We start from the raw sequence: 59,881 nt of genomic DNA on the forward strand, positions 1-59,881 counted from the left end.
AATATGGAAGGGCTGTTGATGTTTTGAAACTTGACCCCAATGTTCCCGTCCCAGAAGTGAAGGACGACCAAGTGCTGGTCAAGGTTGCTGCTGCATCCCTTAATCCTGTCGATTCTAAGAGGATGCAGGGGTTTTTTAAGGCCACAGACTCACCTTTACCCGTGCGATTTCTTCCCCTCTTTCTGATCTTATGCCGTTATGCAGTTCTTTGTGTTTTCTCTCTCTCTTTTTTTTCCCCCAAGATTTACCTTATGTATTTATGTCATTGAGCTTGATTTGTTCGAGAAGTCGGGGCAAATTTTTTTATTTCAAAGTAGGTAAATTGCACTTTAGCATCCAAAACTAAGGTATTTGCAATCACTTTAACCTTTTTTTTAATTTTATCAATAAATTACTAAATTATATTATATGATTCATGGTAATCTTTTCGAATAGTTCTTTACAAATTCTGTTATATTTAATCTTAATTTATACATGCTTGTTACATGATTTCAGAAAACAAACAAAAAAATAAATATATAGTGGGACTTCGGAGGATAATTTATTCAATTTAAACATAAGAAATATTGTGGTTGACATGATAGAGAAAAATAATATATCATTAAGTGAACAATATTACATCAACCATTCCTTGGTATCACTGCCTTCATATGCTCAGTGGCGAGGATTAATTGTACATCTTCAAAGTATTATTTTTTATTGTTTTCTGTTGTTATTTCGTATAGACTGTTCCGGGATATGACATTGCTGGTGTGGTGGTGAAAGTGGGAAGCCAAGTAAAGAATTTCAAGGAGGGAGATGAAGTATTTGGGGATATCAATGAGGTAGCTTTAGAGCAACCAAAAAGATTTGGCTCTTTGGCCGAATACACTGCCGTGGAGGAGAGAGTATTGTCTCTTAAACCCAATAACCTAAGTTTTGTGGAGGCAGCTAGCCTTCCTCTGGCTATTGAGACTGCCTATGAAGGCCTTGAACGCACAGGATTTTCTGCTGGTAAATCCATCCTTGTTTTGGGAGGTGCTGGTGGAGTTGGGACACAGATTATTCAGGTATACATACACTCTTTCATATTCCATGCTAGAAATCCCTCATGTCAGCCTCCTGCAGCTGCAAAATTCATCTTTTGGTCGTTGTTGCAAGATATGCAATGTGAAGTTTTTTATGGTCATTTTACGTATCTCACAATCCTTTTTTTTTTATAAGTAACATATATCACAATCCTCATTTATCTTTTATTAACCTTTATGGATTTAAAGTTACCCTCTTTCCGATCTTACGATCCTTCGTGTATTTGATCATTTCTGTGTGAGGCAGCTAGCAAAGCATGTTTTTGGTGCATCCAAGGTAGCAGCTACTGCAAGCACTGGGAAACTGGAACTGTTGAAGAGTTTGGGAGCTGATTGGGCGATTGATTATACCAAGGAGAACTTTGAAGACCTTCCCGAGAAATTTGACGTAGTATACGATGCAGTTGGCAAGACTCTGAGTTCCCTTGCTTATAAATAGGCATAACTTAGACAATTCTGAGTGTCATTGACTTGTGACCAAAATCAACCTAAAGCAAATGTTAATGGTTTTCTCATGATATTCTTTCCTGCCAATATAATTTGAGTTTTGTGTTCAAAAGATTACACATGAGATATTGAAGATTGATTCTGGTGTAAACAATAACAGGGCAGGTTGAGAGGGCAGTCAAGGCGGTGAAAGAAGGTGGTCAGGTCGTGACAATAGTAGGTCCAACAGCTCCACCACCAGCATTAATATTTGTACTCACTTCTAAGGGTTCAATCTTGGAGAAGCTGAAACCTTACTTGGAGAGTGGGAAGGTGAAGCCGGTCATAGACCCGAAAAGCCCATTTCCATTTTCCAAGACTGTGGAAGCATTTTCCTATCTGGACACTAACAGAGCTACTGGAAAGGTGGTCGTGTATCCCTTCCCTTGATAGAAAATGTCAGTTTCTGCAATATATGTAAAATTAGCATGTCCACGTCAATGCATTAGGAGTAGTAATAAGGGAGTGTGGCTGTCCAATGCCATACATAGTTTGTGATTCTCTAATGCATATATGTTTATAGCTTGTGATGTTCAGCTTTTGCATCCCTACACTGTTTTTCTAGTTGCTTGTCTTGTGTTGGTTTTTGTTGGTAATGAGTAAGGAGAAGGAAAAGAACAATAAGAGTGTAAATTTGCTGTGAATCGCTCATCTGAAGTTCTCATATGATGTTTGGTAAAGCCTGATCTGTTGGTGCTTCTTCTAGCTTTTGAAGTGGATATGTGCTTGTTTTTCAGCAATATTTGGAGGCTGAGTAAAAAGGGCACCCAGCTCGTGGTTTTGAGTATTATACTTGGAGATTGGAATCTACATTCTACAAGCAAGTTAAATCTTATTCTTGCCAAAGGCCTGTGGCCTGATTGGTATAACCCCCAGCCTCCAAAAGTGAGGTCGAAACTCCCGTACTCTGACCTGTTTCATTCTATTGTTGATGTCGACCAACTAGTCATGTAGTTTCTCACTTCGCAATCTGTAAAAGGAGTAAATGGAGTGGCTACGCTTATTAATTACAGTCCAATATTTATATTCAGCACCCGCCGCTCTTAAGCAACATTAATCATTGAACTCAAGTTTTTATAGTACCCTCATTATTATTATTCTCTTTATGTTGTCGTCCCAAAAGTTCTTTATTTTCTCAACTTGAACACTCTTAAGTTAAAACATGGGTCTATATAAACTCAAGACTCATGGAGAGATGCCTTTTTCCTTTTTTTTTGTCTTAAATTTTGTTATCTCTAGTTACATGACTTGTTGATGTAATAGATTTTAAATGATTTCATATATAATTGCTTAAAATGTTTTGGTCAATAAATATGATTGAAATAATAATCTCGATAATGAAGATCAATAGCATTACTAACTCATAAATCATGAATCTGAAAGAGTGGTGCTACTCTGCCGCTTAGAGTAGCCCGGTCCAAGTGACTGCTAGGCTAAATTAGCATTTTCATTTATTTTCAATTTTTTTATTATTTTAATACATTTTTAAAAAATATAAAAAAAATATCAATACACTAATAGTCACTTTCTTAACTATCAAGTAAAGAAAAAAAATTAAAAAAAATTAAAATACATGAGATGTCAAAATGATGGGGCAAATTGAGTAGACAAAATAACATTTTTCATCTAGAAAATAATGATTAACAAGTTCATGTCAACCTTCAATTAAGGTGCCTAGAAAAGGTTTATGTATGGTTTGGATAGTGAGATAAGATGAGATAGTTTTATATGAAAGTTGAATAAGATATTATTAGAATATTATTTTTTAATATTATTATTGTTTTAGTATTTTAAAAAGTTGAATTGTTTATTATATTTTGTATGAAAATTTAAAAAATTATAATAATAAGATAAAACACTTTCACTATCCAAATTGGGCCAATAGTGATAGACGTGTCAAAATGTATCCACAAAACAACAAAATGAGCCTGTTCTTTTCTTTTTTTTTTTTTAAAAAAAAAAAAAGAGAAAACTTCGAGAACAGTCCATCTGCTTATCTCAAAAAATTAGCCCACCAATCAGAATGCAACACGTCAGCTGCTTAGAACCATTATCATACATCCCACTACACCTGAATAGCACATTCCGAACAGCACATTCAATTCCCCTTTCTTCCTGTTCAAACCCACCACCCGATGGGCACCCCACTCCATCCCAACCCAAACATGACAACACCCACTCCATCCCAATCTAAATTCAACGCGGCACCCCTTCGGTCGCATTGCTAGATTTTCGATAAAATGTTTATATTTCAAAATTTTTAATCTTAACAGAACTTGTATTGGACTTGTATTTTTATTTCGGTCTTAAAATGTTTACAATATGCATAGCGTTAAAACAATATTGTCTTGTAGTAGTTTTTTATTTTTATTTTTATTTTGGAGTGGAGTTTCAAACTTAGACATTAATTTTGGAAGTTGAGATTATGCCAAGTAGGCCATAGGCCTTTGGCGTCTTATAGTTATAAAGACAACAACGTGCAGCTAAACCGCGAAACCCAGGAGCCGAAAGCAATGCATGTAGCCCAAGTAAAAACAATACGGAAAAGCAGTTTATTTTTATCATGATCTAAAGAACAAGCTAGAAAATCATGAATAAACGACAGAAAAATGATATCATTGGATATGTTCTAATTGAAAGATCACGAGGAGGTCCATTAACAGACAAGATAGAAAATAGAATAGTGTTAGATATAGTAATGTACAGATTGTATAAACGTCGTATATTCATTTTAAAAAAGAATAATCTGATTTATTATTAAAAAATATTTTTTTTTAAATTTTATATTTAATATTTTTTAAAAAAGAGTACAGCGAAGTATTTTGACGTTATCATTTCTTAAAAAATAAAGGATAGTTAATTATGTCATCCATAAATGGTGGTAAACAAGTCTTTTATGTGCAATGGTTCAAGTTCCCGTGCGTAAGCTGCATGCATGCATGCATGCGTGATCAAGACTTGACACAAGTATAATGCATGTCATGTTATTATAATATATTGATCGACGCGCGTGAAGATCAGGACTTGAGCAACAATGCAGCCACGATATCTCAGCTCATTAACTCATTTCAGCTCATCTTACTACTATTTATTATTATTCAGCAATTTTAACTCATAAATCTCATTACTATTCACAATTCATCTCATTACTATTTACAATCCATCTCAACTCATCTCAGCTCATCTCAAGTCATCTCAAGTTATCTTCAAATCCAAACATCTCCTAGGCTCCGTTTGAATTTAAAAATAGATAAAATGAGTTAAAATAATTTATAAATAATAATAAAATTTATAAATAATAATGAAATCAAATGATCTGATCTCTCAATTCAAATTCAAATTCAAACATGTTGTTAATGTTCACTGATTTTTAACTTAAACTAATTTTGACTTATATTTGTACGTATATTATATAGTACGTATGTACAATGAGAACTGATCACCTGGCCGGGCGACTGTAAATTAAATGGATTTGAATTCATTGACATGTCTCTATATCTATTTGGAGATTCCTAGCTAGTTGAATAATGGAAACGACAAAACATTCCCATTTTAATAATGTTTTGACGTACTACTGATATGGTTAATTATGCATTCTGCACTAGTATTGTACTACTGCTTTGTTGGATTAACAATAACCCCAAACCTATGCCATGGCAATGCATATATGGGAACCCTCATTAATTAGCTAGCTATGACAAACCGGCCCTCACTCTATTAAGGCCATCGATCTCTAACCGGAAGAAAAATCTGACCTATTGTGAGAATATCTTAAAAGTATTGAGAATGTTTATAAATAATAATAAAAATTAAAAAATAATACTAATAAAAGTAAGTGAAAAATAATAATAAAATAAAAAATAATAATGAGAGTGTTTGAAAGTATTTGAGGTATTCTTAGCTGCCAAACCCATATTTGTGTGGCGACTTATAAATTGATCCCCGGACTTTTTTTGCGTGTCTACTTATAAATTGATCTCATGATATATATATATATATATATATATATATATATATACAATAATATTATATACAGTCGTGGAATGCGTAAACGTCGTGCAGTCATTTTGAAAAAGAGTGAGGTCTACTATTAAAAAATTAATTTTTTTTCATATGGGTCTCATATTTATTCACTTCTTTCAAAATGACTGCACAACGCTTACACACTCACGACTGCAAGTATCATTTCTCGTATATATATAAATATATATATATATATCTCACTATTTCAACGAGCATATAATATATAGATCTACACTTCCTTAATTTCGAGATTGATCACTTCAATCGAGTGAATTTGAATTCAGATAGATATTGATCGATCGGTAACTTATAAATTAATGATCTGCTAGCCAGTACTTTAATAAAATTATAAAACTAAATTGATTTAGTTAAAAGACCAAGCATATTTATATATATATATATATAAAGAACGGAAATATCTCAATTGATCTCGAAAGGATCGGCTAATGATTTATTGAAGAGTACCGAGTACTTAATTGATCTGTATATGATTTATTGAAGAGTACTGAGTGCTTAATTGACATGTGTATATATAGCTAAATCATTTAATTAATTAGTAGATAGCATGCATGCTTACGACATAATTTAATTAATTTGTCTCCTTAGTACTAATAGTAATGATCGAGGTAGCTTGCATATTTTGGAAGTAGTATATGATATATGCAGATATCTTCCCATCATATTTATGGTTATTTTCTAATTTTCTAGTTATATATATATATATATAATGCATGTTTATTCAAGTACAACTTTTTAAATTAATATGAGATTGGCCTGATCATCTGAGTTCAATTAGCAGCATGCAGCAGTACTACCCCTGGCGAGTGCTGGAGTCCAAACACCAACAATAGTAATCTGACCTTGAGATTTCCAACATTTGTTCTGGGGTGATCGATGTCCTTTCAAGCTGCTGATGATCACCTTGCCTCCACCATGCAAAGTTGTTTCGGTTTTGTGGATTAGACGCCAGCGGATAGTCCTCTACTTTATGAATTTGGGATCTCATTCTGGTGTAAAGCCTCATTGTTGCTACACAATCCTCGTAAGGATCTTGTATCCCAGTTTGAATGTCATACCTGTCATGTACATGTGGACGTCTACTTATTGATCACTATGCTCTTGAAACGAACATTTGACAAGTGAGACGAGAAATTAGGAGGAAATAATTGCTATTAGTAAGGGTAGTACTTGCCCAAGATATGCTTGGGTTAAATACTTGAGTGAGTTGCTGCTCAGCTTGGTTGTTTTCATCAATGGAGGATATGTTGCAGTATCCCTGAAGTTGTCACAGTTATTAAAAAGTCAATAAATTAAATTAAATTCTCGTCATAGATTGGTGTAATATATATATTCAAACAATCTCTCATGCAGATCATCCAAGAGTCCAAAGGGCAATAAAGAAGAAGACAAAGGCGACATTTTGATTAATTTTAGATTGTTAAATCATCATTTGTCCAGTCCAAAAAAATGGACATGTGAGATATAGAACGTGAAATCACAACTTATCTTAAAAGTTTAAATTAATGGAAATATGTAAATTTAATTATTTGAATTATATATATTCTTATTACTTCTCTCACGTGTGAGCTAAACTCTCGTTCAATGAGTGATCGAGCTCAATATGTGAAATATTTAAATGACATATTACATGAAATCATCACTTATCTCAAAAATTTAAATTGATTAAAAGAAATAGATTTAATTATTTTTATTATATTCTTAACCTAGGTACTTATGAAAAGCTCCTTCCGATTAGGGGGTACTGCTTAATTATATTTTCCAAGGCGACAAAATATTGCTGTTTATAATTTGTTTTTAAAGGTTCCCAAAGGAATTCACCTGATCATGATTGCTGGGTATTCAGCCTGCAAACGGTCTAGGTCATGATTCAAACCATGACCCACAAGAATTCTGGCTCTTCCACCTTTGGTTCGAATTTTCCACATTGGTTCCCCATTGCAGAGGAAATCCTGAATTTTCCTCTGCACTTGCCTTAGTGGCATTGCATCCCTTAAATATTCCGGACGAATGCCTGTTGTTTGATACCTATAATTAAGTTTCAGAAGGGTTAATAATCTACTGCATATATATAATTCGTTATTTATTATTACATATAGTTTGAAAATCTCAGAAATTAAGCTAATTTTGCAGACATATATATCCTACCTATAGTTTGTAACTGGAATTGGTGGCTTGACATAAGTATGGAAAATAATGTTTTCAGACTCATCAATCAGGCAGACCCTTGCACACATATCTAGGGAGCCATCACTGCCACCGCCAACCATTTTGCAGGCGAGTGCAACCACTTGTGGCCCTGATCTTGTTCCACCATTATCAATAGTACTTAAATTCTCTCGATTGCCCAAGTTAGCCAAGCGTGCAAGTTGGCCCTAGAAAATGTAAAAAGATATATTTCACCCGCCGTGATCTAACAATTTATATATATTATGAAAGTTGTAAGTTCATTCATATATAAATTAAGAAAGGAAAAAAAAATAGAAATTTGAGAGCTAGATTTAATTAATACAGCTTCAACGCTCGAGAATTGGCATCTTTCTTGGTGACTCCAGCGAGCATTCGGGCTATCTAGGATAGCTAAGCAGAATCTGCATCCTCGAATGTTGAAAATATTTCTACATTCTTGTTTTGGCAATAACCCTGAAAAAAGTAAAGTATCATAAGTACTACTACTCTCGATTTATCCTAATTAATGAAATCAAGTTATTGGAACTTATGCTATATATATATATATGCTGGATAATTGCAGTACTTTACCTGTAAGATGTTCCCTTAAAGATTCAAAAGATCTGCAATGTTTCTTGCAGATTCCACAAGTAGGTTCATGAACAGAGTGATATGAGGTCTTCATGTGTTCCACTAGGTGCTCAAATTTGTTGAATTGTCTGAAGCACGCTGCGCACTTGTTCCTGTTTTCAATAGTTATCAAGGCGATATATGTTAGCAGTCAGGCGCATTTGGACATTTGAAATGAAAAGCAACGTTGTAATCTCTACATCATATATAGAGCTAATCTAATTAGTTCAAGATAAGTATATATAGTGCACTGCATGTGCGCTAGCTTGTCACGGGGAGAGAGAGAGAGAGAGAGAGAGAGAGAGAGAGCCTGAGGTTTTCTGATGAGGACCCAGCTCTGTTGTCCATGATGGTTGCAAAAAATCAGTAGTTGTGTCTAGTAAGAAGAGTAGTGTAGAGTTGAGGAAGAAGCTAGGGAAGTGAAGGTATTTATATTAGACAGGGCCGGGAAGAAAGTAGCCTCCAACTTGAGTGTAAGAATTATTCTGTAAGGCCATTAATGTTGCCTGGATTTTGAAGTTTTCTTAATTTCTTTCTCTGCCGCAGTTGATCATGTGGTATCATCCTATCGTATATTGGACATTCGTAGTGATCCAGATGCTTGGGGCCCACCGTTCAACCAGGATAGTTTTCTTGCTACCCGATTCTCGCTCGCTCTCTCTCTCTGAGTGTGCGCGCGCGCGCGCGCAGCCAAGATGCCTAGCTATAACTTTTCAGTTTATGGTTTCTGCCAAGATGAGTTCTGTATTTAATTAATGACGTGTCGACGTTCTACGCAGCATTTTCATTCGTATTAATTTTAGAGCGGTGCTACACGTGTTTATAATTTTATTTATAATTTTCTTTATAAAACTTATTTTATTAATTTTTTTTAAAATTTAAAATTTAAATTTAAAATTTCATAATTTTCAGCATATTAATAATTGACAGGTAGAGAAATAAATTTTTTATAAATTTTTCTTAAACACATTTAATATTTTTCTTAATTTTAATTTATTGAGGACTACATGAATAATATTTGCGCAAAATGGAACAAAATAATGTTTCTTTTTCTATGCATGCATGAAAGGCACATGAAGCAATATTTCAGCTGACAAATTAAAGTACTCATGATAGTACTAAGGTTACTCTCGATCTACTTAAGGACAGGATTAATCTACTTACTAAAAGAAGAAATAAAAGTAACAAAGAGTCTTGAACAGCAATATTAATTTGTCGGTGTTCTAAAAATATCTACGAGTAAATAGCTCTAGTAACAAATGGATCGGATTGAATTGGAAAATTTATGGATTTATACAAATTATACCTTCTGTCACCACTTTGTGAAAAACCATTAGATATAAATATGTTATTAGATACCTGTGACTTGATTGGTGAAATAGTATATATCTTTCTTCAAACTTAATTTCCCATAATATTGTAAATTACAAACACATACAAAGTCTAGCAATTTTAGCTCATGATGATCTGCTAGCTAGCTTTGTCGATCTCTTACGACGTCCCAATTCCTAATTCCCGGGAGCCCTCGATTCCCCTTCCCCTCCTTTCTCTGTCGGGGGGCTGGCAATTCACTTGATCAGATACATAGAGAATGTCAACAAGCTGGCTTTCTTTTGACTGGGAAGAACCGGGGCCAATTTTAGATTCGTTCTTGATCATGCTTTCATGATTAGGATCATATATATATCCGCGGAAAGAAAAAGTTGCATAGATATAAGAAGGGAACATAATTTATCAATGATTCTGGTCCATGCATGCCGCCACGATGATCATTATCATTGGCGTTAGTATTCGAATGTCAAACCAAAAACTAAAGAGAAGCTGTTCCTTTCACAGACAGTGATTTGCCGGGGAGATAATCAATGCATCTGCATGCATGGGGGGACCGGAATTTACGTATTCTTTCGTTTGAAAGGAGATCTAGAAAATGGGACAAAATAAAAAGATCACTTCGATCCATGCTATATATGCTGGATAGTTAATGTGATGATCAGATGCATGCGCTCAACCATTGCAGATGCGTGTAGTAGTACTGTTGCCTAGCTAGATTTTAATTATAATTTGCATGTGGCCAGTAATTGAAACGCCCGGCCCGTACGTAATGCTTCAAATTATATATATCACGGTCATGAAGTCTGTTGGAAATATGTTCATCATGATGATATAAGAATATTAGCTTTCGAAAAAGAAGGGGATATTTAATATCATGTTTTGGACTAATTAATTTCTTTAAATAGCTCTACAAATTATGAAAGATTTGTGCATGCATGTAACTCTTATATAAAATGGGAGTGCCCATTGGAAAAGATATATAGAAGATATAGCGAAAAACTTTAAAACAATATAATATTTGGATATATGAGATAATATTATATGGTTTAGTACTGACAGCTGTTCGATCTGATCATGAATTGAGGACAATGATGTTGTTTTAAGCCTTTAAAGAAAGCAATATTGGTACTGTTAGTTAATTAGTCTCTCAACACAGAATTAATAGTATAAAAGAAGGCCGGCTAAAGATTTTTTATTCTTTGAATCAAAATAGACAAAAGAAAAAGAGGGTGGGTAGAGATTAATCATGGTTGGAGGAGGGGGGAGTAGCCAGCAGTCCCTTGAAAGAGGATTACCATGCAACGCTAATTGTTAGAAATGAGACTTGAATTAAGTAAAAATAGAAGGAGAAGGATGAAGGGAAGAATGAAGAGAATGAGAGGAATTTGAGAGCTAACTCATAGGGAAAGAATCTGCTCACTATTTCATTAATTCCGCTCAAGATGAATACAATTCTTATATGTTCTATGCACAACTCAAAAGAATACGAAAGTTTAAAAAAGAAACCAAAACAGCTTCATCTGACATACACACACAAATATGTACTCATATTTACACAAAGAGGAAATGTACAAACACGTCCACCCTAGTACTAACAGCAAGTTGCAGACCACTCATTGCCTCAATGCATTGTTGTCTGGTCTTGCAGCTTTTGTGTAATGGCTGCATCTTCAACTACTACAACGACAGTAGAGTTGGGTCCTCCTTTCATGGGCCTTAATGCATTTGGCCTGTGCATTATGGCCATTATTGCATATGGTTTTTGTCACTCCCCTTCAAGATAGGCATAGATGTTCAAAATGCTCATCTTGGACAGTAGAAATTGAAGGCTTGTAGCACTCAATGCCTTAGTGAAAATGTCTGCAAGCTAGAACCGTGATGCAATATGGATGAGAGTAATGATCTTGGCTTGGACCTTTTATCTAACAAAATGGCAATCTAATTCGATGGTGCTTGGTCCTTTCATGGAAAACTGGATTCATAGTGATGTGTAGGGCAAACTGGTTATCATAGTACAAGAGGGCAGGTTTATGATGCACAATGTTGAAGTCTCTCAATAAGGAGATCAACCAAACTACCTCACAGCTGGTGTGTGATAAGGCCCTATACTCTACCTCTGCAGAGGAGCATGAGATGGCCACTTGTTTCTTGGATTTCCAACTAACTAGAGAATCACCAATGAATATACAAAATCCTATCATGGATCTCCTTTTTTTGGGCAAGCTGCCCAATCTAAGCCACTGAAGGCCTTAATGTGCACAACAAATTGAGAGGAGAAAAATATACCTTGACCTATTAAGCCTTTTACATACCTCAAGATTCTATGGGCAACTTGCATGTGGACTTCACTGAGCCTGTCCATGAATTGACTGAGTATGCTAACTACATAGGTGATGTAAGGTCGAGTTATGGTGAGGTAGATCAGTCTACCTATGAGTCTCATGTAGCTTGTGTGATCTTTTAATAGATCTGATGAGGAATGTGAGAATTTGTGGTTCATCTCAATGGGTGTGCTTGTTGGTTTACATCCAAGAAGTCTTTCATCTTCTAGGATTTCAAGACTATATTTCCTTTGGCATAATTGGAGTCCAATAGCTAACCTTGCAATCTCTAAACCCAAGAAGAATTTGAGAGTGCCAAGGTCCTTGATTCTGAATTGAGAATGCAGGTGAGCTTTTACTTTGTTAATTGCCTCAATGCTAGAGTTGCCTATGACTATGTCATCAACATAGACAAGTAAGGTTATGAAGCCATTCTCATCATTTTTGGTGAAGAGGGAGTAGTCTGATTTTGAGGCCAATGGAAATAAGAGATTCAGAGAACTTTGAGTGCCGTGCCTAGAGGCCTACTTGAGTCCATAAAGTGACTTGTGAAGCTTGCAAACAAGTTTTCCTTTGGTAGTGGACTCTCATTTGCTGTGATAACCTAGAGGTAACTCTATATAAATTTCCTCATCCAACTCTCCATGGAGGAAATCATTGTGCAAATCTAGTTGATAGAGGTGTCAATTGAAGATGGCAGCTAGCTAGTGCAAGAAAGACTTGGACAGTTGTGAGTTTTGCAACTAGGTTGAAGGTCTCTTGAAAGTCAAACCCTTCCCTTTGAGTGTAGCCTTTTGCTACTAATATGGCCTTAGGCCTCTTTATTGTTCCATCAGATTTTAGCTTAATCTTGTAGACATACTTGCATCCTACTGCTCTTTTTCCTTGAGGTAAGACAGTGACTGTCCAAGTGTCATTGTCTTATAAAGCTTTCAATTCAGCATGCATGGCATCTTGCCAATACTTAGACTTAAAAGCTTCTTGGTAGTTTTGAGGTTCTTGAAGTAGTGAGAGTGAGAGGGCAAATGATTTTTGTTGGGTGGATAGATTGTCATATGATAGATATTGATAGAGAGGGTGAGCAGTGTTGATTGGAGGTTGGTGTGAAATTGGACTTGTATGGCAATGGTAATCATGTAAGTAACCAGGTGGCTACCGAGCTCTACTAGACCTCCTTAAAGTGACAAGTGATGTGCTTGTGAGTGGAGAGGAAGGTGATTCTATAGGGGTAAGTGAAAAAGGCTCACTGTTTTCAGTGGGAGAGAAGAAAGTGTTTAGGTTGTTATTGTGATCAGTGTATTATGAGTTGGGTTGAGTGGCGGGACTGTTTTCTTGGATTTCAGTTGAGGTTGAGCAAGTGGTAGATTGAGTGGTAGATTGGTATATGGGAGTAGAAGAGATGGATTATGGTATGGCTTTTGGAAGAACTAAATTGTGAGAGTCAATGGAGGAAGTGACATTAGAATTTGGTTTGTGGAAAGGAAAAGAGGATTCATAGAAGGCTACATCTCGTGACACAAAACAGGAGTGATCTTCAAGGTCATAAACCTTATATCCCTTAACACTAAGGGATAACCTATAAAGATGTATCTTCTAGCTCGAGGACTTAGTTTGCTTCTATAATTTGTGATCGTGGAAGCTAAGCATAAGCAACCAAAAACCTTTAAGTGAGAGTAGGAAATAATGGATGAGAAGAGGGCTTCATATGGAGATTTTTTGTTAAGGTCTAGGGTTGGGATTCTTTTAATGAGGTGGGCTGCTATTAGCACACTATCATCCCAAAATTTTAGTGGAAGAGAGGCTTGTAAAAGAAGTGCTCTAACAGTGGATAGGATGTGTTAGTGTTTTCTCTCCACCACCCCATTTTGTTGAGAGGTGTAGGCATAAGATCTTTGGTGTAAGATGCCATGAGAGTTGTAAAAAGATGTCATTTGGAATTCAAGGTCATTATCAGATTTTATTTGCTTGATTTTAGTATCAAACTAGTTCTTGATTATGTGAATGAAATTTTGCAAAATGGTTCTTGTTTTAGATTTGAACTTCATCAAATAAACCCATGTGACTCGAATTTTTTCATCCACAATAGTTAGGAAATAGTGATGACTTTTGGTGGAGGGATGGGAGTATGGTCCCCGAATGTCACAATGAATAAGTTTAAAAGGAAGTAAAGTGGAAATAGAACTTAAATGAAATGGTTTCCTCTTTTGCTTAGCCAAGTGGCAAATTGTGTATTGCATTTCAATGTTACATTTTACATTAGGAACATGAGTCTGAATGATATTCATCCTTTGATGAGGTACATGTCCTAATCTAAATGTCATAAATCAAAATTTTGTGATTGGCTTGAGCTTGAGCCTTGATTGTTGGCTGAGTAAGTGGACTAACTGAGACTATTCTTGATTGATAAAGAACCTTTGATAGCATGGCATGAAGGGGAATGAGCTTTGAGGAAATAGAAGTCATTGGAGATTTCAGCAAGACCAATCGTCATCCATGAAGACAGGTCTTGTATGAAGTAAAATTTTTCAAGAAATATAAGGCAAAGATAGGAGTCTTGGGTGAGCTTGCCGTTTGCTGGCATATATGAGATTAAAAGTGAAAGTAGGTACACATAGGACATTTGTGAAAGTAAAGTTGTATGAAATTCTAACAGTTCCTATGCGTGTTACTTGAGCATATGTTCTGTTTGGGAGCTGCACTTGGGTTTTCTTTGCACAAGATATGGTGGTGAGCAATGAGGTGGAACAGACCATATGATATGTGGCTCCAATGTCGAGGATCCATTGGGAAGCATGTCATGCAACAGGATTGTGATTTGTGAGGAAATGTGTATTTAGGCTACAGTTTGCAAAAAATTTAGAGGATGATTGTAAGTTAAATTCAGTAGGGGTTTGAGAGTTTATACCTGCCATGTTGGATGAGTGGTGATTGAGAAATTTGACTTCAATGGCTGCTGGAAACTAAATGTCAAGTTGATTAATTGGTTGGCAGGTTTCCATCCTTTGGATTGAGCTGAGAAGATTGAGCATTGACAAGAGCAGCTATTTGCTGAATTTGAGCTTCAGTCAGGGGCAATGAAGGACTTGAGTGGCTCTTCTCCTGGTTTTGAGCAACAACTTGGTTGATTGAGTGGGGGCTTGATGCACCAGTTGAGTATCCAGGCTTAGACTTGGTGAACTTGAAGTTTGGTGGGAATTCAACCAAACGATAACACTTCTCCTTTGTGTGCCCCAATTTTCCATAGTGATAACAAGTGACATCTACCTTCTCTTTTCTTTTAGGTTGGTTGTGGTAAGCAACTAAAACTGATGACTCATTGGGAGGCATCACAAAAGTCCTAACATGCCTCTGCCTCTCTTCCTATAGGACAAGTGAGAATATCCTGTTCAGTGAGAACATGGGGCTCATGAGGATGATTTGCCCTCTTATGCTATCATATGTGTCATTTAGTCCTATCAAAAACTTGAAAACTGAATCAGTTTGTTGAGCTTCTCCTATGATTTTTAAGGTTTTGCAAGTGCATAAGCCACAAGAGCAGTGAGGCAAGGGTCTATAGTTATGCAACTCTTCCTACACTATATTAAGTTGAGTGAAATAGTCACTCACAGATTGTGACCCTTGAATGATGGATCCAAGTTGTTGTAGCAGATAAATGCACACATTATCAGGCTGTGCAAACCTTGCCTTGAGTTTTTCCCAAACTTCTTTGGTTGAGCTAACATATAGGACATTAGAGGCAATTTCTTTTGAGATTGAGTTGAGGATCCAAGAGAGCATTAGGTTATTGCTACGGAGCCAAGGGACATAAAGAGTGCTGGAAAGCTCTGGTGTTTCAATGGTTCCATCTAAGAATCCAAGCTTATTTTTTTATTGAGATGACCAATATGAATGAGCGGTGCCAAGACAAGTAGTTGGGGCCTGTGAGATGGGGTGTGACCACCACAGTGTTAGTATTGTCACTGTGGTGCAGATAAAAGGGACTATTAGGGTCCTCGACTGGATCAAATGGATTTGGAGGAGGGTGATGTTTTGGGTTTTGCTCAGCCATAGGAACAAAGGGTTATAGAAATGAGAGAATGAACAAAGCAATAATTGACAATGGAAAGGAAAGGAAACAAAAATATGTACTCATATTTACACAAAGAGGAAATGTACAAACACGTCCACCCTAGTACTAACAGCAAGTTGCAGGCCACTCATTGCCTCAGTGCATTGTTGTCTGGTCTTGCAGCTTTTGTGTAGTGGCTGCATCTTCAGCTACTGCAGCTGCAGTAGAGTTGGATCCTCCTTTCATAGGCCTTGATGCATTTGGCCTGTGCATTATGGGCCTTATTGCATCTGATTTTTGTGACTAATTTTATAGAGTACTCATCACATATGTGAGAAAACCGAAGAATATCATTAGAAACTGGTTTTCAGTGATGCATCTGTTCTAGATCGGCCTTTGTGTTACATGCATGAGATCAGTGACTGATCTTGGAAACTAATTACACCTTAAAATCCACATTCAACTTCAGTATTGGCTCTAATCAAATGATCTCTTTGAATTGTTTCTAAAATATTTATCGAAAATCTCTATATAAGCGCATGCATGCGTTGAGCAGTAGTACTGTATTGATCAATAACCCATATGCATGGTTGCGTTCATGCACCTAGCTAGAGCCTAGCTCGTACTGATCATGGTTGCAAATTAATTTGCAATTATATATTTGATCATATATATTATAACATTAATGTTCACCGTTATATTCTCCTTCGTTGTCATCATTCACCATGATCATGATTGTCAACGTAGTACGTAACAACCTAACATTGATCCCACTCTTCTTTAATTTCCTTATTCATCATTTCCATACCTTTTCAGTGGTAAGAAATTAAAGGTGGAAACCAGATATAGTTGACTCCTTTGAAGCATACGTACGTGGTCGGTCGAAGTGATCGATATATATCATGACGAGGCCATTGTCATATAAATGCTCAAACTTTCTTCGACCATGAAATACATGATACATACATGCATGCGTCAACGATCGATTGAGATCTTTAAATTAACAACGTCCGAAAAACATGCATGATATAATATTTGAAAAGGCAGAAACATGATAACCTTTTTAAAAAGATAAATGATGCTTCACTGACCAAAGAATGCACGTATGCCGGCCACAAGTATATATGTGCAAAAACAGGATTCTCCTGATATTCCTTCTAGTCCTCCGATCCCCAGCCCAATCGCATGCAACTTTATTCCCGTTGGCTAAATTCTCCCCCACAAATACTTCTGATTCACATGAGTTAACTACGACTGGCTGGTATAGAAACATGCCACGTATATATTCATGTATGCATACTCAGTACTTCGTCGTGTTTTCTGATTTTCATTTTTTTCCCTTTTCCCATATCAATATTGCATATTATAATATATATATATATATATAGTGGGATTTTCCTAATTTTTCTTATGCACGCAGCCACAGGATTATGCACGCATATGATCGACCCAAGATTTTTTTTTTTTTTTTTTAAAGGAGGACAGCACGTCCAAGCTTTATTGAAAAAGAAAACTTCACTTGTGAAAAAGTAAAACCGTGGTTACAAGAACTATATATTACTTTTTAATTACACTTCCATCAACAGAGTACGTACTATATATATAATATATTCCCATTTCTGGAGCCTAAAGAGTATCAGAGACCTGCTAATGCCGTTCCATGCATGCCACGGCCAGCTAATGATCGATCACATGCATGATGAGTGATTGTGTCCAAATTAATCTTCATATAATTTTCTTGGCCGGACCACTAACAGTACTACCCCAAAATATATAACACTGCCGGCATTGCCATGATCATGAGTCATAACAAAATATTAATTATACTCGAGATCGATGTTAATTAGAGTATAATTCTTTAACACAAGTTTTTCCTTACTCGGTACAGGCCGCACCCTCACGGCCTGATCTAGATCTGCGCTGATCATGATCTCCAACCATATCTGTTCATGAATAACAAGTTATTAGCGCGCTATATGCAGCATACATATATACATACATACATACATATATATATATATATATATTATATAGTGCTCTTATGTACTTTTTGAACTTTGAAGTCATTAATTAATTTGCTGCTTTCGCTGATCTCTTGCGATACATGGTACCATGTTTGGATCGAGTAGAGTACTGCTCCCATTTGGTCGGAATTGATCAAGCGACCCCGGCCGGAAGGTACCTGCCTGATTCCACTAGTCCAACTTGAACCGTCTGGTCCAATTATTAGATCCAAAGTTCTTTAAAAAGAATTGATTAATAACTATATTATAAATCCACGGCCGGCGTGGACTCTAAAAATAAGACTTTTCAGATCCCCAGACTAAACACGTACGTACAGTGTATGCTGATCAACCATCGACTTTGTGGGTAGGTACGTGCAGCACGTGATGACTCTCACCTGCAGGACCGATCTAGTACTTAATTATCCACCACAAAATCTTATAAGGAAAAGCTTATTTGCCGCCTATAGTTCGACGCTGGTCAATTTTTTTTTTATTTAATGATTAAGAAAGTAATTTTAAATATATTAAAAAAATATAAATAAAAATATTATAAAAAATTATAAAATTAACTGGCAGTAATAATAAGTAGCGGACTAACACTGCTCTATCTTATAAATCTCGTAGCACTATTGGATAGCTCAACGTTCAAGCTGAGTGATATATATATATATATATATATATATATATATATAGGCAAACAATAGATCATCATCAAGGAACTTGCATGATTACGACTTTTTAAGATCCGGTCAGGTCATCATGAGTACTCATATAGCTAGGCATGCATGCATGACCGGTACGTACCACACCATGCAATCCAGCTAAGGAAAAATAGCCCAATATATATAATAGATATATATATACACACACATTATATATATATATATATATATATTTAGTTTTGCAGTTTAGTTTTGAATATAATAATTATATGATTATAAATTTATAAGCTCCACCTGCATCTTTTTCATGATCTCGATCGATCGGTCTCTATTTTTTAGTTTATATATATATATATATATAAACTAATTACTAATTACTTGTATATATAGTATTATGATCAATAGGCGTATTAATTTTCATTTATTCGATGGTTGGTGCATCAATTTAGATTCCCTATCATGAAATTTAACGGGTCACCTACTGATGATCATCACCGACGTCAAGAATATATATATATATATATATATATATGCAATTAAAATTCTAAGTAAAGTAAATCCATTGGTCTAAATCCTATAAATATATATATATTTATAAATATATATATTTATCTATACTAGATCAAAGCAACGTGCAAAACACGTTTGCCTAGTTAGATGAAACAGTTGTTTTACAAAAATAATATTTTTTTTTACAAAATTTTTAAAATAGTTGATTGCATATAATATATATAGGTTAGAAGATATTGCTTCAGCTTTTATACAAATAATATAATTAATAGAATATTACAAAAGAACTTTAACAAAAAAATTAACTAATACAATTAGTATTTTAACAAGATGATTGAGTTTGCATCATCAAGATGATGGTATTTAATAGCGTGTTTTGGGCCAAATGAAATTTATTTCCCCTTTTTCCTATATATTTTGACTTTGTATTATATTTTGTTGAATAACTATATAACCTCGTTGAGGATATTTCAATGTTGTGATTATGTTTATAAAATTCTGGTACTTATGATTACTAAGTTGTGAAATTTATTTTCTTATTTTAATGTACTTTTTTTTATTGGATCATTCTTTTACGGATTGGGCTTGTTTTAGTGTGTTTTATTCTCTTTTGGGCCCAACCCATTCGGATTTGAAGCCAAGCCCGTAGCTTGCAACCCAGTCCTCCATTTCTCTCTAAACGGCGTCATTTTGGCCATAGCCCTTAGGGCTTTATTTATTTTCCTCCTGCACACCATCCGCTGCTTCTTCTTCTTCTTCTTCTTCTTCGGTTTTATCTTTCTTCCGAAATCCTGATCCTAGCCTGCTTTATATTTCACCTACAAACATTCATCAAAAGCTTATATTCTAATTATGGGCACCATGCTAATTGATGTCGACGTTCTTGTTCATATACTTGTGGGGTTTCTTTGTTTTCTTCCTCTCTGCCTGATCTAGAGTTGGAAGAGAACAATTACTCCTATCACGAACTGGCCTCTTGTTGAATACTGTCTGGGCTTCTTTCTAAGTTATCGAATATCCATGAATATGCAACCCAGGTTCTGAAACAAAATGGTGGGACTTTTCAGTTCAATGGCCATGGTTAGCTAACATGGACTTTTTGGTCACTTGTGATCCCATGAACGTGTGCTATATATGGATTCCCAAATCACCATTTCCAGTGGACTTCGATCCTTATAATGGTATGGCTTGACTTCCCTACCAATTACTTTTGATTCCCTTTACTTTCTCTTCTCATTTCCATTTATCTTTACTTTTGCTAGCCTTTCTCCACATGCTAAAAAGCAAGTGTGCAAGTGAAGAACTGTTGTGTTGGGTCAGAAGTTAACGGGAAAAATAGGGCTTAAATACTTGGTGTTAACTTTAAAGTAAAAAAAAAAAAAAAAAAAGTTAACTTTAAAGGAAAAAAAAAAAAAAAAAGTTAAAACAAGAATTTTCGTCTCATAGACACTTTATATATATAAAGATGAGTATTGCTACAGAGTAGCCACTATAGTTGTACACACATTGCACACACTATGTGGCTACTTCTGATCTTTTTTTTTTTTTGGGTGCAAAATGCACCAGACGGCTTCTACCCCTCTCTCTCTCATCATCTCTCTCTCCAGCGTTTCTCTCATAAGCTCTTTCTCATCTCTCTCTCTCATTAGCTCTCTCTCGTCGGCTCTTTCTCTCTCCTCGACTCTCTCTCATCAGATCTCTCTCATCTCTCCTCGACTCTCTCTCTCATCCCTCATCATCTCTCTCTCTCTCCTAGACTCTCTATCTCATCCCTCATCAACTCTCTCTCTCATCTTGGTCTCTCTGTCTCATCTCCGCTCCCTCTCATCAACTCTCTCTCAATCCAGTAGTAATTTCAAATTTGGGAGATGTGTGGTTTGGATGATGCCACATAAGGTGTGCAAAAGTAGTTGCTCCCAATATTTTTCCATATAAAGATATATATTATATATATTCAATTTGTCTAATACATGATGAAGTCTGCTGAATATATAATTAATTGTGTGCCATAAGCATCGATGATCTATCAGGCCAGCCCCACCCCGCGATCGCATACACTAATGATCTCTTTAGGTTTGACAGTACAAACCCATGCATGTCTAGGCAAAGAAGGTTGCACCATCAAAATATACGTACGCTGCCAAGATTTTAAAACCTATTGTTTTCACAATTATTCTTATATCATTTCATCTAATCATTATAAATTTTCAAAATTTTTATACAAAATAAAATAAACAATTCAACTTTTTTAAATCTTAAAACAAAAATAATATTGAAAATATATATTCTAAGAATATTTTATTCAAGTTTCATCTCATCTCATCTGTAAAAACAAACAAGATCCAATCTCGAACTGTTCGAACCCACTATTCTTATATAAAAATAAATAAATAAAATGCACTACTATTTATAGAAATCAATGACCTAGCTAGCTAGGCATATATATATATATATATATATATATATCAATGACCTAGCTATCTTGTCTTCAAGTATATATAGTACTCTCTTTGAAGCTGAAGTAAGAAGTTGGGATATGCACAAGCTGAGATCTCTCTTCAATCCAAATGTGGTGGTAGATATTCTCAAGATAGTAATCTGTCCAGGAGCAAATAGTGATAGGCGAATCTGGGCTCATGAGAGAAATGAAGTCTTTAGCGTGAAAAGCTGCTACAGGTTTCTTAAAACAAGGTTGGGATCACATGGTGCAGAAACTTCATCAGCTAGCTCTACCAAGGTTGTATGGAGACAAATTTAGAAGATGCCAATGCCAAGTAAAATTAAAATTTTTGTCTGGCGTGCTTGCAAAGAAGGACGCCCCACAAAAGATAATTTGTTGAAGAGAAAAGTGACAACTGATGCACACTGTGGGTTTTGTAGTTTCCAGTGTGAAAATCTCAATCATGCTTTGATAAATTGTGTCAGTTTACAGAGTATTTGAAGGGAGATCATGCCAGAAATGAGCTTTGATGCTAATATGAGAATATATGATGCTGTTTTATCCCTTTGTGAAGGGGTACTCGGTGAGAAGTTGCTTGTGTTCTTTGTATTGGCATGGAGTTTCTGGTATAGGTGTAACAAAATGGTACATGATCAGGTCATTCCAAGTCCAAGAAATGTTGCTGCCATTGCATTGAGTTTGCTCAGAAACTATAAAGAGGTAAGATTTCAGCCTAATGCCCAATTGAAAAAGCATTTTTGCTGGAAACCACCACCAACAGGTTTATTAAAGTTAAATGTTGATGGGGCTGTTTTTAGGGTGGTAGGCAAATCTGGTATGGGTTGTATTTTATGTGATGACCATGGTAAAGTTCTAATGGCATCTAGTAAGCTTGAACACGAGGTTGAGGAACCAAAAGTTATTGAACTAACTATTGTTTTTCGCATGCTACAGTTGTGATCTAGTATGGGCATTGCAAACATTTAAGTTTAATCAGACTATTTGTTAGCAGTCGAGGCTTTGCAGCATCATACAATGGAAGATTCTCTGCTTGGGCAGTTATATCGAGAGATTAAGTTACTTTCCACGCATTTTGTTGAATGTAATTTTGTTTATGCACATAGAGAAGGAAATAAGGCAGATCATTGTTTAGTTTGTTATGCAATAAATATAGATGATATCGCTATATGGTGGGATTGTATTTCAAATTTTTTTTCTCAAATCTTTTGGCTTGATAAATATTTGTAATCTCCTTTTATTAATAGAAGTTATGATTCTTATAAAAAAAAAAGGTATATATAGTTTCAAAGAATATATATGTATATAGGTGCTTCCAACATTAATTAACATGATTTATAATACTATTTCTTCTTTCTTTTTTTCATTCAATTGTACTTAATTAGCTAGTGACCCTACAAGGATTCTTTCGCTATTCTTTAATAATTAAGAAGTCTAGAATCTAGCTTATTATTATGGTTGGGGTATTTCCAAGTTCTCTATTAATTTGGGAGTCGGGACCTCAATAGGTTGCAATTTTATTGATCAGCTAATAATTTGTACGACTTCTAACTTTTTAGTTCTTCAATATTTCGTTTCATTAAACAACTCGTACTTTTCAATGCCTTCCCGCTAAGGCACTGCCTGAAAATCTATTGTTTATAATAATGGTTTCAACTTTCAGGTTTCAAATTAAGATCAGACCTTTCTGACCATAATATATATATGTATACATATATATGTATATATATTACTTTTTACGTATTTTTTATACACCGGTTGGTCTTCTCATATTTTTTAATATAAAATAATTAATTTAACCAATTAAATTAGTAGAATACATAATGAATATATAAAAATAATTGTATATAGCAAAACTATATATATATTGCTATTTATTTAGAGAAAATATATTTATTACTGTGAATTGTGCAACTATCAGGTAATCTATTTGTAAAAAATAAATAAAATATGAGACTTACATGAAAAAATTTAATTTTTTAATAGTAGATGGTACTCTTTTTCAAAATAATTACGCGACGTTTATGCACTTCATAATTATATATAAAATTACTCATTTATTTATATCCCCTTAATTAAGTATTGGTCATTGGTAAAGAATTGGAGAGCAAAGTAGTTTGTTTACTGATTGGTGACAATTAATGTAGCCAAATTAAACTAAAAATAAAATTATATTCATATATATTTTTACACCCTGATTAGATGTTCACATCACGTAGTACGCTACTTTCTTGGAGTAGAATCTACACTAACTAAGACCTGTAGATCTTGTAGGAGGAATTAGAGTAAAAAAAACAACTATTTATTATAAATTGGACCGACCAAATACAAAATAAGGAAATATTACGTCTTAAGCTTATTATTTTAAATATGTAAAAGTAGTACTCGTCTATATATACGTAATCTCGACGAATTTAAATTTTATTTACTGGCCATAGATAGTTGTCTGCGTTTGGGCCTACATAGCCGCCGGTCCAGGGCCCACTTTATATTTTACGTTTTAATATTAAGCTGGCTAAACCCAAACAGCCCCAGTACTACGGCTGGATGTGGCCCACGTGGAACCTTGAAAAAGCATCTTATCATTAGACTCCAGCAAACATTTAAGCTGAAACCATCTTTTGCCACGTGGTAATTTCCGAAAGAGTAATTTTACAGCTATAGAACACGCCACCATTTTACTTAGTAAAGGAAAATGTGACATATTTATAATTATAAATAAAAATAAATAATAAATACATCGCATCTTATTATAAGTTAAATGTGTCAAATCTAATAAAAGTAACATTTTCCTTTCCGAAATCCTCAAATGGACACAATGAAATGCTGTCACCTGATCATGTCCGCACGTCGTTTTGGCGTTGAAAAGCCGTTAATCCCGCCAACTTGTAACATCACAGGCAGGATTTTTAAGCAAATTATTATTATTATTTATTTATTTGTAGTTATTTTCCTTTTGAATCATCCCCCAGAGGGATTGGAGTGGGAGAGAGGTCGCCTTCCTCATTGCTTCAACATTCCAACTCTCTGCAACCCCACACCTCTACATATAATATCTGTAAAAAATAATAAGAAAATAAAAAACCCATTTTGTCCCCATCCTTCTCTCCTAATTCTACCTCCATATCTCATATATAAGCATTCAGAGACATATCATCTCCCCCTGCCTCTCTTCTATCTTTCTCTCTGTACATAAGTACACCCAGAGATAGAACTTGAAAAGTCAAAGCCTCTTGGCCTAGCTTCTTTTTCTTGGCACGTTAGTGAGGTATGTTTCTTGTATCGTTTGAATATTTTGCTGCTTCTTCTTCTTCTTTTTTTAAATTTCATTTTTGATACCCAAGTGCATTGACATCTATTTCAAAGGTTGACTTATTTATGTGTTTTCTATATCGCATCGTTTGTTTTGCTAGCTTTTTGCCATTGGAGTTTGATGACTGCGTAACTGTTTCAATTTTCAACTGAATTATGTTGTTCTTTAGTGCTTGGTCATTGAATTATAAGCACTTCTCTAGCTTTCGAAGAGCCCATTAAATATATATTTCATTCTTTCTGGGTTTTCATGCACCGGATCGAACGTTATGTTATCTGTTCGATATATAATAGAAGAATCTGGGAACAAAAATTTGTGGGGTGCAAATGGAAGTTGGTGCTTGATCATTGCACTCTTCGTTTGTTTTCTTGCAAAATCTTAATATTATTTTGAAATTGATGTTGGATTAATGTGGCATTTGCTTATGATGAGAAAGTCAGCATAATATACATTGAGTTAATCATCCGCAGCTAAGATTTTAGTTTGTAATTCATTCTGTATAAACTGCACAGGTCTAGTTTGCTGTTTCTCTCTGATAACTGCTTTCGTTTTCTGTTTCATTTTCATCAGTAAAGACACAGAACAATGCCTGGCCGATTAGCTATGGATGCAATACATGGGAACAGTGTGCTAGACCACGAATTTAATGGAAGCCAAACATCGAATCAGGAAAGCTCTGTAAGAAGTCCGTTGAGTACGCAAAGTGCTCAAAGTGATTCCATTGATCTGGCTATTGATGGCGTTTTTGACACCTCTATCGACCAGCTGTATCACAATGTCTGTGAGATGCAGAGCTCGGATCAGTCACCCTCAAGGACTAGCTTTGTGTCATACGGATGGGAATCAAGGATTGATTCAGAATTGCGTCATCTTGTTGGAGCTAGCGAGGAATTTGAGGTAACAAAGGAGGTGCTCGTAGAAAATAAGGAAATGAGTAATGGAGGTGACTTGACTCCAGAGAAAGAGAACGGTTCTGTTGCTAAAAAGTCGGCAAAGAAGTCTAAGACCCAATTTGCAAGTCCTAAGCAGCTTTCTCGCTTACAATTGGACTATGGAGCATCAGCAAAATCAAGTCCCAGGAGTAAATCTTCTCATGAGAGGCCTCCCATTGATAAGAGGTATGAGAAGAATTCCAGAAAGGTAAATGCAGTTTTCGCCATGAAAAAGCAGAGAAATGTTGCTTTACTCAAAGAAAAACTTCGGAATGGAGTCGAGGATCCTCTTGTGGCAGGACTAGATAACCCTGAACTTGGCCCGTTCTTGCTTAAACAAACTAGGGATATGATTACCTCTGGTGAAAAGCCTCAGAAAGCTCTTGTATTGGCTCTTCGGGCATTGAAGTCGTTTGAGATATGTGCAAACGGGAAGCCCAGTTTGGAGCTGGTCATGTGTTTACATGTTTTGGCAGCAATACACTGCAGCTTAGGCCAATACAATGAGGCAATTCCGATTCTTGAGCGCTCAATTGACATCCCAGTGATAGAGGAGGGCCAAAATCATGCACTAGCTAAGTTTGCTGGATGCATGCAATTAGGTGATACTTATGCAATGCTAGGTCAGATTGAGAATTCAATACTGTTTTATACAGCAGGTCTTGAAATCCAGAGGCAAGTATTGGGAGAAACAGACCCTCGATTTGGCGAGACATGTCGCTATATAGCTGAGGCACATGTTCAAGCATTGCAGTTTGATGAGGCCGAGGAGCATTGTCAGATGGCTCTTGACATCCACAGGAAGAATGGTTCTCCTGCTTCTCTTGAAGAAGCAGCAGACAGGAGGCTCATGGGACTTATCTGTGATGCAAAGGGAGACTATGAAGCTGCTCTTGAGCACTATGTTTTAGCAAGCATGGCCATGGCAGCCAATGGCCAGGAAATAGATGTAGCTTCAGTTGATTGCAGCATTGGAGACGCGTATCTATTCTTGGCTCGGTATGATGAAGCAGTATTTTCTTATCAGAAAGCACTCACGGTCTTTAAATCAGCTAAAGGAGAGAATCATCCAGCTGTTGCTTCGGTTTTTGTTCGTTTAGCTGACTTGTACCACAAGATAGGGAAGTTCAAGGAATCCAAATCTTATTGTGAAAATGCACTTCGAATCTATCGAAAGCCTTACCCTGGGATCCCCTCAGAGGAGATTGCCAGCGGTCTTATCGATGTTTCTGCTATCTATCAATCTATGAACGAATTGGAGCGATCACTCAGACTACTTAAGAAGGCTTTGAAAATATTCGGTGATGCCCCTGGTCAACAAAACACGATTGCAGGAATTGAGGCGCAGATAGGGGTCATGTATTTTATAATGGGGAACTACTCTGACTCATACAACACCTTGGAAAGTGCCATTACCAAGTTTCGGATGAGTGGAGAGAAGAAATCTGCACTGTTTGGGATTGCTCTTAACCAAATGGGACTTGCCTGTGTGCAGCGCTATGCAATAAACGAGGCTGCAGATCTTTTTGAAGAAGCAAGAAGTATACTGGAAAAGGAATATGGGCCATATCATCCAGATACATTAGGGGTCTATAGCAATCTTGCTGGCACTTATGATGCAATGGGAAGGTATTATTCTCTTGTTATGTTTTATCAAAGTGACTGATGTGAGTTTTTATTGTTTTGCACCATTTGCTCTGATGTTTTTATTGTTTTGCACCATTTACTCTGATCTTTTCTCCCTCTACTTTGTTGTTGGTCATTGTTAAGATATAAAATAAATAATAAAATTTATATATTTTTATCAACTTAAACTTTTGGGATAAATAGTGATTTCACATAGTATTAGAGCAGAGGTCCTGAGTTCGAACCCTAACTCTATATTTTATCTCATTTAATTAAATATTCCATGTGTTAGACTATCCATTGAGAGGGAGTCTGGCTCCCACGTGAATAGGAGTGTTAAGATATAAAATAAATAATAAAATCTACCTCTTTCCACCAGTTTAAACTTTTAAGACAAATGATGATTTCATAATCATCGACACAACATTTTGCAGGGTATATCGACAATCTAAGTATAGATTCTCTTTATTTGAACATTGTAATAATATTTTTGTGCTTTCCAACTTTAAAATTTGGCAGGCTGGATGATGCCATTGGAATTTTGGAATATCTCGTTGGAATGAGAGAAGAGAAGCTAGGAACAGCAAATCCTGATGTGGATGACGAGAGGCGGAGGTTAGCAGAGTTGTTGAGAGAAGCCGGCAGGGTCCGGAACAGGAAAACCAGATCACTAGTTACACTCCTCGACACCAACCCTGAGATCATAAACGACAATGGTATTAAGGTATTGTAATGCCCATGGTGTATGTGTATATATATATATATATGCTTGTTTGCAAAATATCTTCCAGATGAGGATTAGGTGTGGTTGGTTTTTTTTCATGGGTGCTGGGCCTGTTGGCAAATTCGGAAAAAGAAACAAACAATAATAGCAGCTACGAGCATTCTTCCTTTGTATGTCTCCATGTCAATAATAAATAAAAAATAATAAAAAAAATGGTGGAACATCATTTTCTTGTTTTCAATGTTGATGAAACTTCACTTTCTATTATTGGTGCACCAGCTGTCTATTAGCAATTTATGGTAATTCTTTGTTCGGAAAATTTGTACCGATTTCAATTTTCAACACCCACGAGCTGTAATACAACTCCTGCTATTCAAGATTCCGCCACGCTGTACTACTGATACCAAGGCAAGTTTCATGCACTGCTTTCAAACCTTTATACTATACACTTGGTGGTTGTAGATGGACTGCAGTTGTCTCGAGGTGAAAGAAGATCTGTAAACATTCACAGGACTCAAACCTCAATTTTGATTGATCAACTAAAACTCAATAGCATCCATGTCCTTCCCTTTTTCTGAAAGTTATAAGGATGGAGAATTCCCAACAATGAAGCTTCTTTTAGCTTTTTTTTCCTAGAAGATAATTTTTAGTAAATAGAGAAATACATCAGGAACATAGTACATACAGTACAGAAAATAAAACCGACTTTGGTCGCCTTGAAAGTTAATGTTTGCCTGATTGCAAAATCAAGCGAGCTGGTTTGGTTACGCAAAACCAAACTATCTTATCTCATATCATCTCATATAATCATTACAACTTTTTTAAACTTTAATACAAAATATAATAAACAATTCAACTTTTTCAAATCTCAAAACAAAAATAAAATTAAAAAATTATATTATAACAATATTTTATTTAACTTTAAACGGAACATCTCATTCCATCTAAACTGCATAGCCAAACAAGTAAGAGTATTCGTTTCACACTGCATATTCAGGGGACCATTCAAAAAGAATTATTATTACGAGCAGCATTCTTTAACATAGGTTTCTAAGCAATTGAGTATCATTCAATGTTCATTAACATACTGCAATGTGCTTACAAATTCTTGGGATGATAACATGCCTCCCGAATTGAAACTGGTGGGTCAGAGAAGGAGCCATTGAGAATTCGGTTTGCAATCCATAGGTTGGCTGACTCAGAGTAGTGTATGCCATCCCAGCTAACGTGCCTTGATGGATTCTGACATAGACTACCATAAACCGTTCCATTAACTATTTCTTTCTTCCCACAATCAATATAGTATCCATAGTAACTCCCACAACAGAGCTCAAATGGATCGACAAAACCTGTCATCATCAAACAGTTAAAGATTAGATCTGGAATGGGTAGTGGATTATTAACCCACTGCTACTGATGTTTGTAGATAAAATTAGCATTACCTTCATTCTTTGCATTGCTGATTAGTGCATATTTAGCGGAATACATGTCGACATGTGTCAATGCTGCATCAGGGAGCTGTGCCCTCAGTTTAAACACCATGTCCTTGAGCTGCCTGTTGAACTCCTGAGCTATCTCATTCTGAGGCTTCACGCACCCAATCTGATCCAGATTACCAGGCTTAGATCGGTCATTTATAACGCTTTTTGGCAAGCAACCGATTGGGCCTGTATTATGTACCCAAAATATTCTTGCACCTTCCTTGTACAATTGCTGAAACAATGACCAAAATAATGGCTAGAATTATCAGTTACTTTCAGAAATTGTTCAATTATAACCATCAGGTGGTGTTTGCTTACATGCACTGCTTGGGACAACTCGCTTAAGATATCAGGGATGGAAAGTCGAACTTGTTCTAATGTCGTGTATTGAAAACCATAGGCCAGATCGTTCTGTCCAATATCAAATATGTAAAGAGCCTTTGAGAAGTCCTTAGGCATTGGGAGGCTGCTTTTGACTGGTGGGATCTTTCCTGGAGCCAAAATTTACAAATTCAATGCTCATTGTTAGTAAGCTTTCAGGACCACAAAGTACTGTATTTTGAAGCATCTTTTAGCACACAAGGTACAGTGAGTGAGAGGGGGCCTGAGAGAGACTGACTGCTAGGGTCAAGTTGATTGTTATACAGAGCTTCTGTTTGAGATTTAAAACGCATGAACTGGGACATCTGAATCCAGAGATGGAATGGACTATACCCGCCTGGACGAATGGATGAACCTCCTGTTGCAAAATTTGCACCATGCCTGAAATCCGTCCCGATCGAGTCCAAGTATGCACTCAGGTATGGTGATTTCAGCTCCTCGGCTGCACTGAGATCGAGAAATAAGTAAAAATACACAAGCACACATGCATCATATGGACACCTTTTCCTTTTCGTCAGCTATATACACAGCCAGCATCACTTGGACCCAAACCCAGAACGATCATAACTATTAAGCATGCAAAGTGACGTTCTTATACAATGCTAATTAAGTTTAATACCCGAGTATTTTAGGCCAAAGAACCATTTTGTGTGAATCTTTGTATTTGCATAAAATGAAACTGCAATGAGGATTAGCCCAGTTACCTATCAAATCTAAGATGAGACGGCCATCACAAACCCTTCCCGAAGGATGTCCAAAGAAGGTTTCTCCATTGGGTTGATGAACCTCTGACAATGCGGCAGATCTTCCTCCGGTGTCCGAGTTTGAGTCTCCAAAGTTGAATATTGCTGGAAACTCGCATCTCCGTGGACCGCTGCCGCCCAACACCACCGCTGGAAGCACCAAGAAGCCCACAACCACGAGCCGCAACACACCACATAGCCTCATCGAATCCATGGTTGTCCTGGCAATATCCCTTGTCAGTACCAAAAGAGTTGCACTCTCATCTTGTTTATACTTCTGCAAGCTCTAGAGTGAATGTAGGCAGCGTCAGAGTTACCGACACATGGACTTATTTTCAAAGATGCGAACTTTTGGCATTTGTTTTGGAGTAACGATAAATGTAGAACAGTTTTTCCAATTATTTATAATTATGCTTTAAAAGAGGATATTTATGTAAAGCAACGTTATTTTTAAGAAAAAATATGTGCATCAGCCGGAAGCTTAGCACACTTAACGTATTGAATGAAAAAAAAAAAAAAATTTATGTAAGGTGTGCTGCGGCTTCCGGCTGATGCGCAGCAAACCTCTATTTTTAAAGCTATTTTATAAAAATGTTCCCTTCATTTAAAACATAATTATATAAAATATTATAAAAATAATTATATGTCTATCATTTTCTTTTGTTTCGTAAATAAACACATGTAAATTGTTTTTTATTTTATTGACACCAACTCTCGAGAGACACGTGCAGTACAAGAAGACTCACAAATCACAAATCGTTCAGAGAATAGCGTCGATTTTATTGAAATCACTACGCGTGGTCGTCACATGCTGCTTACAACTGTGTGTGGTCCTCACGTGCACACGTACCGAATCACCAAAATCACTACCACTAAATCTTTCAGATTTGACTTTTGTGTTTGAAAAGAAATAAGTTTGTTTCCTTCATACACTGTAAAAGTCTACCGGAATTAATCCAAACTGTAATCCATCATTTTCATTCTTGTTTTCCTTATTGTATAGTAAAAGTAAAAAAAAAAAGTTCATCTCTTAGACGGTTTCTCCGTAGAGGTTGAGTCATTTATTTCTATGAAGGGTGAAATTTAGTCTCTGTTTAAGCAGAGAGCTGTCTCTTGGATGTTTTTCTATAGAGAGTATCAGCAGCAGTGAAGTCCATATCAATCCATCTCATCTTGGACGTTTTTAGAGATGAGTTGAGATTAAAATTAAAAAGTTGAATAAAATATTGTTAAAATATATTTTTTAATATTATTTTTGTTTTAGGATTTGAAAAAGTTGAATTGTTTATTTTATTTTATGTGAAAATTTGAAAAATTTATAATGATTAGATGAGAAGTTTTCAAAATTTTAGATTTTAATCTTGAAAGTAAACTAGCCCTAATGGAGATATCCTCACATATATCCGATCATAAATGTAAATTTCTTTTAACAAATGATGACATTTTCTTTCCAAAAAAAAAAAAAGTGTGAATGCGGTGGAGCCATATGCCAGTTACAATCGTGTATAATCTGTTTCGAATTTCCCACTTTAGCCTTCTCTATTTTTACTCGAAATAAAATATGAAAATGAGAGAAATATCATTACATTAATATTTAGCTGAGCATTATATTGTACCTACATTCTACTCTCATTCCATTGCATTGATGCAATATTTTCGATAATTGTGGAATTTTGTTAACACAAAAGTTTATCCAATTGTTACAAATAATGTCACAACAACATAATCAATTAAAAGTCGCATCAAAATGACAAACAATATCACATTAAGCCCTGTTTGTATACAGAAACAGTTTCATCTCATCTCATCTCATCATTATAATTTTCTCAAATTTTCACATAAAATATAATAAACAATTCAATTTTTTCAAATCTTAAAATAATAATAACATTAAAAAATAATATTCTAATAATATTTTATTCAACTCATCTAAAATTATCTCATCTCATCTCACTATCTAAACGAGGCCTTAACATTAACACAATAAGATAGGAATGGGGATGAGAATGCGTAGCATTTTGGAAGACAAAAACCCATGCCGGGCCCTATGGACAAACGGTAACTTATCACCTTGGGTTTAGGGAGGGAACACATTTGTTATGCTTCTTCTTCTCTGTGTAGACTGCAAAAGAGAAAATGAATCCATTGAAAACTCAAACATGCATGGATGGCATATAAGTCCAACTAGCACGTGACCTGCATATCTTTGAAGATATGGGAAGAAGCATAAATTATTATCACTATAAATGGACTTACACAAGCAAATTGGAAGCCAACAAATGCTGCAAGACACTCCCAATCTACCCTCATCATTTTACTTTCAGATATAATGGTAAAGAACTAAATTGCCATCACGGGTGCATTACTGTTTTGCTATAAGGGCTGGCTTGTGTAGCTGTCGTGAACTCCAGGAACTCTTCACGGATGAACAGGGCCAAATAATTGTTGGCAGCCTTTTGCTTTCCACCAGATGAGGAAAATCAACCGTGTAGTGTAGTCCACGGCTTTCGTGTCTAGCAAGAGCACTGCTGACCACGAGTTTTGCACAACAGAAAATGTTCCTCATTTCACAAGACTCAAGCCCAACCATTGTTGGCACCCAACCCCTTTTAAATAAGTAATCCTCCCAATTTGCCTCCAACTCATCAATCTTTTGCTCTGCAAATTCTAGCCTCGTTGTGGATCGAACAATTCCCACGTACTCCCACATGATTGATTGCAATTCTTTCCTTACTTTCCTTGTCATTATTAAGATTTTGTCCATAACATCACTTCCAAGTGACAAAGGAGCAACTGGTCTAGCCCACCAATTTGAAGCACTAAGATCATGTCTAGAGCTCTTCATGTGATCAATTGAGGGCTGGACAGCCCTTCTTGCAAAAACTAGTGCTTCAAGCAAAGAGTTACTAGCAAGTCGGTTTGCTCCATGCAAACCTGTGCATGCAACCTCGCCCGCCACATATAAGCCCCTGACATTTGTCTCCCCCTGGAGCCCAGCACGTACACCCCCACACATGTAATGGGCAGCAGGAACTACTGGAATTGGTTGGTGGGTTAAGTCCACACCATACCGTAGGCACTCAGCAGCAATGTTGGGAAAGTGGGAGAGAATTTTGTCCGTGGGATTGTGACTTATATCGAGGAGCACATACTTCTCATTACGCTTTTTAAGCTGGTCGTCTATACTTCTTGCCACCACATCCCTGGGAGCAAGTTCGGCTCGCTCATCATACAAGGGCATGAACCTTTCCATTCCTAAATTGTACAGGATGCCTCCATCACCCCTAACAGCTTCAGTGATGAGAAACGCATTCTCTCGAGACTTCATTGGTTTGATGGGAAGGCCTTCATCAGCTAAAGCAGTTGGGTGGAACTGCACAAATCTTTGCACCAAAATAACGCCAACAAATAGTCAAGACTATCATTTCCTCTTACAGCATCAAATAAATAAACAGGCACATACATGCACTAAATGGGACCTTCTGATACTAAAATGTTTCATGGGCACGCAAGCAGAGGTGTAATTGGGCTAACTGGTAAAGCAAAAGCAGCAAAACTCTTACAGAATCATGAAAAATGATGGCCTTTCATTCTTCAAAGCTCCTAAACAGGGGCAATATAGCCTATCCAGAATTGAGTTCTACCCATTGAAAATACAGCAGTCAATCACAACAGGGAGATGCTTTTTTAAAGATTTATATTTCCAATTTCATGCACCATGCTGGAAGATGACCTTGTTAATTCAAATGTTAGGAAAAAACGGGCATTAGAAGTTTAAAGTTGGGATCTTTGAAACTCTTGCGGAATCCTTGCACGATTATAAATTAACTGTAACACAACACTTCGTATATGTTTTTGGTATGATAGTTATAATAGAGAGTTCTTTAATTTCTGAAGACAGTTGATTAAGCATTATACTCACTCCATATTGGACATCACGGCTAGAGCCCGATGGGCCATGGCCATTCCATCTCCAGTGGTTACCTGTAATGAAGCAGAAAAAAAACATCATACCCGTGATCAAACAGGTTTAAAACTTGAGATGGTGGTTTACTATACATATAAGGTCAGGTTCCACCATTTATATGCAGAAATATAATATTAAATGGATTACTACAAGAAAATAAAAATGATATTAAAATAACCAACAGAGAGAGAGAGAGAGAGCAGTATAACTGTAGAAACTCTAGGTTTTTGTGAGGAGCTGAGAAACAAGAGCATCAAGTTTGAAGTTTTCCTTTATATCGGAGCTTTTTTTTTTTTGGGGGGAATCGTTTTTTCTGAGATATAAAGAATGTAAATAAACTATGGTAGAAACATGGGAACATTTACCAGAGGATTTGTAGTTGATCCATAGATATGTCCAGCCCCCCCTGATGCAAGTAAAATCACCTTTGAAATAAACCTTATCACCTGAAAATTCAAAAAAGCAAAGGTTACAGAAATTAACTAGACATTTTTCTTGGCAAAATACTGCCCCATAGAGTTTAAGAAAATATAAATGGTAAGTGCTTTTGTCACCTCTAGTGTTTCAGTATTCAAAGTGTCGACACCAAGACATACTGTGTCTGAGCCATCCTGCAATGTCAGAGACAGACAAACTTCAGTGAATGCCCATGAGGTATTCACACTACCGTGAAGTGCCAAAATTTACATAAAAATATCAAACCAACATAGATAAAACCAAATGAAGACCACCTGAACATTCATCAATACTGAAACAGTGTCTTAATCCCACATCTAAGAGACGCTCAAATTTGCTTTCCTAAAATCACTTTCCAAAAGGGTAGCATATAGGAGCGCGTAAAGCACAACGTAAAACAAAAGTTCTCCAAATAAATTGCTTGAAAAAGTGACCTGACAAGTTAGCAAATCTATTGCAAAATGGTGTTGGAACATAAAAATATTTGAGTCATTGACAACTGCTTTTAATAGAGCCCGCTCAATCTCCCTTCCAGTCATATCAGCAGCATGAACGATTCGGTGATGAGAGTGCCCCCCTTCTCTTGCTAGATGCAAGTTTCCATCTTCCCCATGATCAAATGAGGCATCCATGGCAATCAATTCTCTGACTCTGTCAGCTCCTTCTGTACAGACAACCTGGATGACATAACCAAGCTTTAGAGAAAAGGCTCGACCTTTCTGCAAGAGGCAGTGGTGATTAACACTCATCATAAATGAATGATGTGGTCTCAAATTAGTAGATTTGACTAACTCTGACAGTCTCCTCGTCACATAGATAAGCCCCTGCTACAATCGTGTCATGCATGTGACTCTCCACAGAATCTGAAGGGCAAAGCACGGCACTAACACCCCCTTGAGCATAATTAGTGTTGCACTCATGAGGCTCAGCCTTGGTAATAACAGCAACAGATCCATGTTTTGCAACTTCAAGAGCATAGCGAAGGCCAGCAACTCCACTGCCAATAACAGCAAAATCAAAATATTTTGTGGAGCCATCTCTCAAGCATGATGAAGTAACAGTTCCAAGGGGCTTCCAATACTCATTAAATGGAGATAGGGAAAATTTCCATCTTTGGATTTCCGAGAACCTTGATACTCTGCATGACCTGTAAGATTGGGAAAAAGATTCTACAGAATTAGAATACAAGTATGAGAAAAAGAAGCGTCCATTCATTGACATATACAGAAGCGAACAGTCTCAGTGCTACCATGAAACACTGAAACGTATTTATGGGCTGAAGAAATCATATTTGCATGATATGTGATAGACAGGACTTTCAAGTATCCATGTTCTTGTACCACAAAAACTACCAAGTCAAAAATTTCTCCCATGTATACCTACACCTATTCCAACACCAAAAGTAAATTTCAGACCAATGCTGTCTGGAAGAGCAGCAATGTATTACAACTACAGTATAATCTACGGACACATCCGGCTAATACTCCAATAAAATATACCTTTTCAAACATACGGAAATTGTCCTCAGGAAATGTAATTGGGTACTATTTATATTTATATTTATATTGGGTGCCTTCCTCTTCTTAAAGAAAAAGTGTACTATTTATAAAATAGTTAAAGTGATTATATAAAAAAACTGATTTTCTAAAACCAGCCACGTACCATGAAAGCTCTTTCCGTATGTATCTCTTGAATGTTACACCAGAAACCCAAGACATTCTTCCACATCCTTGTCCCTTGCATGGTGCCACACCAAAATGCAAGTTGCCACTTCCAGCAGGTATACAAGTAGTCATTTGCAATATTTCTGTTAGATAAGGAAGAGCTCAAAATTAGATCAGCACGACTCCGCTTCTAAGATTCCTTGCATCTTTTGCAATTCCATACCTTGTGATCAACAAACAAATTTGATTGTAAGGTAAACAAATGGACCAAACAATAAGAGTACACAAAACAGCTAAAATGAGGCTTTCGGTCGTCTAGGCCCCTCCAATCCAATTCTCAACGGATAGGGTGTTACTATAGTCACACTCAAGTAAAAAAGTCACCTCTAGTCACCCCTCCTATCATTTTTATTCAGCCAAAAAAAAAATTAATATTTTTTTTTGAAAAAAAACCATAATATCAATAAGGATGGTACTATTGTTTTATTCCATATTATGAACGCTTTCCCTCCTCTTCCATTTATTTTATATATTTCCATTGAACACATTAACCACAGGCCCATACCAATACATCCAACTTTCAAAGACTTGTTTGGACGAACAAAGAACATTTTAATATGTCATTGCAGTTCATATGAGCAACCTACCTAACTAATTCAAGGTTCATCATCTGGTAGTTAGATTACCAGAAGAGAAATAAGTGATCATTCAATCCGCCAAACTTATAAAATCAGAAACAACAAAAAAAATGAAGAAAATAAGAGGCGAAACTTAAAGGAGAAAAGATCAACCACGAATTAATCACCAACGGACCAAAAACATAGCAACTCATTATCCAAAAAGAGCAGTTACAAAGGAAAAAAAAAAACATCATAGTCCTGTTAAGTGCATAATAGCAAACTGAACGTGGCATGTTGAACACGCAAATCTCAGATTCAGGAGCTCAACAGAACATTAAATCAAACAGCTGAACCTCAATTCAACCTCATCCGTAGGAGGCTATTAAAAAAAATGGCCTTTTTTGAAACTTACACAGAGATTGTGTTCTTCTATAGCTCTAAGAACTCTGGTCTATAGAATATATTTTTAAAACAAATGTATTTTTATCTGGGTCTTTTTGTTTCTTTTCAAACGATGAACCCGGATACAATAAACAAGAGAAGAACTTAGAGGGATTCCCCAAGAATATTTGTTCATATGATTCGGAAATAACGAAACAACAAGAATTGGGGACGGAGAAATTTTTTTTACGAGAGGTCAATAGTGGAGGTGGGAGCCTCCGTTTCGGAGGTACCAAACCCAAGATATACTCAGGAACCACCGTACTTTGGGCCATACTTTTCCCATTTTATCTGTGCAACCAAATCTTTTCTTCCACCCTTTCTTCTTCTCTCTTGTCTTTATCACTAGAAATGGCTGTATCGGTTCTTAAGACCACCTCTTTCGTAGAGCAGCTTTGCTACACAACCTCCGCTATATTTTATATTTTATATGTTTTTAAATTTTTTAAATTTTTAATTTTTTTTTAATTTTATTTTTTTTAAATTATTTTAAATTTTTTATTTATTATTTATATAATAAATATTTAATAAAAATAATAATAAAAATTAAAAATAATATAGAATGTGAAAATTATATAAATAGTAAGAGATTGAATAGATTTTTTGTTCGTAGAGTTATGTATACATGATTCAGATTTTCAGATTTTTATTGCCATGCAATAATTAATGCCAAGTAATTGGTGTGGGAAATTGCACTTTACCTAGTCGGTGGCCTTTGAGAGACCGAGGAGGCAATCAAGATTAATTATTGTAACTTTTTTATAATTAACCAATACAATCGTATTAAAAAAATAACGATACATACACAACACATATTATAATATATTTTATAATATATATTTTAAAGTAAGAGTATTTTTATAAAATAATATTATTTTTATAAAATATTTTATAAAAAAAAATAATAAACACACAATATTTTATACAACAATTTACACAATAATACTTTAAAATGAAAGATATTTTTATAAAATATCTTATAAAACTGATATTATTTTTCAAAACTATCTTTATTTTATAACATGTATTGTGAAAAGTATTGCGTAAAATATTATATATTTATCACTATTCTAATCTTGAGAAAATAAAATATAAAATAAATAATAAAATTTATATCCTCTTATCAACTTTAATTTTTAGGATAAGTAATGATTTTACATAATATCAGAACAGAAATCTTTAATTCGAATTCTAATTCTATACTTCATATTATTTAATTAAATATTTCACATATTAGACTATTTATCGAAGATGAATCTAGTCAATATATAATAAAAATGTTAAAATATAAAATAAATAATAAAATTTATATCTTTTTATTAACTTAAACTTTTGATACAAATTTTTTTATCACAGCCAACCAAATCGTTCGATGGGGTCTGTATCAGTTTAGAAACAAGGAGATGAGTTGATACGGTTTAGAAAGAATCCTACTATTTAATATATTTTAAATAATTTAATATGTCTTCCCCTTAGATCAAATGAATATTTACTTAAAATATATTATATTGATATAATTAAATATGAATATTGTTATTTCCCTTTTATTTAATCAAGTTTTGAAAATAATATAACTATTTGTAGTCAATTTTATCATTTCAATCACATCAATAAATACAATAAATCTGGATTGAATTAACATGTCAGTCTCTTTCACATGTCAATATAATATTCGAAATAATTAACAATTAATATTATATTAGCAAATCATCTAGTTACAGCCACCTCATAATATTATATTTAGATTACTTACATATATACTTATAATCTTTTACACGATATTCCAGTATTGAGTAAAAGATCCATTTTATCAATTTTTATTTTTTTAATTCAAATTTTGATTTTCAAATTTTATAATATTTAACATATCAATAATTAACACGTCAGAACGAATTATTATACGAGTAAAACTTATAAAGATAAATAACATTTTCTATTATTCACAATTCATCTAAAAAATTACAATGTACGTGTCCTGCATTAAAATTCGATATTCAAAACGGTGCTTTTATTAAAACGTTATACTTAAAATAATATTATATTATATATTTGCATTTATCTTAATGATCAAAACTAGATTATGGTTGTTATAATTTGATGAAAAAATAATAGTTTTGATACCAAATTTCAAATGGGATAACAGATCATTGTAAGTGTGCAACACATTTTCTTTTTCCCCTCTATTTTTCTAAAATTCCCGTAAACACTAGTTCAATACAATTCATGTGTCAGGTCATACAAAAACAACTCGTTATGGTAGCATTCTATTTGGATCCATAGACGAACTTTGATTCGTTTGATGCGAAAAACGTATTTTGTAAAAGAATGCATTATCTCGTATAATGAGCCCATTTGTAATTAAATTAGGCCCAAGCCTATTCTTATATGCTCTTAGAGGGAATATTATGGATTGTGTTATTTATAAATAGTAGTTAGTTCATATGGTGAAGTGAGTTTTGTAAGGTATATCTAAAATGAGTTTAAATATGTTTAGATGTTAAAATGAGTTTAGATGTATTTATGAGAAGTTGAAAAATATTGTGGGTCTCATGTATAAATAGGTGTTGAGCTGAAAAAGATTTTGGATTACACATGTAAAGAGGTTTTAAGTTAGAGAAAAGCTTCAAGCCGGAACCGGTGTAAATTTTAAAATCACACTAGCCAATAAAAAAGGGACACGTAAGAGACTCACTTAATTTATGATGGATACGCACTGAGAGCATTCATTTCTCAATTCTCTGGAAACCTGTATTGTATCTCTCTCTCTCTCTCTCTCTCTCTCTCTCTCTCTCTCTCTCTCTATCTATCTATCCAAATAAATCCAGTTTACAATATTTCTCAGCACTCTCTCTCTATTCGAATAGATCCAATTTACAATATTTCTCCAATCCCTTTCAATCTTGGTCTTAAGATGCCATTTCTCCATATGAGGTCGGGAGTTCAATGAAAGCAGTAGTATTTCTCATTCTTAGGGATAGGTATCTGGCAGCACAAACCGTCTGTTAAGCTCTAAGATTTTTCGAGAAAGTGAGTAAGAAAATGAGCGGAGCGGGTAAGAAAGTTGACGATGTCACACTGAAGGCATCAAGGGCCATAGACTGGGATGGGATGGTGAACAAGGGCCATAGACTGGGACGGGATGGTGAAGCTTCTGGTCACCGATGAGGCTTGCAAAGAGTTCGCCACTCTCTGCCACACATTTGACGAGGTCAACTCCACCCTCCAGACCAAATTCAGTCAGGAACCTAAACCCATAGATTATGAGTACTATAGAAAATGAATTGGGTCTTGCTTGGTGGATATGTACAAAAATGCTTACGGCAACATAGAGATCCCCAAGTATGTACACAGTAACTCTTTAGGACAAGCCTAAATTCGATGCACTGTTGGTGGAATTGAAAGAAGCATAAGAGAAATCTTTGAAGGAGTGAGCGTTTGGAAAATGAAGTTATTGAAGTACAAGAAATGAAGAAAAAGATTAGCACCATGACTGCAAATGAATACCTTGAGAAGCATCCCGAGCTGAAGAAAAAGTTCGATGATGAAATTCGTAATGATTACTAGGGTTATTGATTCTTCCACCAACTTGTTTCAGTTCAGCATAAAAGGTGGATTTGAACCTGCAAGGTGATTAAAGGATAAAAAAAAAAAAAAAAATTATCATTCTCTAGAAAAAAGCCCTTTCAATCTTGGTATCTCTCCCTTTCAATCCTGGCCTGAGGTGAGCGAGAGCGAGGTTGAGAATCGGGATCCAGTTTATCATCAGATGCTTTGAAAGAGAGAGATAGAGAGAGAGATGGGTGAAAAGTGAAAATACTAAAGAGGGGAAAAAGACATCGGTCCTACCAAAAGTTATACGAATTCACTATAATCAATTCTATTACACTTTTAAAAGAATTCTTATGTGTCACCTTGTAATTGGATGGTGTAAAAGGTGTAAAGACACCAAGTCTTGCTGCCAGCCACTTCCTTTAAGTTGAGATGAGTTTAGTGATTTAAAAATTTAGTGTTTAAATGTTAGATACAACTTAAAATTAGACTCAATTCAGTCTAACTTCCGAACGGAAATTTGAGTAGGCTTGTGGAATGAAACTCACTCCTACTTCATATTTTTTTCTTCTCTGAATAGAAATTTCTAATTTTCTTTTTTAAATCCAAATTTTTCCTAGTAATCTCAATCTTAGAAAGTAACTGAGAAAAGTAGATAGATAAATATAAGAAGTAGGTATTATCATAATTTTCTTGAATAATAATTAAATATTTGCTAAATATTATAATATTCAAGTTATGCATGTAAGTTCTATTTTAAGAGATCTTATCATACAAAGGTGACCCACATTATTTTTTTCGTTTGTTTTCACAGATAAGTTGAGATTAAAGTTAAAAAATTGAATAAAAAATTGTTATAATATATTTTTTAATATTATTTTTATTTTAAGAATTTAAAAAATTAAATTGTTTATTTTATTTTATATTAGAAGTTAAGAAATTTATAATGATTAGATGAGATGAAATGAGATGAGATGTTTTCTAAAAACAAACGAGATCTAGTTTCATATTGTAAGAAAATCCAATCCGGTTTCGTCAATGTAAAAATTCAAAATAGACTCATGTAACAAGTCATAAGATTTTAATACGAGAGAAATAAACTTATAATAATAATAATAATAAAATAATAATATTATTATTTATAATTATTTAATGCCAATAAAAAGATAATAAATAATATATTTTAATACTCATAATTTATTTTAAAGCAATAAAAATATTAAATATATGAGAAGTATTACCGTGAAATGATATGATTTGATATATTAATTTATTTTTAAAAAAGAATAATGCTAGAGCCCCGCTAGGCTCCTGTATTTTTTTTATATTTTTTTATTGTTTTTTGTTTTATATAGATTTTTTTAATATTTTTTAATATTTTAAAAAAATAAAAAATTTATTAAATTATTAAAAAATAATTTCTTAATCACGAAGTAAAATATTAAAATATTTTTTAATATTTTTTATTTTACTTCGTAATTAAGAAAGTATTTTTTAATAATTTTTTTTACTTTCTGGTTAAGAAAGTATTTTTTAATGATGTTTTAAATTTATTTTATTTTTTTAAAATATTAAAAAGTATTAAAAACATCTATATAAAAAATAACTTTAAAAAACACATGAAAAAACACTATGTTAGAGCCAGCGGGAGCTCCAGCAGTGGCTCTAGCATCATCTTTTATAAAAAAAATTCATAAATTATTAAACAATACTTTCTTAATCACGAAGTAAAATAAAAAATAGTTTTTATAATTTTTATTTTACTTTATGATTAAGAAAGTATTTTTTAATAATTTTTTTTCTGCTTTTTGAAAAAAATATTTTTAATGATGTTTTAAATTTATTTTATATTTTAAAAATATTAAAAAATATTTAAAAAATCTAGATAAAAAATAACTTGAAAAAAAAAAAACCGTGTAAATAGTAAATACACGCTGCAGCTCCAGCGGGAGCTGTAGCACTACCCTTTAAAGAAATAGGAAAATGCTAGAGCTCCCGCTGGGGGCTCCCGCTGGGAGCTCCCGCTGGAGCTTTAGTGTATTTTTTTATGTGTATTTTTTAATTCTTTTTTTTATGTAGATGTTTTTAATGATTTTAAATATTTTTAAAAAATAAAAAAATTTATAATATTATTAAATAATACTTGCTTAATCACGAAGTAAAATATAAAATATTTTTATATGATTTTTTATTTTACTTCGTGATTAAGGAAGTATTTTTTAATACTTTTTTTTTTACTTCTTGATTAAGAAAGTGTTTTTAATAATATTCTAAATTTATTTTATTTTTTAAAAAATATTAAAAAAATTAAAAAAAATTATATAAAAAATAACTTAAAAAAAAACACATATAAAAATACACTACAACTCCAGCGGGAGCCGCCAGCAAAGGCTGTAGCACGATCCAAAGAAATAACTTCGTCCAAAAAGAATTTATCAAGATTTACACGTGTTGATATCCTAAAATTCGGATAAAAGCACGTTAGATCCGAAAGTTGAAACAGTCTTGAAGCTCAAGAGAGATGCGCCTGGTGCGGGGGCGACACTTCATAGCGCCTTTAGGTTCCCGCAACTTTCTTCTGCAGACTTCATCACTCTTTCTCCATTTCGACTTTCAGGGTCGATTAGGAAACCGTTTCACTGTCATAGAATTTGAAAGAGAGAGAGATGGGGAACTGGGTGAACAAAGAGCCACCACCGCCAATGGTGCTGGTCCCACCACTCTTCGATTTCCCTCCTCTTGCTGCCCGTACCAGGTTAATCCTAACTCACTCCGATTACCAGTCACGATCATAAAAGAATATAGCAATTTTTATTTGCGCTTTTATTTTCTAGTTTATTAATTTGGCCAGTTCAATTCCGAGCGTAAAGTTTAAGCTAAGAGTTAATTTTTATAACGTCCGCATCATTTCATTGACGATGCAAGAATTTGAACTTTGAAGGACTGACCTGCATGGAATTTTTGGTCACGTCAATGTTAAAAATCCCTTTGAACGATTTGCTTGGCCAAACGGATTGTTACTCTGCTTAACAGATATGCCTACATACATATGTCTACATGATTACCTATATAAATAGATAATCCTGATAATGGTTTTAGAATTTGCAATAGATTTAAATGACACATCTGTGACGCGATGCAGGATGTTGGAGTCATCGTATAACTTGTTGTTTGGGAAGCTTGCATTGAAATGCCTGTTTGAGGACTATTTTGAAGAAGCAAGGCATTTTAGTACAAGAATCATGCTAAAGCCAATTGATGACCCCCACGTGGATTTGATTGCTACAGTATCCATTAATTTTTTCCCCATTTTACCAATTTACGTCGTTCTAGTACAAGACAGATAATTTTAATATATTTTTTTAGTTTTGTTTATTTTATTTTGGATGCTTTTGTTGAAATATGAAGTTTGAAAATCAGAACAAGCAGAAATATTTTCTTAACCATTGATATATTTAGGTTTCATGTCCAGTCGATTATAAGCCTGAGGAGAAGATTGTAGGAAATGCCCTGTTTCGATGGCAAAGGTATAGTAAAATGATTTTTCGTTCATCACATCTTATCTGTTTGTTGTACATGCTATTCAAATTATGTTATTGAACAATGCTGGTATAATTTGTTCCATAAGCAGTGATCTTGATGATTCTCATACATTCATGGATCTTTTTGTGTCAAACTCTGATCGGTAAGGAGCATTTATCTGAAGTACATATTTTTGTTTTTAAAAGAGGTTACACCTCAACCCCGATCAGTTTTTCCCATATTTATGCCATAATTCTTTAAACACTGATGTGCATGCCTTCACTTCAGGATTTTACAAATGAGGTCGAGCGCTTACTACCCTAAATATGGATTGGGAGCATTTGGCATCTTTCCATTGCTACTGAAGAAAAGGTGGGTTCATATCAGCAAAACCATATATATGGTTTCCCCAGTTAGCTGGCACACAAAAGATCAGATGCACTTCATTGACAAAACTACTAATCCTGCAGAGTATCTTCTGAAGATTATGGTGTTTTAGGATTGAGATACGGCTCTGGAAATTTATCATTTGGAGCCACATTTATGCCTTTATCTTGTAAGTGACCTCAAATTTAGGACGGTAAATTTTCATTTTCTGAATATATAATTTATAAGGCGTGGTTCCTTAGAATATATTTTATTGTAAACACACACACTCAGGTCTCATTAGGTTATACAGATGAGATGAGATGAAATTAAAGTTGAATAAAATATTGTCATAATATAATTTTTATTTTGAAATTTGAAAAAGTTGAATTATTTATTATATTTTGTTTGGGAATTTGAAAAAGTTGTAATGATTAGATAAGATGAGATGAGAATTTTACAAACCAGACCTCAATCTTATGGATTTCTGCTCAAACTCTTGGCATAACATTTTTCCATAGTTTTTATTTCTTGTTTAATCTAAGCGATTAAATTTTAGTCAATTGTTTTTTTTTTTATAAGTAAGAGTAATTTTATTGATATGGATGAAATAGGCATAGCCCGTGTACACATGAAGTATACAAAAGAACACCTAAATACATTCTAAGATCAAGAGATTTTAGTCAATTGTTGTTAACCATAAACTATATTTGGAACTGTTGATTCAAAGAACTTATGAAGAGGGTTCGATACAATGGATAAGGCGTGACCCCCTGGCTGCTACAGAAGTTTGGAGGGCCCTTTTATTCCTTTTTGCATGTCACTTTGCAACATTTTTTTTTTTATTGGTAACACTTACAACAAAACATTTTGCAGAGGGCCTGTGCACCCCTAGGATTAGTCGAGACTTTGTTCTCAGACACCCGGTGCTAATAAGAAAAACTTTATAACAAAACGTTTTGACATATCTTGAAAGAACACTTGTCAAAAAGGCATATCTTGAAAGAACCGCACTAAGTAAATAATTCTTCATCCCCCCCCACACCCCCTCCTTATTCCTGCAATGGAATAGAAGAATAGAAGAAAATAGAAACTATCAGTCAATAACTCTAGTGCATTTGAAAATTGAAATTAAAACTATTATCTTATCAATGTTTGCTTCATTTAGCTTTCTGCTTTGCAGCTTTCGAATTCTATTTGATACACTCATAACTGAGCATGTTGAATACGAGATGAAAACCTCTCGAAATGTACTTACTCATCATGCTTTGCAGTGAAAGATGAATGCCCAAAAAGTGCTTGGTTGGTAAGCAAGATGGGAAGACTAACTGCTGGGGTACAATACGAGCCAGAGTGTAAGCTTTACTGAATTGAATCACTTTTGGAAATTCACAATTTCAGTACATTAAACTTTTTTTACTCAATCAATAGTTAAGTTTGAGAAGTTTTTTCTTGATAAGCCATCAAAGGAATGATTTTCACCCGTGAGAATGCTCTACATAAATGTGTCATTTGACCTATATGTTGAAGATGATTGTACTGTAGAGTTCATTAGGGTTTTTCGAAAATCTTGCTAGCATTTCATGTTGCATGTGTAATATGAGCACTAGATCATGTGTAATTGGAATTGCATCAAATCTTAACTGATCTATGTTGTTTATTGTTGTTGCTGATGTTTTTTTTTTAGATGGAATTAAAGATGGTGCAAAATATAAAAACTTAAGGAATTGGAGTTGTGCAATTGGCTATGGAGTTGGATCAAGTAGCCCCTTGAGCCCATCTTTCAATTTTGGTCTGGAACTCAACAAAAGTTCTCAGGTTTCTTTAAGTTCCAATCATTTTTGTATTTGCCCCTGAAACTCTCTCTCCTCTCTCTCTCTCTACTTATTAATTGTTCCATTAGTATTGCAACTAGATTTGATACATTGGCTAGAAATTAGAAAGATAAAGCATTTACAATGGATCTGCCACCCCTATTCAAACTGCTCAATGGGAACCATATTTCTTCAACTGCTGGGCCCATTCTATGTGTAATACTAAGTTATAGAAACTGGAGGAAACATGTACCATGCTATCCTATTGGTGGCAATAATAAAACTTTATCTTGATGTGTCAATGACAGACTCTCTTTTATATATTCCACAATGGCTCCTTTAATTATACCGTACTGGAATTACTGCTGCATGAACTTCCTGCGTTGTGCATTTTCAACTCAGTTTCCTTGACAGCTCTCAAACTACATGCTGTGAAGTGCATCTATACGCTATTTCATTTCGAATATGTGACTTGTAAATTTGTTTCACATAATTCTTAATTGATTTTGGATACTGATACAACCTGCAGTTCATTGCCTCATTCTATCAACACGTGGTTGTCCAAAGACGGGTATGTTCTCCTGGTTTCTTGTTTTCCTTCTCCTGTTCTGCATGGTCCTTTTGTTTCTTACCAAAAATTGATAATCCCATGTTTGAATGTCTCATTGAGACATTTGATGTAAACTGAGGCTCATTGGATTGCCTACTATTGAACTACATTATGGTTGTTGTTTATGTTTTGGTTGGTTGGTTAGTTTTCATTAAAGTTTGCTGTACAAGGATGCTCTTATAACCAATAACTGCTATATATGGTTGCTAGCTTGGTGATGCCTGATCTATCCTGTTAACTTTACCAGGCTTACTTATAAAAAATAAAAAATAAATTTACCAGGCTCAAACCCGAGTGGAACAGTAATTGCTTCATGTCTCTTACAATTCAGAACGGTGACTTTTTGATCGAAAAGGATTTGACTAGTCAATTGAGCCTTTTGCATGCATGCTGGAAATGGAATAAGATGCTTATTATCTTGAGGAAGTGCTGAAATTGTGTGAATCATATATGGGAACCTTAGTTTTTCTGTGGAACCTAACCCAACACTATATACTTAAAAATATGTATACAAAGAACTGAGATTATTTTTTTTCCTCTTGCTATTTTCTTATTCAAAGTATTTTTTTTTTCTGTTGACAAAATCCAACTGTTTCAACAGGTCAAGAACCCCCTTGAAGAAGATGAAATAGTTGGAATTACAAATTATATCGACTTCGGCTTTGAGTTAAAGACAAGGTATTCCAAGTAATAGGACTGATTATAACAGGTGTGATGATATCTGATTTTATTGTTATTTTTTTCTCAAGGGTTGATGATGCCAAGATATCAAACGATATCCCAGAGTCCACTTTGCAAGTAGCTGCATCTTGGCAAGCCAATAAAAACTTATTGCTGAAGGTAGCATTTCTGATGCCATCTCGTGCTTTATAACGATGGATTATATCTGGTTTGAAAAATATATAATTCATCTTTGCAGGGAAAGGTGGGACCTTTGAGCTCAACAGTATCATTGGCCTTCAAGTCATGGTGGAAACCTTCTTTCACTTTCAACATTTCAGGTGCCTATAGTCGATTGATTGTCATGGATTGATACATTTTTTTACAGTTAAAATCAAAAGGGGGAAATATGTAAATCCTCCTAACTACCATGCAATTTGCAATGTCCCTTTCCAAACCATCAATTTTGACAATGTCTCCGTAGGCTTACCAATAAGTTACAGTCTACCCCCTCCATAAAAAAGGGACACAAATACCCTAGATAGAAATCTAAAATTTAAAAAAAAAAAAAAAAAAAAAGAATATAAAACTAAAAATCATTAAAAATAAAATCTTAGAACGTCCACCCAAGTACCACCTGGGCCCTGGGTGTCGGGCCCAGGTGTGGCCTAGGTGGTTTTTTATTTTTATTTTTTATTATTTCTTAATTTTTATGTAGAGAATTTTTGTCATCTTTTAACTTTTGGTTTTACTTTGATTTTTACGTGCTTCTAGCTTGCAGTAGAATTAGGCCCTAGCACTAGTAAAAAAAAAAAAAAAAAGGATTAGGCGTGGGTGATGGGATCCTATAACTTAACTGTGTCAATCCCATTATCCTGCAGCTACTAGGGATCGCATTTTTGGAAAGACGGCCTGTGGATTTGGGATTCGTGTTGAGAATATTAGAGAAGCCAGGTTTGATTAGTTTGTTTGCTTTTTACTTCCTTGATCAATCAATGTTATTGCACGAGCTTGTGATCACTGGCTTGTGTTTGTGATCATGGATTGTATTTCAGTTTTTGGGAAAAGTCCATCTATCTATCTATCTATCTATCAGTAACGATGTAACATTTTACATTGTTTCGCAGTTATCAAAGAGCCGATCCAAATTTTGTAATGCTTACACCAAGCAAGGAGCACCTTGCAGAGGGTCTCGTTTGGAAAAGTGGGAACCGACCTATGCTTCAATCAGACGTTAAGGCGGGAAATTTTGATGACTTGCCACGGGAATTGAGGCCTTTTGAGAAAATTTTGTAATTGCTTTCTTTAAGTTGTAGGGAATTTTATAAAGCGGATGGTCGAAGAGGTTTTCTATTCATTAATAGGCCTTGGATTCGTTGATGTTAGTGAAAATGAAGAATTTGGGTAGGCAGTCATACGATTTCGATTAGATTATCCATGGGAGGGAGGGCACTGTCCATGCCGAGGCCTCCCTCTTTTGTCCCCATTTCTCTACCATGGTTTGGGCACTAGATTTTTTTTCATCCAAAACGAAATAAAATTAAAAAAAATAGAAAAAATATTTGTTGGAGGAAACGAAAAGTAAAATTAGAGCTAAGAAATAATTATCAATAAAGGAATGTAGGAAGACCGATAAAGCTTAAGCCCCCGTTTGGATTGATAGTTGGAATGAGTCGAGATAAAAATTGAAAGTTAAAAGTTAAATAAAAATATTATTAGAATATTATTTTTTAATATTATTATTGTTTTGAGATTTAAAAAAATTAAATTATTTATTATATTTTATATAAAAATTAAAAAAAATTATAATGATATGATGAGATTAAATGAGATGATTTGACATTACTTCTCAATCCAAACGGAGCAATGTACGTTTGTGTGATCTTCATTGGCATATAATTTGTGTTCACTTTAATATTTTATTTTCTACTTTCCAACTCAACAAAATTTATTTCCCTTCCTTGGCCAGCTTGTTGGTGCACTTAACCGTTTTCCTTCCATTTTTTCAATAAAAATTTACAAAAAAATTCTAATGTTAGATATATTTTTATAAGGGTTTTGTTACTCATCGTTTCTCACATATCATATTTATTTTAATTTATTTTATTTTTTATTCTTTTAAAATTAATTAAATTATTCTATTCATCATCTATACATTATATTTGATAAGAAAAATAAAAATAAAAATAAAAATAAAAATAAGTGAGGTGTGTAGTGTATAAAGATAATGAATATAATTTTTCTTTTAAAATATATTCAAATTTTCCTACCCACTTTAACAAAAAGCAAAATTTATTATTAAAAAAATAATTTTTTTTATATAAATTTCAGATTTATCTTTTTAATATATATATACACTAAATTTACATACTCTCAAGAAGACTATAAATATTATTTATCAATTCGTAAAACTCTTTATCAAAAAAGAAAAAAAGAAAAAAAATCGTAAAACTATTCCTTTCTTATTTGGACGCCTGGGGTAGGTCTCTCTCTGGTAAGGCAGGCTCCAGACTCAAGAGTGGAGAGACTCCATCCTCTCACTGAGGCTGTCCATAAAACGACAACGTAGGTGGACATGGCTGCTTATTCTTCGCTCCTTTCCTCCTTCCACTCTTCTTCTCCACCCTTTTCCTCTCCACTTTCTCGCTCCCCATCCAGAAAATTAGTTTCCTTTCCCTCCGAGTCCTTCTCTTCCACCCCCCCTATCCTCTCCTTCCTCCACCAACGACGCCGCAATTACCTTTTCATCCCAAACAGTAACAATAGCAGTGGCAGTTACACCGCCACCAAACCTTCATGCCTCCCCAAGCTCGCACTTTCCAAACTCCTCTTCTCCTCGCCTCTAGATTCGCTCCTCGTCCTCTGCGCTTCGCTGGCCTTGTCTTTATCTCTCTTTCTAGCCGATGTCGATTCCGCTTCGGCATTCGTGGTCAGCACGCCTAGAAAATTGCAGTCCGATGAGCTCGCTACGGTTCGCCTTTTCCAGGAGAATACGCCCTCCGTTGTTTACATCACCAATCTCGCTGTCAGGTATTCTATCTTGCTCCTAAAATTTGTGTCGTAGTTCGGGTTATTGATTCTGCTTCCTTGGCACTGTATATGCTGGTGTGTGTTTGTTTGATCGGTGTGGGACTTTGGTGGTGTGACTTTTAGGCAGGACGCCTTTACGTTGGACGTGTTGGAGGTGCCGCAGGGCTCGGGGTCAGGCTTCGTTTGGGATAAAAATGGTCATATTGTCACCAATTATCATGTGATTCGTGGCGCTTCTGATCTCAAGTTAGCTTTGCTTCAGTTCATTCGATGTTTAAGCTTTTTTTGTGCTTAATTTGTTTTTGCTTGTATGTTTATGCTTTGGATTGACGAAGTGTTCTGCTTTAGAATTGGCAAAGTGTTCTGCTTTAGAATTGACAAAGTGTTATACGACTACTTTAGAACTGTTCGGTTCATATAAGAAACTGTTATGTTGCTTGAGGTCGATCTAGGCTAAAGACGGTAAAGGATACAAAAAGAAGGTTCTTTTGTGGGCTTGGAACCATCTCAATCTGGGTTTGCATCAAGAAACTGTATATTGCCTAGAGTTTGAATTCCATTATGTTTTCCGGAGTTGTACTTATATGATGACCCATCAAAGTGAACAAAGTTGCAGAGGGAAAAAGGTGCATTGATTAACTTTGTTTTGGATGTTAGATCACGCATCCACAGACAGCTAACGTAGTCCTTCCAGGCTGTGGGATGGATTGTGTACTCATACTGTTGCTTATAAATTGGCATCTCTTAAAATAAGGGATGGTTATGTTAAATTTTTGGCCTGTATCAGAATGCCTTTAGTCAGCCTTGCAAACTTTCTCACAATTTTCTTCTGGAGATCATGGATCACTTTGCATTTAAGACTGGTTGGCATCTTCAATTGATGGTGGTTTTACTTGTCCTAGATTGATACCTTCTATGTTTTCATTCTTTGTACATTTAGAGCCGGTTTGGATTGAGAGATGTACCATTCACTACTATTCATAAATTTCAACTTACAAATCTCACTACTATTGGCAAACTATCTCAACTCTTTCTTGCTATTGTGCACGTGATCCTTTGTGGTTAGAATTGCGGACTATAATAGATGTGTGATGCTAGATCTTGCATTAAGAAATTTCAAAGTGTCATATGAGTTTTGACACATTTAAGCTCCATATTGTTCACATTTAAAATGGTGGTAATTATGTACAGGGTCACTCTCGCTGACCAAACAACTTATGACGCAAAAGTTGTTGGGTTTGACCAAGATAAGGATGTTGCTGTTTTGCGTGTTGATGCACCTAAAGACAAATTGAGACCTGTACCTATTGGGATCTCTGCAGACCTACTGGTTGGTCAAAAGGTCTATGCTATTGGAAACCCTGTGAGTTTTACTTTTTACTCTGTTGCAAAACAGGTGCTTTGGGCTTTTATATCACTACAGCTTAAAAGATTATTGTTTTCCAGTATTTGAAGGATTACATAGAATAATTCATTTTCAGTGAGCTAGGGAATACTTAAATTCCCGTGTACTTGGGCTATGCCTATTTCTCATCAATAAAATTTTTATCTACTAATAAAGAAATCATATTCAGAATAGCATGAATTATTTCTTTTGCTATTTTCATTCCATTTATGTGAATATTAAGCATGGGATTATTTTTGTTTGCTTTTCATCTCTCACTTGTCCAAAAAGGTGCATAGAAATCCGTCTTTGGCATATCAGAATTAGAGCCTAGCTTTCGATTGGTTGGTGGCTTGAGTTTGTTCCCTGGAGGCTGTAGTTTCCTTTTTTTTTCTTATTTTTAATAAGTAAAATAAGTATTATTAATCCAAGGATGGGCAACAACTGCCAATTACAAAGTAAGTATGTCCTATCTACATAGGCACATTAGAAACTAAGAACTCATGAAAGTCCATGCCATTAAAGTCCACAGCAATGACCCAAGTACAAAGCGTTCTGAAAAAAGAAAACTTTTAGCTCCTCCATAGATCTCTCTCTGTCTTCAAACGTCCTCTTATTTTTCTCCTGCCACAAGTACCACATAATACAGATAGGGATCATCTTTCAAATCACTTTGATCTGATACACACCTCGAATAGAGGTCCAACACACCTACATATCCACTACGGATTCCGGCATAACCCATGCTAGTCCCATCCTTTTAAACACCTCATTCTAGAGAGTCCTGGCTACATCACAATGTACAAGTAAATGGTTCACCGACTCACCCCATTTTTTACACATACAACACCTGTCTACAATGATTATCCTCCTCTTTCTCAGATTATCTATAGTAAGAATCTTGCCTAGTGACGTTGTCCACACAAAAAAAGAAGCTTTAGGAGGAGCCTTGTGTTGCCAGATCCTCCTCTAGGGAAACTGTATCTCAAGCACTTGTGTGAGGACCTTATAAGAGGACCTAACAGTGAATATCCCTCTCTGCAGGAATCCACCATAGGCCATCTTCATGCTGGATACTTGGACGACACGAATACAAGAGACTATAAAAATCTGCAAAACTCTCCATCTTCCAATCCTGTGCCGCCCGGTTAAAGTTGATATTTCAGCGAATACCCCCTTCTGAGATTCCTATAACTTCCGCCACTATGACATCTTTGGCACTTGCTATCAGGAAAAGTATAAGAAACAAATCTTGGAGAGCACTGTTGCCATACCAAACATCCTTCCAAAATCTAATCCTAGAGCCTGTACCCAACTGGAACCTAGTATGTTGATGAAAGACCTCCCACCCTTTTATAATATGCTTCCATAGCCCCATTCTATGTGCCCCTCTAACTTCTCTAGTACACCAACCCTCCCCTAAACCACCATATTTATTCTCAATCACAATTTTCCATAAGGCTTTGGGTGCCTTGATATATCGCCACAACCATTTGCCAATGAGCGCCCAATTAAACAACCTTAAGTTTCTAATACCCAAGCTGCCACTCGAGATAGGACGGCACACCATCTCCCACCTGACAAGTTGAAATTTAAACTCATCTCCTAAGCCACCCCACAAAAACTTTCTTTGTAACTTCTCAAGACGACCCGCCACGCTTGCTGGTATAGGGAATAATGATAAGAAATAAGTGGGTAGATTAGAAAGTATACTTTTAATAAATGTAATTCGGCCCCCTTTCGACAAGTACATTCTCTTCCATCTTGCTAGTCTCGTCTCTACTTTTTCAATCACTGTACTCCAAATCGAGCATGCCCTCGAAGCTATACCCAATGGTAATCCCAGGTAAGTCATCGGAAGAGACGCTATCTTGCAACCCAATGAGTCTGCCAATTCCCTAATATTCTGAACCTCTCCAATCGGCACCAACTCGGATTTAACATAGTTCACTTTTAAACCAGATACTGCTTCAAAACAAAGCAAACATGCCTTTACAGCCCGCAACTAGTCTCGATTAGCTTCGCACATAATAATCGTGTCATATGCAAATAGCAAGTGAGAAATATAGGTAAAACCCCCTGCTCGGAGATCCAATCTCGAAGCCACTAACAAACCCATTAGCCAATAACGCCGCGATCATCTTGCTTAGTGCTTCCATAACAATAACAAAAAGTAACGGAGACAACGGATCCTCTTGTCTCAAACCACGAGAACTCTGGAAGAAACCCTCGGGACTGCCATTGATCAATACTGAGAACCTTACTGTAGATATACACCATCTAATCCAAGACCTCCACCTTTCACCAAAACCACACCTACCCAGTAGGTATAGAAGGATATCCCAATTTATCCAACTTACACATAATTCCTGGGTTGCCAACCTTCAATCTACTGTCCAAGCATTCATTGGCAATTAGAACCGCATCAAGGATCTGTCTACCCTTAACAAAAGCATTTTGATGCTTAGTCACAATCTTCCCCAACACCTCACTTAAGCGATTAGCAAGCATTTTCGAAATAATCTTGTAAACTCCATTCACTAAGCTAATAGGCCGAAAATCTGTGATCTCAATAGCCCCAGCCTTCTTCAGTATTAAAGCAAGGAAAGTGGAGTTAAGGCTTTTCTCAAATTTCCCAAACGAGAACAACTCCTGAAACACCTTCAAGAGGTTTTCTTTAATCACCTCGCAGCATTCTTGGAAAAAGCCCATAGAGAAACCATCAAGACTAGGAGCCTTGTCTTTTATTATTTTTCTGACCACATCAAAGACCTCTTCCTCCTCGAAAGCCCTCTCCATCCTGGCAACATCCCCCGGTTCAATAATGTTAAAAACCAAACCATCTAGAGTAGGCTTTAGTTTCCTTCGACTCTACAAGTTGTTAAAGAACATTTAATAAAGATTTTGATCATCATTTAGTATGAAGGTTACTAGTTCCAGTTCATTATACGTCCAAACAATTTAATCATCTGTTTTAATGGTCCTTTATTTTGCAGTTTGGACTTGACCATACTCTTACAACTGGTGTTATCAGGTAGAAAGCCCGTTGGAGTTCATTTTTTCAGTCTATTGTATGTGATAAACAATACTGAGTTTTTTTCTCTGAAATGTCCTATTTTTTTTAATCTCGTGTATCATATGTATGTAATCAAAGTTACCTTGATGCTGGTGGAATTGGCTATGATACTATGGCTGTTTCACATTTTGTGCAGCCTTGTAGAGAAAAATATATTACAAATGTTCATTTCTAAATATCTGCTGTCTAATGGAGAGAGAAATATGCACATGAACAGTTTCAGGCGTGTGTCTGTGGCTCTCTGTTTAACATATTAAAAACCAACGAATAAGCCAATAGCCCTCGTATTGGTCCTGTATTGATATTACATGCCGATTTCCCCTCATGTAGATGTTTCTTTTCATGTTACTTGTAAATTAAGCATATCTTGACATATACATAAAAATAAATGTTTTCTAATGTATTCTTTATGCTCTCTTTATAGTGGGCTTCGTAGAGAAATCAGTTCTGCTGCCACTGGCCGACCCATTCAGGATGTTATCCAGACAGATGCTGCCATTAATCCTGGTAATAGTGGAGGGCCTCTATTAGATAGTTCTGGAAACCTTATTGGGATAAATACAGCTATATACTCTCCATCTGGTGCGTCCTCTGGTGTTGGATTTTCAATTCCCGTTGACACTGTGAGTTTTTATTTTCACTTTGTTTTTGTTTTTGTTATTTATGGGAGAAACTAGGTATAGGCATCATGTACATCTAATTGAGACGCATAAGCTCCTTGTTTTAATGTTGTAGACTAAGTCACTATTGTGATTTTTACATATCCAGGTAGGTGGCATTGTTGACCAGCTGGTGAGATTTGGGAAGGTCACAAGACCAATTTTAGGGATTAAGTTTGCACCTGATCAATCTGTGGAGCAGTTGGGAGTAAGTGGGGTGCTTGTTTTAGATGCTCCTATGAATGGTCCAGCTGGTAAAGCGGTGGGTTTTATATCTTTAAGCTTTATTGTGGAATGCTCATTTTTCTTTAGAAGTTGCTTGTGTTATTGAAATATGTTTGTTGGTTGTTAGGTGAAATGCTATGCTTATTTCTTTTTATACTGACCTAAACTTCTTAAGGTTGAGGTGGTGTTCATCCATTTAATCAGAGTTGATCAATCTTGCAGGGCCTGCAACCAACTAAACGTGATGCCTATGGTAGACTCATTTTGGGTGACATCATAACATCTGTGAATGGTAAAAAGGTCACCAATGGCAGTGATTTGTACAGAATTCTTGACCAGTCTAAAGTGGGTGATACGGTATGGTGTTTTCATTTCAATGTTCTTATGCTTTCTCTCTCTCTCTCTGTGGGTGGGTGGGTGGGTGGGAGGGATGGTGTGTGAGGTAGAGACGATTTTTCCTGAATGAAAATCATTTACTCTGATGACAATGTGTCATAGAATTTAGAACCTAATATGTTAAGTGCGAGTAGTGAGTGGAAAGCATCATGTATTCACATCAATGTCCATGTATCTTAACGTAAAGCTGAGTTGTGGTAGCCTTCCCCCAGGGATATGATTTCACGAGCGGGATGAGTAATTCCATATCATCGTGGCTGAGTAACATTTAAGAGAATTTCTTGAAGATGTTTAAGGATATTTAGTTAAAAAACTCTATGTATCTGAAGCTGATTTGATTAGTTTTTAAAAATGTATATTTTAATTATTTTGGCTTTCAGGTGACTGTGGAGGTATTGCGTGGTGATCACAAGGAGAAGATTCCTGTAATACTTGAACCAAAGCCTGATGAGTCATGATATACTAGTGGTCTGGCTTGTATAATTTTAGGTACATATATATTGTTTTTGTGCATTAATTGTTTCATGCCAAGGGGTCCTGATGTACATATGTATTTCAACTGCTGTACGACCTCTAGTAGTAAAGTTTTCATATTGCTGAGGGTAAAACTGTGTAACAGTAATCTCCTTTAGTGCGTATCAATGGAAAGCTAAGGGAAAGAGCTAAAAGTGGGTTGTAGTAAGAGGCACACCTAGGTCCTGCTCTGATTGAAGTATTGAACTACCCTTGATTAGGCTTGATTATTGCTCCCAATATATCAGTTTCCGTAGGGCAGTAATTTGGGACCCTGTAGTCAGCGAAGTTGTGAAATCTTCTCAAATGAAGAAGGGCCATTGATTACAAAAGAAAGAAATGCATGAATATATAGACCTGATCTCCAACTCTTTCCATAGGACGAGATGACAGACTACCGATACAGCACTAATCTTTTGGCTGGGTTATATACCCTAATTCTCTTTCCAAAGCCTCTTCTCCAGATCAAGTACATGCAAGGTAGCTCTGGTGGGCTTTCCGAAATTGGAAATCGTTATGAGCAGAAAGTTGGTGAATTCAATCGTCTTGTGAAATGGTTAGCCCTGAGGTGCACGCACGAAATAAAAGCAATCGGAAAGCAGGGTTTGAGGAGCTCGGGGGCAACAAAGAATCGAATTTCAGGATAATTCTGAATTTTAGTCATGTGTCATGATAACCCAGTAACTTCAAATTTGGTGTAATGTAATCCACTTTTGAGAAGTTGATCTTTGCTAACCCAAAATTTTGCACCCCCTTTTAAGGCTCTCTTTTGTTGTATGTAGGTTGCAAAATTTCTACAAGAGCTTACACCAAATGAGGATTTGAAATTGAAGATGAGATCGGGCTGGAGGAACTGATCAATGCAGGTGTCCATTTGTTATTACCGATTGGTATGAAGTTTGAATAATGGATGTATTAATGTTGTGTCAAGATGTTGGCTAACTCTGCATTGAAAATTATCCAAAGTCAGCATTATTTGGCGTTTTTTTTCATAATTTTATTGGGGATGGAGAACCACTTCAATTTCTACAATCATCCCCATACAGCTGAAACGCAGCGCAACTAATAAAATAATAATAATAATAAAGGAAGAGGGGAAGGGGAAACAATGGAGGTGTTGCCGCCATGAAGATGGTTTTGATAGGTCATCCAATGAGATCAAGATTACCATGAGAGAACACTGCAACAATAAGAAGATGTCTTGAGATTCGATGCAGTGAAAGTGGCGTTTGGATTAATAGGATTGAAACGATTAAGGCTTCGTTTGGTTATCAAATATATTTCAACTTATCATTATAAATTTTTCAAATTTCAACACAAAATATAATAAATAATTCAACTTTTTCAAATTTCAAAATAATAATAATATTAAAAAATAATATTCTAACAATATTTTATCATCTCAACTCAACTCAACTCAACTCAACTTACTTCAATATCTAAACACAACCTTAAGTTTTCACACACTCAACCTTGGTAGCAGAGACGGTGTGAATGAAATCACGAGTAAAACGAGAAGATAAAAGAAGAGGATCTGTCATCAATGGTGGTGGCCTGAGAAATCCACGCATTTAGGAAGGCACATGTAGCTCACGTGATGCCGGCAGTAAGAGATACTAAGGCTCCGTTTAGATATAGAAATTGTCTCGTCTCATCTTATTTTATCATTATAATTTTTTTAAATTCTCATATAAAATATAATAAGTCATGAACTTTTTCAAATCTCAGACTAATAATAATATTAAAAAATAATATTTTCACAATATTTTATTTAATTTTTATTTAAAATTATCTCATCTTACTATTTAAATGAAGACCTAAGAGTACTAGTAGTGGGCCCAACAAAGTTAAATTTTGGCCAAAAAATAGCTAATGTGCAAAATAAAGTGCAATAATGGACTCGACAAATTAACAATAATTTTAATCACAAATTATATCATTGACTAAATTTGTTGAGCTCAATGAGCTAGTCAAATATTATTTTTAGACTAAAAAATTA

At 35.2% G+C, this 59,881-nt stretch overlaps 7 protein-coding genes and 1 pseudogene across 16 annotated transcripts in view; 5 read left to right on the forward strand and 3 right to left on the reverse strand.

Moving 5' to 3' along the window:
• The window catches only part of LOC108992834 (2-methylene-furan-3-one reductase-like), a 2,386-nt gene extending 135 nt beyond the window's left edge, over positions 1-2,251 (forward strand). The window contains exons 1-4 of the mRNA XM_018967502.2: positions 1-161; positions 726-1,049; positions 1,315-1,474; positions 1,675-2,251. The exon at positions 1-161 is cut by the window's left edge and continues 135 nt beyond it. Of these exons, the coding sequence (XP_018823047.1) occupies positions 1-161; positions 726-1,049; positions 1,315-1,474; positions 1,675-1,943 (914 nt within the window). The 3' untranslated portion in view covers positions 1,944-2,251. The remainder of the gene's footprint in view (positions 162-725; positions 1,050-1,314; positions 1,475-1,674) is intronic.
• Positions 2,252-6,387: 4,136 nt separating this feature from the next.
• Positions 6,388-8,741, reverse strand: LOC108992798 (RNA exonuclease 4-like). Its single transcript, XM_018967443.2, has 7 exons — positions 8,704-8,741; positions 8,355-8,506; positions 8,107-8,237; positions 7,743-7,969; positions 7,416-7,622; positions 6,769-6,852; positions 6,388-6,652 (listed from the first exon to the last, which is right to left on the reverse strand). The coding sequence occupies exons 1-7, from the start codon at positions 8,739-8,741 to the stop codon at positions 6,388-6,390; spliced, it is 1,104 nt and encodes a 367-aa protein (XP_018822988.1).
• Positions 8,742-24,814: 16,073 nt separating this feature from the next.
• On the forward strand, positions 24,815-28,498 carry LOC108992869 (protein KINESIN LIGHT CHAIN-RELATED 2). The gene is made up of 3 exons (XM_018967573.2): positions 24,815-24,998; positions 25,614-27,604; positions 28,121-28,498. Exons 2-3 carry the CDS (start codon positions 25,629-25,631, stop codon positions 28,332-28,334), a joined length of 2,190 nt encoding a protein of 729 aa, XP_018823118.1. The 5' UTR covers positions 24,815-24,998; positions 25,614-25,628; the 3' UTR covers positions 28,335-28,498.
• On the reverse strand, positions 27,951-31,280 carry LOC108992870 (GDSL esterase/lipase At3g27950-like). 3 transcript variants are annotated; one of them, XR_001996401.2, is made up of 7 exons: positions 30,892-31,280; positions 30,525-30,629; positions 30,125-30,297; positions 29,768-30,038; positions 29,428-29,674; positions 28,652-28,820; positions 28,212-28,296 (listed from the first exon to the last, which is right to left on the reverse strand). XR_001996401.2 is itself a non-coding variant. In XM_018967575.2 (6 exons), exons 1-6 carry the CDS (start codon positions 31,142-31,144, stop codon positions 28,272-28,274), a joined length of 1,173 nt encoding a protein of 390 aa, XP_018823120.2. In that variant the 5' UTR covers positions 31,145-31,280; the 3' UTR covers positions 27,951-28,271. The 3 variants fall into 3 exon arrangements, 1 of the variants encoding a protein (XP_018823120.2); XR_001996400.2 differs by having other exon boundaries at positions 30,426-30,629; XM_018967575.2 differs by lacking the exon at positions 28,652-28,820 and having other exon boundaries at positions 27,951-28,296; positions 30,426-30,629.
• A 1,511-nt stretch (positions 31,281-32,791) lies between these two features.
• Positions 32,792-38,443, reverse strand: LOC108992773 (L-aspartate oxidase, chloroplastic-like). 6 transcript variants are annotated; one of them, XR_001996395.2, is made up of 9 exons: positions 38,269-38,443; positions 37,016-37,160; positions 36,146-36,500; positions 35,788-36,030; positions 35,452-35,508; positions 35,263-35,343; positions 34,853-34,914; positions 33,187-34,313; positions 32,792-33,052 (listed from the first exon to the last, which is right to left on the reverse strand). XR_001996395.2 is itself a non-coding variant. In XM_018967417.2 (9 exons), the coding sequence occupies exons 2-9, from the start codon at positions 37,094-37,096 to the stop codon at positions 33,293-33,295; spliced, it is 1,788 nt and encodes a 595-aa protein (XP_018822962.2). In that variant the 5' UTR covers positions 37,097-37,160; positions 38,344-38,440; the 3' UTR covers positions 32,859-33,292. The 6 variants fall into 6 exon arrangements, 5 of the variants coding, with proteins under 5 accessions (XP_018822962.2, XP_018822958.2, XP_018822959.2 ...); XM_018967417.2 differs by having other exon boundaries at positions 32,859-34,313; positions 36,146-36,350; positions 36,463-36,500; positions 38,344-38,440; XM_018967413.2 differs by having other exon boundaries at positions 32,859-34,313.
• A 2,674-nt stretch (positions 38,444-41,117) lies between these two features.
• LOC108992815 lies at positions 41,118-41,651 on the forward strand (annotated as a pseudogene).
• A 2,470-nt stretch (positions 41,652-44,121) lies between these two features.
• On the forward strand, positions 44,122-50,014 carry LOC108992771. The gene is made up of 14 exons (XM_035693441.1): positions 44,122-44,382; positions 44,770-44,914; positions 45,087-45,154; positions 45,259-45,312; positions 45,438-45,521; positions 45,620-45,705; positions 46,790-46,870; positions 47,203-47,333; positions 47,859-47,900; positions 48,541-48,617; positions 48,689-48,779; positions 48,859-48,940; positions 49,481-49,553; positions 49,727-50,014. Exons 1-14 carry the CDS (start codon positions 44,294-44,296, stop codon positions 49,893-49,895), a joined length of 1,272 nt encoding a protein of 423 aa, XP_035549334.1. The 5' UTR covers positions 44,122-44,293; the 3' UTR covers positions 49,896-50,014.
• A 1,052-nt stretch (positions 50,015-51,066) lies between these two features.
• On the forward strand, positions 51,067-58,877 carry LOC108999444 (protease Do-like 1, chloroplastic). Of its 3 annotated transcripts, none has more exons than XR_001997503.2 (9): positions 51,067-51,629; positions 51,753-51,875; positions 52,821-52,992; positions 56,010-56,047; positions 56,514-56,712; positions 56,858-57,010; positions 57,196-57,330; positions 57,750-58,584; positions 58,665-58,877. XR_001997503.2 is itself a non-coding variant. In XM_018976335.2 (9 exons), exons 1-8 carry the CDS (start codon positions 51,175-51,177, stop codon positions 57,825-57,827), a joined length of 1,353 nt encoding a protein of 450 aa, XP_018831880.1. In that variant the 5' UTR covers positions 51,068-51,174; the 3' UTR covers positions 57,828-57,858; positions 58,665-58,877. The 3 variants fall into 3 exon arrangements, 1 of the variants encoding a protein (XP_018831880.1); XR_001997504.2 differs by having other exon boundaries at positions 57,750-58,579; XM_018976335.2 differs by having other exon boundaries at positions 51,068-51,629; positions 57,750-57,858.
• Positions 58,878-59,881: the final 1,004 nt, after the last annotated feature.

This window comes from Juglans regia, chromosome 1, assembly GCF_001411555.2.
Source record: "Juglans regia cultivar Chandler chromosome 1, Walnut 2.0, whole genome shotgun sequence".
Lineage (NCBI taxonomy): Eukaryota > Viridiplantae > Streptophyta > Magnoliopsida > Fagales > Juglandaceae > Juglans > Juglans regia.

Excerpts from the sequence above, each read along its gene's own strand:
- LOC108992798 (XM_018967443.2), bottom strand. The coding sequence starts at position 8,741 with ATGGACAACAGAGCTGGGTCCTCATCAGAAAACCTCAG. Across the intron at positions 7,623-7,742 it reads ATTCCAGTTACAAACTATAG|GTATCAAACAACAGGCATTC; the intron begins GTAGGATATATA and ends ACTTAATTATAG. Across the intron at positions 6,653-6,768 it reads TTAACCCAAGCATATCTTGG|GTATGACATTCAAACTGGGA; the intron begins GCAAGTACTACC and ends TGTACATGACAG.
- LOC108992869 (XM_018967573.2), top strand. The coding sequence starts at position 25,629 with ATGCCTGGCCGATTAGCTATGGATGCAATACATGGGAACAGTGTGCTA. Across the intron at positions 27,605-28,120 it reads ACTTATGATGCAATGGGAAG|GCTGGATGATGCCATTGGAA; the intron begins GTATTATTCTCT and ends AAAATTTGGCAG.
- LOC108992870 (XM_018967575.2), bottom strand. The coding sequence starts at position 31,144 with ATGGATTCGATGAGGCTATGTGGTGTGTTGCGGCTCGTGGTTGTGGGC. Across the intron at positions 30,630-30,891 it reads TCTCATCTTAGATTTGATAG|CCGAGGAGCTGAAATCACCA; the intron begins GTAACTGGGCTA and ends ATCTCAGTGCAG. Across the intron at positions 30,039-30,124 it reads AGTTGTCCCAAGCAGTGCAT|CAATTGTACAAGGAAGGTGC; the intron begins GTAAGCAAACAC and ends TCATTGTTTCAG.
- LOC108992773 (XM_018967413.2), bottom strand. The coding sequence starts at position 38,353 with ATGGCCCAAAGTACGGTGGTTCCTGAGTATATCTTGGGTTTGGTACCT. Across the intron at positions 36,501-37,015 it reads ATACGGAAAGAGCTTTCATG|GTCATGCAGAGTATCAAGGT; the intron begins GTACGTGGCTGG and ends CCAATCTTACAG. Across the intron at positions 36,031-36,145 it reads GTGACGAGGAGACTGTCAGA|GTTGTCTGTACAGAAGGAGC; the intron begins GTTAGTCAAATC and ends TATGTCATCCAG.
- LOC108992771 (XM_035693441.1), top strand. The coding sequence starts at position 44,294 with ATGGGGAACTGGGTGAACAAAGAGCCACCACCGCCAATGGTGCTGGTC. Across the intron at positions 45,313-45,437 it reads TTTGTGTCAAACTCTGATCG|GATTTTACAAATGAGGTCGA; the intron begins GTAAGGAGCATT and ends CCTTCACTTCAG. Across the intron at positions 48,780-48,858 it reads ATAAAAACTTATTGCTGAAG|GGAAAGGTGGGACCTTTGAG; the intron begins GTAGCATTTCTG and ends TCATCTTTGCAG.
- LOC108999444 (XM_018976335.2), top strand. The coding sequence starts at position 51,175 with ATGGCTGCTTATTCTTCGCTCCTTTCCTCCTTCCACTCTTCTTCTCCA. Across the intron at positions 56,048-56,513 it reads CTTACAACTGGTGTTATCAG|TGGGCTTCGTAGAGAAATCA; the intron begins GTAGAAAGCCCG and ends CTCTCTTTATAG. Across the intron at positions 57,011-57,195 it reads ATGGTCCAGCTGGTAAAGCG|GGCCTGCAACCAACTAAACG; the intron begins GTGGGTTTTATA and ends TCAATCTTGCAG.